Source organism: Seriola lalandi, unplaced genomic scaffold (assembly GCF_002814215.2).
Source record: "Seriola lalandi dorsalis isolate HSWRI2012SDOR001 ecotype SW California unplaced genomic scaffold, Sedor1 jcf7180002054654, whole genome shotgun sequence".
In the NCBI taxonomy this organism is placed as follows: domain Eukaryota; kingdom Metazoa; phylum Chordata; class Actinopteri; order Carangiformes; family Carangidae; genus Seriola; species Seriola lalandi.
Window position 1 is genome coordinate 309060 of NW_019525207.1, and position 69015 is coordinate 378074.

Genomic DNA, 69015 nt, shown 5'->3' on the forward strand with positions numbered 1-69015 from the left:
TATGAAGCCAGCAGGGACTTACACATGCAGGTCTGTGTGGCTTAGAGTCCAGGCATCTGCTGCCAGCTGAGCAAATAACACCACAGGACAGACAGAGGAGGAGATGTGGAGCGAGATAAAGGACATTTATATTCATTGTTTGCATTAGGAGAGATATATAGATGGATGGATGGAAGACCGAGTGGGTGAAATTCTTGCGGGGTAGTGATCATTATATACACAGCCAAAAGTATGTGGACACTTGAACATTACACCCATATATGATTGTTGAACATCTCACTCCAAAGCTACAGGCATTAATCTGCTGCTCAAATGGCCTCCACTCATCTGAGAAGCAGTTTTTACACAAGATTTTGGAATCTGGTTGAACTTCAGCCACAAGAGCATTATTAGAGACATTATTGCAGCATTTATGTTGTGTGATAAGGCCTGGCTCGCAGTCGGCGTTCCAGTTCATCCCAAAGGTGTTGAGTGAGGTTGAGGTCAGGGCTCTGTGCTGGCCAGTGAAGTACTTTCGCAACAAACTTAAAGAAGCATTTCTTCCAGGACTTTGCTTGAGCAGGGGGTCATTGTCAGGTTGAAACAGGGGCCAGTCTTCCCAAAACCTGGACGGAGAAGTTAAATGCACACTATTGTATGTATATCCACATATTTTTGGCCATACAGTGTATGTGTAAATTGATTCAAGTCAGACCCGAGCAGATCTGTTGACATGGCCTCTGCAGCTTAGAGCACCATCTGAGTAACAGGAGATCACAGAGGGAAAAAAATTTGGTTTTACAGTAAATCACACAAGTGATCAATATCAATATTCTAAATGGGATATTACTGCTTTGATTGAGAGGGCCATTATTCAACAAAAAAAAGCTGTTGTTTACAGCCTACGTGTAAATCTTTAAAATCTTGCAGTCTTGCAGATCTTGCCTCGCAATAATATAAAGTAAAATCGATTTCTCGTGAACAGATTAGTGTAATGTTCTTACCTTTCAAGTACTCTTCATCAAAACACCAACCTCAGATGGCCACCCATAAAGTAGCAGACAGTGGATTTCTCAGGCAGCTCCCAGATGTGAGTCTGAACATGAAGCAAGGTAATAAAAAAACAAAACAAATGTGGTCAGTGTACTGTTCTTGAATAAACACCTGTACATTTTAATTTATAACACATATAGCGCTGTGTGGCAGTTGACCACAGCTCAGAAAGTTGCTGTCAAGTTGATACAACACAGAGATGAATTTAGCAATAAGGATAGGCCCTCAACACTCCATTAAAACAGTTATCATGATGATTTATTTAAAAAGCAATAATTCGTGACCCATCATACTAACACAGTGGGTTTATTTTTGTGAGGATGATGAGAGCATCCTATGCACATGCCAGCACAAATATCATAGTAATTTCATGTGTAAATTACACCAATTAACGCTTTCTGTGCGGGGAGAAGACTGTATAAACATTTCAGTCTGAATCCTGCAGAGCTGCCAAGACACAGCAGCTCAGTTTAAATCCGTATTTATTGAAATATCAGAGCTGGATTTGATTCAGACACTATTCTTCATACATTTATATGATGCTGGAGCCAGAAAATTGTTCTGAGCAACATCTGGTTAGACGATAAAAAGATCAGACAAAACTGGCATGTACAGGAGAAGAGCAATACAACTACTTTGGACTCTATTTTGAAGTGATACAAGGCATCATACACACCTTGTTGTCTCCTTAGTGGCAGCATCAGCTAGAGTGTCAATGAGATACGATTGTAACATTTACTGTATTTACAGCTTTTGTTTGAAGACCACAGAATGTGTTTCAAGAACTACAGTAAAAGCTAAATAAAATAGTGAGGTGGTATGGAGATGAATAAAGAGGAAAAGTGATGTGCACCGTTGTGGCCAAAGAAGAAGACCACAGTAGAAGTGACAGAATCAAAGTAGATTTGAGTTCAGCAGAGACGAGTACAGCAGAATAAAGTCTCTGCTTCTAATCTCAATGTGCCAGACATTGAGTCTGTTTACCTGCATAGTGTTTACAAGAAACCTGGAATCCCCCTGCTGCACAACAAAAGGTGGACGTGTGCAAGTGCAAGTGAATTGTGTTTGTTTGTGTGTGCATCTGTGTGTGTGTGTGTGTGTGTGTGTGTGTGTGTGTGTGTGTGTGTGTGTGGGTCCGTGCCCTCGTTCACTCTGAGGAGCAACAGTGCTCCAGCTCAGCAGCCTGCTCTCCAACTTTATCTCTTAATTCATTTAGGTGTGACCGGCCCTGTTTGGAGCCTCGCCTCCTGCTCTCCCCCCAGCTCCCCTCCTTCGCCTGGGCAGCAAGGTCGAGAGAGGGAGAGAGAGAGAGAGAACATGAGCAAGTGAGGGAGCAGCCCTGACCTCCGGCGCTAGATGAGGAAACAATGGCGACGCGCCTCAGGGTGACAGCAGGAGACAGGAACAGGCACAAACACAGGAACCGTCCATTCTGCCACTGAGACAGACCTTTCGGAGGCCTGAGAATCTGGAGGAGGAACTGTCTCTCTCTCCCTTGCTCCAGGGCTCTCTCTCCCTTCTTCGTTATGCCCTAATATGACAAGAAAGTGATGCACTTACTGATTGTATGCTGTTATTACCTAGTGGTCCCACAGGGAGCGGCTCGGAGCGCCACAGAGTCTTAGGGAATGAGGCAGGGATATTTTAGGATACAATGACAGTCTCTTTAAGCTACCTTGAACAAATATTCAGATGCTTCATCCCAAAATAAAACAAACAAAATTTAACCAGACTCTACAGCCAAATAACAATGCCAACCTGCTGTTAGCAGGTATCATCAGCATGCTAACATGAGCTAATTAGTACAGCCGAGGCAGGTATTTGCTCATAACACAAAATAAATACCGATCTTTTGATGTGACGATGGTCTGAGCACAGTGGTTACATTTCATCCTGAAGTGGCCATGACTCAGAGCCACAGTGCTAGAATGGCTATAAGAACCAATATATTGATTGATCAAAATCAAATGATAGTAAGAAAGCAAACTCTCAAAGCTGCAAAATCAATTTCACTGACTGAACTTTCCAAGACTGTGAATGATGTATGACTTGAGGTTGGCTTGTGTGTTTGTGTGTGTGTGTGTGTGTGTGTGTGTGTGTGTGTGTGTGTGTGTGTGTGTGTGTATGTGGGTGGAAATACCAGGCAATACCCTGTGAGTCCACAGCAGAAATAATGAATGACAGGCTGGAGCTGATCTTTATAGCAGTGTGTAGTCTGTGCAGAACAAATGGGCCTTGAGATCTGGATTGAAATACCAAGATTTTATCTGAGTCCTTGAAAATCTGTCAAATCGTGGAGGCCACGTGTCTCAGCGTTGTCTTGACCTTGACAAAGGAAAACTTTGTTTAAGGTGTAGTGATATATTTATGTAGGTGATACATCTGTAAAAGCCCAAGTTATCACCTCAGTATGTAATAATGTGATTTTATTAGATTATCCAGCAGTTGTTGCATGGACAATAATCAGTAGCTACTTTCAAAGGTGTTTTCAATAAGTAGTGAATAGTTGGTAACATTTTTTTTATAATGGAATAAAAGTATTTCATATTCTTGATCCCCTCATGAAAATGTGTCGAATATATCTCCTAACCCACAACATATTCTCCAACCAAGACCACACACTACACACAAGGTTTCTGTGCAGTTGCTGTTGCTTTGTTATCAGAAATGGTGAAAAAATAAATAAAACTGTACTATTGGATTTGAAATGATGGATGACAGTTGAATGTTTGGGTAATTACCTATTCATTTTGACCATCTGAAAACACACTTACTTTAAATGAGCTATAGCCAGTCTTAGCGTAATTCATCTCATGCACATCTTTATGAAGAGATATTAAAGACATACATTAATCTTCGCTGTATAATCTCTTTATTACCTTGATATTCTTCTTCCCCAAGGCCACAGTTATTTAGGGGAAAGGATGTTGAGAAATGAATGAATACTGAGCTCATTTGTCAACAGCATTCCCTCAGTATAATGGAAAAAGGAATTTAAAAAAAAAGTAACTGTGCTGCCGTTAAAAAATTATGAAGTATTAATTTGCACATGAAGCAGCATCTGATTTTTCCATTTGGTCTTTTCAGCAATCAGCTGCACTGTCTCATTAACAGGGGGGTTCTGGAAAAGCCCACTAGCTTTTGATGAATTATTTTCTGGCAGAGATTTCTATTTTTCTCTGAGGCTGTCAGGTGACTAACAGTAAGCAGAGTGTAAAATCATGCCTGCACTGAAACTTGACCTAGCCGCAGTGAACTCAGGGTAAAACAGAAGTCAGCAAAACCAAACGTTGGCTTCACATTTGCTGCAGTGAATTATCTTAAATGGTGGAGGTAACACCAGCATAGTGCAACTTCAAGTGGAGATGAAGCGCCGAACAAGATGAGTGTTGTTTGTTTGATTTTCACCCTGGGTAAGACACGGTTCACAGCACTCAAACCTGAAATTCATATAGTTTTGCTGGAAAGCTGAATAGTATCTGAGCCTCTGTGGCAAGCCCCCCCCCCCGACCTGCCTACTGTTGACTTCACAGCAGTTAGTGAATGTAGCGCTTCATTCATTCAAAAAATATGCAGAGTGTCACGACAAACATGAACAATTCGTGTGCAGGTAAACAAAACCACTAGATTAAATTTCATATTCCCGGACACAAAATGACGTGAGACTGCACTGGACCTTCAGTACTTCTTTGTCTTGACACAACATTTCAGTGTTGGATTGGTTGTAATACAGCTAACGCTATCTCGTATGAGACGCTCCAGGTTGACATCTTGGCAGAACACGCTTTCCACATGAATTGGCATTGCAACACAATCCCCGCACCAGCATCAGCTGCAGGTGAAGAGTACCACTACAGTTGAAGACCAATAAGTTCTGACACAGTTTTTATATTGATGTAATCAGGGTTAAGTTGAGGTATGAAGTTAAAAATGTTTTCTATGAGATTTACACATGAAAACATGAAACCAAGGGGTCAGCTTCTGCTTGGGCCTGGTGCTTAACATGTACTGAATGATATGGTATTGTCTACATTGTTTGCATTCTCACTGTAATTTATTGCCCATTCTACATCTAGAATAACTCACCATCTATTCTCACTATACTTACTGTATACTGCATCTCAATCTGTAGTTCACACAATGGCGCTGCAGATAATGGTGCGATTAAGCTATAAACCTGCCAGCTGTTGATATATACCAAAATACTGACTTCCTGCCTTGCTCATTGTGCTGTATTCAAGGTAAGTGCTTGAAGCCTCAAGGGGCAGCGCTACAATAACTGACCAGATTACATCGCTCAGCACCCGAAGGGCACCTACCACCCCACCTCACACCCTCCTGCTGGCCCCCGCCTCATCTAGTAATGTGGCATTGTTCAGTATTGATGAGATTGACCTTGAGGAAATCCCCCACAGCTCTAAAGTGGAGACTGTCAGTCTAACGAGTGCTGCCAAGGTAAACACATTAAATTAGCCGATCAGTCGCCCCCCGTGCCCATCTGACACCTGTCAAATGAGGAACCAGCCTGTTCTCACCTATCATATTCAGGAATAGAAAAGTGGACTGGGAATGGCACTGGGAACACTGGGGACATAATGTTGGGAGCAGAGTAGTCTTCCTCCCTCCATCCTGTATTAGTCTCCGAGGCCGAGGCTGAGCCGCACTTCTCTTTTCAGCAGGAACCCCCCGCTGGGTGAGGCATCGCTTTCAAAGAATTCAACTGTGCAACATGAAACACAAGGCTTTTTTTTCTATAGGTCGGGTGTGAGAAGCAGTCCTGTATGCTGGCTTCAATGTGTTGTTTTAGGGAGGGAAATTGTATAACAAAAATTCAGTCCAATTGGGGGAAGTACGCTCAGCATGTCAAACTGGTGCAAACTCTGTACATATTAACCCATGAACTTTGCAGGGCTCCCAGTGAGGGTGTTAATTTAGTGTGTTTATACAGGTCCTCTATCATACAGAGCGCTTAATTAAACCTTATAAGGGCAAGTGAAGCATACGTTCAATCTAGTGTCATTTGGGAATACTTAACTACAAATAGAGACCTGCCCTTTGCTGTGTAGACATTTTCCATTTCCTTAAAAGAAATCAAATTTTAAAATGCCCCCTCAGTGCTGACTAAATGCCCAGAGACAAAAATAGAACATATTTTGTTGTGGATTCCCTGGTGAAAGAATGCTGTGCTGTTATTTCAAAAAAAAAAAAAAAGGGAAAAAAATTTGGGTCTGGTTCAAAAGAGGGAATATTTGGGCTCCGTGAATCAAACTAGGAGACATTTCACCCCAGAGCACAATGGATGTTGTGATGCAGATTATCCATTGTCTATTGTCAGATGCCCCCAGCCTCACCCTGTGTTACCCCACAACACATCCCCTGTACTATTACTGGAAAAAACATAGTGAATCTCTAAATCTTTTTGTTTTCAAACACATCCCACTAGCGAGCGCTTTGTGGCCCGTGTTGCCAGGGGCGGTGGGACGCAACACATCGTAAAAACAATTGATGAAATAGAAGACGGCGTGAAGCGTGTCCAAGAACATGGCTTCCACAACTAGTAACTGTCTGTTGTCCTTTTTTCTTTTCCTTAAAAAGAAAGAAATCCTTTATTTCTCACTTTTTATTAGCTCTGCAGATGGTTTGGAAGAGAAGCCCCAAGAATTTCATGTGATCCACTGTCACTAAGAAGCAGCACGGTTTAAGATATCACATGGAGTATGTTTGATCTGTTTGACTGTTCACAACATCCTTAGTCTAGTTTACATTTTAGATTTAAGGTTCATTCAAAGCTTTTGTTTTGTATGTATCTTATTTTAATCAATCCAACTGTCAGGAACATACAGTCCAGTTTGTGCAGATTGAATGGACAATATTTGTGTGGATGTGAATACAACAAACAGAACTGTGCATGTATGAAAAAGTCAGACTTTAATCTGGGTGTATTTTGTGTCAGCAAGAATCAGCTGGATTTCCTGTCTATTGTGTCTTTCAACCAAATGTAACTGTTTTCACCTACACAATAGGATTTCTCATTGCCCACTAATACATATGGTTTCTAATCAGACTTAATGTTTGCCCACATGTTTTAGATTTCCTTGGAGACATAGTGGATCACAGATGAAGAATAAAGGGGATCAGTGAATGCCGGGGGGTGAAAAAAGCAAATAACCTACAAGCAAATAGCTTGCAAGTTCAGCCAAGTTCAGCAGAGCAAGATCTTCTTCATCACAAGAACTTGTCTGGCTTACAAATAAACAACTTACTTTCAGTGACAGCAGCACACATGGATCATGACTGGAGAATATCCGCAACAAGAAGAGGTTGCTGCTCTGCTGAGTTTATATAGTTTAATTATCATTTTCAGTTGGCAAAAAGTCTGATGGATTGTTTAGTTAACTCATCAATTTAACTTATTTAGAAATACTGTTAGCTTATTTGCATATACTCCCCAGCATGCATTGTATTAAGTCTCCGCAGAAATTGTTTTTCTAAAATAATAAAAGTTAGATAATGAAAGCCGTATGTATTGTTCTTATGTGTCTCTGAGGTGTTCTCTCTCTGGTCAAAAGTTAAACAATGCAAACCATGATGAAGATAGCTCTGTACTTCAGTCACTTCCTGCACCCTGCTTGTGTGAGGTAAGTGTGATGTAGTGGTTGTATTGAGGAACAATTACCTTTGACAGAGTGCAAATATTGGCAGCAAAAGCTGTGTTGAGGGATAAAAGATTAAGATTCAGTGCCCATTCATAACTTGAAAATACAAAGAGGATACAATAGACGGATACGAGATGCTTTAACTTTGAGCAAATTAATAAAAGTAAAAGTTCTGAGTTAATAATTTTACTGTTTGTTGCTTGTGTTTTTTACATTGTAAACAACTTTATATATATTTGAGAACATGTCTGATATTGAAATAAAAATAAGTGTTCGGTATGAAATATACATTGACAAACAATACAGAACTGTTGTTCAAAGCTAAGTTCACAGATGTGTTCAAAAGAATTGTATATGCACTGTAACAGTCAAATCCCATTGGTCCATGAGCATGAGTCAACCTGCGGAGCTCTGTCTGTACTTCATTGATGTCTAATTGAAACATACAGTAACAGGATGACTATTCCTTTCCCCTGTCTCATTACTTTGTCTCGTAGGTTCTCTCCATCCTGCCCTCCCATCCACCTGCACATTCTAACGAGGTGATCGCAGCGCTCAAACACCAGACCATGATCATATCGCATGCTTGCCCCATGTGTACACTTTCCTCTTTTTGTTACCCTACAGCCTCGCACACATGGAGGCCCGGGCTGTTTCCTGCCTGCGAATGCAGTTAGGTATGTTTCTAATTATAAAGCAGATGCAGGGTTAAGCACACTCTGTGCAGGCCACCACAGCCACCAGGATTTATGGTACCAAGGCCCCCACCCCTGAAAACCACCAGAGACGCAAAGCTGTTCACTTTCTATGGCTGTAAATCAGAAAAGTATGGCCGGTAGCTGCCACTCTGTTGCAAACCGATAGTGTTGTATCCAACAGGAGGCGAGGAAACATATCTGCTCCTTGCACTCTTGTTAGATACACATGTCACTGTAATGCTTTTGTTCTTGTTGGGCCATTAATATTATCAACTGTGATTAAAGTAAAAAAAACATTGTGTAATTTGTTGAGGAAGTGCAGTTTCCTACAGTAAAATAATTTATTACTTGTTTTGAGCAGTTGCACACGGACCCCATTAGTGTTCAAACATACAGTTTTCCAAACAACACTTACACTTGCACCTATATGACATATTTGTCATTGAAAAAAAAAGTAATTATTATCAAAGGAAAGATTGCTGTTGATGTCATATTCAGCATATCCCTCTGTCTAATTAAGTAACAAGTTTAAAAAATTCTGGAAATACACACTGAAGTCTGCCATGCCAAGAGATGATTAATTTATCTTATTATAAAAACTGGAAGCAGAGGGAAACAGCTGGCCTGGCTCTCTCCAAAGTTCAAAAATACTCCTACTGGTTTCTCTAGTCATTAATATGTAGTATCTTGTCTGCTTAATCCACACACTAACAGAAGAGTAAAAACATGTTGTGTTTTTACAGAGAGTAACATGCTTTAACTATTTTGTGGTGAACAGTAGCTGGAAGCAATGTCTCCCTGCCAAACCACAAATTGTCATTTCTTACATTTTTGTTTGAGTATGGCTTAAATAAACAAGATACAACATATTCATTGGTGAGCTTTAGAGTTGGTGGTAGGTATATTTTTGAGTGTGTGTTGCCCACTGGCTTTAGCTGCATGATTAACATACATGCATCAGAGCGGTATCTCTCCTCTCACAAGGCAAATAAATGTATTTTCTAAAATACCTAAGTGTTCCTCTAATGTTAACTCACTGAAAAATGTAGCTATATACAGTGTACTGTGTTGATATGTGACATGGATGGTGTGCTAAAACCAAGCAGATAAAATAAGACTTTAAGACTGTAATGATATGTTTCCATAGCAATAAGAAGTATTGTTAGGTCATATTAGTTAAGGAGGAAATGAGCCAAATGTTTTGACAATGACTGACCAAAAATGCCAAGGACTGAAGTACAGTTTTGTATTAATGGTCAAACATCTGAAAAATTTCACTGAATGAAACAAAATCACAAAATATCACCACTGTGGCGACCATCCCCAACTAGTCTTAACAAAACAAAAAACAAAAAAAACACTTCTAAAATTTGAACTGAGCCAAAATGAATCAAGCTTTGGATTATTTTAGCCTGAGCCTTTTCATTATTGAAAACAAGAGGAAATCCTTCACAGACAGGAAGGTTTCCCTTTTGTGTAATAAAGATCCAAAATATTGTGCCAAAAACAATCTGGAATGTGGTAAACAATGTGAGGGAACAAGCTACCCACATGGTAGATGTGTGATTACCAGGTTCTGGTATGGCTGGGCAGTTGATCATAGCAGCGTCATGTAAACCCCAGGGAGCAGTGGCCTCAGTTTAGCACTTATAGGGAGTGATCCAAACATGATAGTATCTAGGTTGCACTGTGATAAATGCCTCTTTGGGAATACACAAGCGGTCAGGCATACTTAAGAGTATTACACACCACTATTAAAAAGCTGCGTGCACCTTCCTATATATTGTTAATGACTAATGAGTCAGAGAAGAGCGGCCAAAATGTTCATAAACACAGGAAATTGTGTTGAATATAAAAGCAGAATCATTCCGGCAGCAATGGAGTCGAGGTCAATTCAATATTGTTGATCATAGGAAGCTCGTCTCGGTTATTAACAATGACAAAAACAAACAGAGGTGGGTCTGTAGTTGGACATTTTGGAGCAAGACAGCAACAAGCAGAAGTGGGGCTTTCCTACAGTGGAGCAGGGCTCTCCAGGGCCCTTCAATACATGAAAGAAGGCCTCAGAGCTGCCAGAATCCCTTTCAATACACGGAGGTTTTGCAGAGGAAAAAACTCCAATTCACCACCTTTGTTCCTTTGTTCATGTTCTCAAGTGTTCTTCTGGGAACCCATAGGTGAACTGAGGATGTTCTTTATCTAGGGTGTGACTGCAACCACACAATAACAGTCCCTATCTGGTGGATGTTTCAGGCTGAGTAGATGTATAGATTAACAGAAAACAGTGATATAAACAGCAGGCCATGAGGGGGCAAACAATACAAAATATTACAGTGACATGTAAACCATATAGTTCCTATGCATTGTCAGCTGGTGCAAGAGCCAGACATATTGTTATGTCTGTGGCCTCATATCGAAGAAGCAATGATGAATGTTGTGATATAACTCAAGGTAAAAACAATGATGAGGGTTTACAGCTACAAATGGGGATAGTTGCTGCAGAGTTTGATGAGAGAATATAAGTATTATTATGATAAAAAAAAAATATTCATAGAACAGGAGTTGCTGGCTGTATCACCAGTGCATTTATGAGAAGAGACAACAACCTCCTACTCCATCTGCATTGCCTGGATTACTAGTACAATCTTCAGCTAAACAAAATAGCATGACCATTTGATGCACGTTCGAGGTACATTGCATGGTGTCTAGTGACACCTGCTGGCCTAAATAAGATACTATAGTACAGAGTGTGGTGTTGAGTATGGATCAGTGAATGCAACCATGGACAACGAAGAGTCAGTCTGCAGGTAGGTTTACATAAAAAAATGAAAAATGAAAATAAACAGTTCATTTCAACACAAGCTCAGGCAGAAAGGATCTGAATAAGATTGTATTAGTAACGATAATCATTGGCCTAGACGGCAGGATTTTTACTGGTGTGTTTATTCAACCGTAAATGGTGTAAAACCTTCGCTAATGCAGCTTTAAAATAAAATACGCATCGACTCAAACGGAGCAAACTTAATTTCTTGCAACACTCGTTTAATTATATCAATCAACTAAACATGCACGAGGCCTCATTTCTGTGTTGAGAAGCACGATTGGTGAACGGTGTAAAGATCCAACCAATCAGCATGCCGCTTCTCTGCAGAGAGACCTTTGATTGGTTTGTTGTCATGAGAACCGCGCCCCCTGTACGTGGTGTCCTTCGCCTTGAGACGGTCGTGGCAGCAGCACTTTAACAAGGTAAACGAACGTGTTATCCCCATTTTCTAAATATATAAAGTAAAAACATTTAGTGTGCACGTGTGTCTACACTGGCAGAAAACGATTTGTATAAGTCTACACGGTGTTCACAGAGCTATGTCTTGTTGCTACTTCGCTTGCACAATACCGAAGACGTGCAATGACAGTTTTGTAACTGCCCACCGGCAAGTCAGTTTTAAAAATACGTGTCAAAAACTGCTACTATAATGCCATATAAGTGCTTTGTAACCCTATAGGAAACTGATGTTTAACAAAACCTACACTCACACACCGACCATAGATTTCTAGGAGCTTTACACAATATTCACATGTCATTAAGAATAAGTGTTTTATCTGAAGCAGTTTTCTTTTATTGACAGTCATAGAAACTTTTATCCTCAGAGCCTAATCCTGATGCTTCACTTTCCATCTTTTTGCTGTTGTATGAACACACAAGAATGAATCATAGCCGCTGGCATCAGTTTTCTCATACCACATCATCATAGATGTAATACATTTGATTAGTATATCTCTGTCTCTCTCCTGCTTACTTAAGGTAAGAACACTGTGAGACAACCAGCAAGATGGAAACCAAGGTGACATCAGAGCCGAAATCCAACGGTGAGCCGAAATCCAACGGTGTGCCAAACGGAGGGGCAAGGATTGTTGTGGATGATGATGATGAAGTTCTTAGGTATGGAGGAAAACCCCTGTGGTCAGCAGCCCGTTTTGGCACTGGAAGTCCTCTGCTGATAGATTCACTGTAGAAAGCATTTAAATTGCCTTTCTTTCTCCTTTCTCTTTTCAACCCTCTTCGACCCAGGCCAACCGACCTCTCCGAGATGTTGGCGGAGGGGACCAAGGAGTCCCACGACAGAGCGGAGAACTGCCAGTTTGTTAAAGATTTCCTCAGAGGTCGCATCAAAAGGGAGCTGTTTAAGGTTGGGCTCCAAGTCGTCCTGCGTTGCTGTTGCTCATAATAAGTCCAACCTCTAATGATGTCATCGAAAACAGTCCATTTCCATTAGCAGCATTAATAAGAGGGTTTTTAATATGGTGATCTAGATGTTTATTGTTTGGTTTTTACTTATATTTTGATCTCTTTGAGAACATATTATGAACATATAAACTACATTTATTAATGTGGTGAAACCTAATCAAAACATTTAATAAGAAAATGGAAATGAGCAGATTTTGCAGCATCTTTCACCCAACCATTGTTAATCAATTTTGTCAACCAGAATTAAGCGGTACAGTATAATCATTTTGCCTGGTTCAATTTACGCCGTGTCTTGCTTGTAACGTTCGAAGGAAATTTGCAAATTATCAGTTGCCAAAAAAAAAGTTCACAAGTCACCGGTATGCGATGTGTGTGGATTTCTAAATTTCTCTTACAATTACCTAAATCGTCGGATAGAGATGTTACATTACCCATTGCAGTTACTTTTTTTTCTGTGAGTCTGTCCCACTTTTTCTCTCTCTCTGTTTCCAGAGAGGTACAGCAGCTCTGTACTTCGTCTACTCGGCCATGGAGGAGGAGATAGAGAAGAACAAAGATCATCCTCACATCGCACCAATCTATTTCCCCACAGAGCTTCACAGGCGTGAGGCCCTGGCCAGGGATCTCGAGCATTTCTATGGAGAGGACTGGGAGAGCCAGGTCAGCAGAAAGGACACAGAGGCTGCATGTCAGTCTCATGATATATCATCAATCACCTGGTGCCTCTTGCACCACCACTGAAATTCAGACATGAACTAGTGTGCCTTAAAGTGCTGATGCAGGCAGTGCATTTCACCCAACTTGAATATTCATTTAGTGTTATTGGAGTGAGTTTTCCTTCCTTAGCTGATAGCATGATAAAATGGACTAAAACCAAAGCAATCACGTTGACATCCATGATCAAAGAAGACATAACAGCAAGTTTCATGGCACAACTGCAAAACCTCCTGACCTTTGTTTTATGTCCTCTCTCACAGGTCAGCCTCTCTGCAGGCACCAAGCCCTACGTGGACCGCATCCACGAGGTGGGAGGGAAGGACCCAGTGCTGCTGGTGGCCCACTCCTACACCCGCTACATGGGGGACCTCTCAGGCGGACAGATCCTGAAGAAAGTGGCCCAGAGGGCACTGAAGCTCCCCTCAACGGGCGAGGGTCTCAACTTCTACCAGTTTGAGGGTATCCACAGTCACAAGGGCTTCAAGCAGCTTTACCGAAGCAGAATGAACGAGCTGGAACTGGACGCTGACACCAAGGAGAGGATTGTGGATGAGTCCAACCGGGCCTTTGGCTTTAACATGATGGTGAGGGAGCAGGGAGGTTGGGTTGTGTTGAGTCCAGATAACAGATATTCACAAAAATGATCATGATCAGAGAAACACTGCAGAAAAAAAGCCAACAAAGAGACACATTGTTTTTTTGGGGGAGAAGATAAAAATATGACAAAAACCTACTTTTATTCTGAAAACAGGTATTCACAGAGCTGGAAGAGATTGGGGAGACCATCAAAGAGGAAGTCCAAGATGCAGGTCTTGGACACAGTCATGCAGAGATCATGCAGGGAGGTGATATCAACAAGTGCCCCTACTATGCTGCAAAAATGGGTAAGACATCATTTGAAGGGTTTAGGTCTGAAATAAGCACATTCATTCTCAAAATTAGAGATACAAAAAAGGGAAAGTAAGTCACTTAAAACCAAACCTTAGTTGTCAGAATGTCAGCAGTTGTACAGACTCACCCCTCTGCATTTTATAGATAGTTTAGTGATGGAGCCCAGGTGATAGGCAGCTCAAACTATCTACCTGTAATAGCACATGTGCAGTAGGAAATCTACCATAGGCTGCTGTAGCTACACTGACGAGGTTTAAATCAATGAAATTACTTGTTCATGATGAATCCAGCCTTCCTGCTTTTTGTCTGGTCTCATCCCTTTATTGTTTTCCTTCACTTCCTCCACCTTCAGCTGCCAGTGGAAATCCCACCTATGTGTGCCAGTTAGCCATGATGCTTCTCAGACATCCGCCCTGTCAGGTGGCCCTTGCTGCCTGCGTGGCCGTCCTCGCTGGGTTCACTGCCTGGTACCTTGTGTGAGCTCTGACACACTCGCTCTGCCAAGAATCACATCTGAGAAGGAAACTGTTGCATCCATCCAAACTTTATCCCTTTTATCATGACTTGCACTGTCTGCAAGTAGCACACAATAAACCAGGAATTAAACATTTTTTAAATAATGTTTTGAGCCAAATATTCAACGCAGTTGTTCATTGACATTTTTCGTTGGGTTTTTATTTCTTCTTATTTTCCCTGAATGATAGCACTCGTTTCTGCTGAACCAACTTGTGATGCAACTGTAGTGTGACCATGAAAAGAGACTTTATGATGCATGTGGTTTGTAATGCTGTATTCAGCGGTAAAATGCATACAGAGGTAGTGGCATTTTACCATATAGAAATATTAAATGAATACTCTTTTTCCGTGTGATTATATTTTCAGTTGAATGGATTTAATATGAAAGAGAATTACACATTGTGTTGAATGTGTTGCTGCCTAAAGATGCACTGATGTACAACTTGCACATTTTGTCAGTCAGTGAAAACGGTGACATCAATTACATCTTTTTGAAATACTGGCATTTTATGTCCTTACTAATATTTGAAAACACTCGAGCTCATTGTTTCTGTGCATCCGTGCTTTCAGAAAGCATTAAAAGGTTAAAATGGGCATATTGTAATGACATATTGTAAATCCTGCAACAATCAGGATCATTTTTACACTATAATGTTTTGTCAGCATTACATTTTTGGATGCATGATACTTGCAAAGTGATTTTCTTTACCTCATAATAACAATATAACATTGAGAAAAACTAAATTCCACACAGAAATACTAATACAGAGTGTTAAAAGCTCTAAGACTGTGCAGTATTTATATAAAACTGCTCAGCAAAAAATGTCTGTGCTTCATTACTATAATTCCAAACAGCCGTAATCTGTCATTCGCTGTAGTGCTGCGCAGTAACTCATAGCAGGAACTAAGATAAGCATCACTCAGCACACACATAATGTACACTCAGTTGACATATAGCCTACTCATTTTGGAGGCAGTTGCAATTTGTTGTTCTGTTGAACTGTTTTCAGTGGAGTCCGGTGTTAATAGCCCAAAACTGCTGTTCGCCTTTGACTTTTTTTTGTTTTGATTTTGTTCACTGCTGTTTAAATTCAACTTGAACATTAAATTGCAACAGAGCTTATGATACCAATTTGTCATTTCGACCTCTGCTCAACAAGTAGGTTCAACCAACTGATGTTATGGCGTTAGTGGGAAAGCGACAATGAAGAGAAGCCTCAATCATTTGAAATATGAATGACCCTGGAATTTATAGTAGCTCAACAGCAAATTCAGATGGTGGTGTTGTGCCTCAGCTCAACACCACCAGCAAGTTTTACAGAAAAAACACAGGAACTTGACAGAGGAGATAAAGGATGGAATCAGTTATTTGGTTAGCAGAGGGGGAGCTGGTGTGTCAGAGAGATGTAGTTGCATAAGAAGCAAAGACAGACAGCAAACCAGCAAAGGCACAGACCGGCTGAGACCAACAAGATATGAATTTCATATTAACAGGGTTCATTTTGCTCTGCATCTTTGGTAGGACTGTGTTTTTAATGCTGGATTTTGAAATGGCGGGGAGCAGCCAGAGTTGAGATATGTGTGCTCTTAAAGTTCTCCTTTTGTGGGAACCATTTAGAGATTTAGATTTAGATAGTGATGATATTTTTTGGATGTTATGTCTTGTGTCAGTGTGGTAATTGAGGGTTAAGACTTTTATGTTTTAGGGTGAAGGTCAGTGATATGGTTGCAGTTAGGCACTTATTTGTGGTAGTTAATATTAGGGCTATGTAATGTATAATGTTAATGATGGCTGTGAGTGACATACAGTTGTGTTCAAAATAATAGCAGTCCCACATCACTAGCAAGATAAATCACTGTTTTTGTTAGAAGTTCAACTTCTACACTGCAATTAAGTTTCTAGAAGGTTTAGTAAAGGTATAGAAAACCAACAGACCCAACAGGCATGACGTGCATGCTGCTGATTCTGTGAAACTGAACCATTTACTGAAAGCGGCGTGTTCAAAAAGATAGCAGTGCCGAGTTCAATTAGTGAGGTCATTGATTATGTGAAAAAAATAGGTGTTAAACAGGTGGCCCTGGATCAAGGCAACTGACGCTGCATATACTGGCTGTGCATTTGTCCATGAAAAACTGAGTAAAATGGGTCGAAGACACTGTTCAGAAGAAGAGCGTTCTTTGTTAAGAAATTAATAAAAGAGGGGAAAAACCTATAAAGAAGTGCAGAAAATGATAGGCTGTTCAGCTAAAATGATATCACACGCTTTAAAATAGCAGCCAAAACCAGAAAGGCGAGGAAGAAAAAGAAAAACGACTATGCGAATGGATCGGAGAATAACCAAAATGGCAAAGGCTCAGCCAATGATCAGCTCCAGGAAGATCAAAGAAGATCTAAGATTGCCTGTGAGTACTGTAACAATCAGACGACGTCTATGTGAAGCCAAGCTACCAGCAAGAAGCCCCCGCAAAGTCCTATTGTTAAAAAAATATATACATGTGCTGAAGCGGTTACAATTTGCCAAAGAACACATTGACTGGCCTAAAAAGAAATGGCGTAATATTTTGTGGTCTGATGAGAGTAAGATTGCTCTTTTTGGGTCTAAGGGCCACAGACAGTTTGTCAGACGTCCTGCAAACACTGAATTCAAGCCACAGTACACAGTGAAGACGGTGAAGCATGGTGGTGCAAGCATCATGATATGGGGATGTTTCTCGTACTATGGTGTTGGTCCTATTTATCGCATACCAGGGACCATGGATCAGTTTGAGTACATCAGAATAGTGGAAGAAGTCATGTTGCTGTATGCTGAAGAGAAAATGCCCTTGAAATGGGTGTTTCAACAAGACAATGACCCCAAACACACCAGCAAGCGAGCAAAATCATGGTTCCAGACCAACAGAATTCAAGTAATGGAGTGGCCAGCACAATCCACGGGCCTCAATCCCATAGAAAACTTTTGGGCTGACATAAAAAATGCTGTTCATGAGGCAAAACCAAGAAATGCAGAGGAATTGTGGAACGTAGTACAATTGTCCTGGGCTGCAATACCTGTTGACCGGTGCCAGAAGTTGGTCGACTCCATGTACCACAGATGTGAAGCAGTTATCAGAAACCGTGGTTATGCAGCTAAATATTAGTTTATGATTCTCAGGAAAGTTGAATCTTCAAGCATTTCTTAGTTTGTACAGTACATTTTTGAGTTTGTAAAGAAAGATGTCAACACTGCTATTCTTTTGAACATTATATTTCTTGACTTTCTGTAAAATATTATCAAATTCAATTACTTTTTCCAATTTTCTTGCTTTGAAATAGACTGTGCAGTGTCCCCAATGCATTTGTGTTCATTAAAATACAATTTATTTTAAGAATTTTGAGGTTTACTCACCTTTTTAAACACACTGCAATAGTCTTGAGCAAACCTTGTGTTGATAAAGGAGCTTGTAAAATTGTATTTTATATTTATATGAAATAAAGTTAACAAAAAACTTATTCTGAATATACAGTAAACATATATCCAATCACTACTCAAAACACTCTTGTATAAAGCAGCTTTTAATTCTTGATTTAAATGCTTTTATCTTTGTTTTTTTACTTTTTGTTTTTATTTTCTTTTGTGTGCTCTATTGATCTCATTGTTTTATCACACGTATTTGTAAATCTCCCTGGTGTACTAGCCTTGTTAATTTACACGTTGCCGCTCTTCTCTACATATTTTTTTGCTTTGTTTTGTTTTTATGTTTTTACAGCACATTGTAACTCTATTTTGAAAAGTGCTTTATATACACTGTTGCCCATAAAGTTGGGATAATTTTGTTTTCAGACACAATCCTCTGTTTATTCCTATTTAAATGCATCAGTAATCACGTTTGACCAGGTGCAATGATTACATTATGTGTCCCAATTACCCAGATCAAACTAACTCATGCATAACATTTGTTTGGCGCTAAAAAAAAAAAAAAAAAAGTTTTCTTCCAACTTAATGAGCAACAGTGTGTGTGTGTGTGTGTATGTATGTATGTATATATATATATATATGATACAGGGTTTGAGCTTGTCGGTTTATATGATTTTGCACAACTGAAATGTGGAACTCTGTTAAAGTGTGGGTCCTAATAGTTCAAGGTCCAGCACCCAACTGAGTCTGTGACATCCAGGTTATAGACTAGTCCCCAACCTCTTTGACCCTCCCTGTGCTTGCTTTATTAGCTTATTGTGTGTGTGTGTGTGTGTGTGTGTGTGTGTGTGTTTGCTCTATGTAGCTGTGATGAAATTATAATACTGCTTTATATACATTTTTATTTGTTGTTTCTTCTCATCAGGACTCCAGGCTGAAGAAAAAAATAATTCATCAGGTAAATGACAGAAAAAAAAGAAAATAAAAGTCATGTTTTGCTTCTTATGTGTTGATAACTCTCTCTCTCTCTCTGTCTGTCTGTCTGTGTCTCTGTTCAGAACCTGGTGATATCAGGTTGATCGGAGGAGCTAACCACTGTGCTGGTGGTCTGGAAATGAAACTCCACAATGACTAGAAACCAGTGGATGACCTTTCTTTTGACTGGAACCTGAGAACATCAGCTGCATTGTGTAGACAGTTGGACTGTGGATCTGCTGTTTCTTCAAAAATCAACAGCGGTTTCTCAACAAAACTTGTGTGGAAAATAGACACTTCCAGTGTTTGGTCTGATTCTGCACCGACAGAGTATGTATCAGAGAAACCCCACTACTCTTTTACCAGTGTGGAGATCATCTGCTCAGGTAACACTATCAGTGACATCATATTATGATGATAATCTTTACAGTCTCTCGAAAAATAGAAATGTATTTGAAAGAACTGCTCCATCTTGACCCATGTAAATATTCATTTAGTATTCAGTATATATCATGAGAAACTTGCCTTGTCATGCATTCAAAATTTTACTCAAGTAAAAGTAAGTAAATATCACTAGAAGTGTGCGGATCCACCAAACTACATCCTGACAAGTGTGATGCTGATGGACTGTACTGGGTTGTTTATAGTTGTGAAAGGGGAGTCAGCTGATTATTTATCTGGCCAAAGTGTTTTTTTTTTTTTTTATCTTTAGGTCATTCAAATATTATATAAAAAGTTTACAGGCATCATGTATGATATGCGATAATGAACACAGATTCAACCATGTTTAACCATCTTTCCAATGTTGAACCAGTGTTTTATATCAGATCAAGGGTCATGGTTAAATACCTGGTCAATGCCACTCATACAGTCCATAACTGCAGTTTTACAGACCACACTGCGAAACCACGAACTGATACAAGGGTTCGTACAATTGTACTCTTAACAGAGCTGCACGAGCCTCTGCAATGTTAAAATTCCCAAATGGTGATTCAATATGGCAGAGGTGCAAGTAAAGCAGTGTGATGGTTTTCTTTTTTATGTTATACACATGGTTTATTTATGTTGCTGTTATTTACTTTTTATGAGTATTCAGTCAGAGTTCTGTTTATTATCATTAACACAATTTTAACAGCACTCACTGTCAAACGTTCTGTCTCCCTCTGCAGAGTCTGTCAGGCTGGTGAATGGGACTACTCTGTGCTCAGGCAGAGTGGAGGTCAGAGCCGACCAGTCGTGGTCCACAGTGTGTTAAGGTGATTTTGACTGGCAGGATGCAGAGGTGGTCTGTAGAGAGCTTGGCTGTGGGGCTCCTTTAAAACTCCAGAGGGCGCTATATGAAAACATACAGGCTCTTGAGTGGTCAAAAGAGTTCCGCTGCAGAGAAAATGAGTCAACTCTGCTGGACTGTGACAGCTACGAGTCAGCTAGAAACACCTGTTCACCTGTAGGACTCACCTGCTCAGGTAGAAGGCGATATGCTCTGTTGCAAGTGTCACTTAACCTCTCTTATTTTCCTTAGAAAACAATCTCACCAAAAGGTCCATTAAGCAGCTCCTCTAGAGGTTTGGTTCCCATCCCATGATCTTCATCAGCAGATGGGATTCATCCAGTTGTCATGGAATTGTAGATCTTCACATTTCCATTTAATCTGAGCATTTAAAGGACTTCTTCTCTTGTTGGCTTCAATGGTTATTATTGACTGTAGAAACAGCAGTTGGTTCAACAGTCTCACCACAAGTTCCACTTAGTCGCTATACTGGAGCTTTACCTTGTTGACAGATAAGAGCTGCTATGAATGTCATCAGTTCTGTAGGTATTTGGTCATAGATCAATATATTGGACATATTACAGGATCATTAACGTTATCATAATTAATCCTCAGGGGCGCAAGAATGTTTGTACAAATTGTCATGGTAATTCTTACAGTAGCTGTTGAGACATGTCATTGTGGACCAAAGTGAAGGACCAGTATACCGACATTGCTATCATTACAGCCTTGCCGCTAGAACAGATAAAAATAAACATTTGAACGTCTACAGTTCAAAGACAACTGGGCAAAGTCTCTCTGCTAATGAAGACCATGGGATATAATCACTCCAGAAGAGCCACTAAATGGACCTTTCTCAACTGTTTCCATGGTCAAAAATAAACTTATGTATTTCCTTGTTTCTGTTCAGAGCCTGATAATGTCAGGTTGGTGGGAGGAGGCAGCCGCTGTGCTGGAACACTGGAAATGAAACTCCAGGGTGACTGGAAACCAGTGGATGGTGCTGAGGGTCTCCTGAAGGCACTAGCTTCAGTTTGCAGACAGCTGAAATGTGGCTCTGTGGTTTCATCCAAAATTAAGCGCTCTGCACCAAAATCTGTGTGGGGAGTCATTTCTTCCAGGGTTAAGTCTGGATCTGCACTGAGGGAGTATATGTCAATGAGGCCCTGGTGGTCCCAGACCAACCTGGAGGTCGCCTGCTCAGGTAACATTTTCAGAGACTCATTATACATCGGCAGCCAGAAGTTTACCCAGTTTTACCATGAAAGCAGTCATTATTGCTTCAGACAAGACGAATGACCAGGACACGATTCTCAAGTATTTCAGTGTTATTGTGTCATTTATTGGACATACTTTTTTTTTTTTTTTTTTCCTGACAAGACTTTTGTTATTTCAAAGACATGCTGGGTGATATTACTGCTCACTGTCTGTCACAGGCAGCTTTAGCCACACTAGAAGTGATCCGCTTCATCAACCATCTCTCTTTGTCTTTACAGATCTGCTGTATCAGCCAATGATTTCCATCTCTCCCTCCATCGATTATGTCCACGTCAGCTGCTCCATTAAGCCACAATACCCAGGAGGCTTTTTCCAGCTCATCGTCTTCACTTTCAGCACAACACACACCTACACTGAGAAAGCTGTCAATCACACTGCCCACTTTCTGTTTCCTGCTGGATTCCATGGCCACCAAGTGAACTACAGCTGTGTTTATCACATCTATGTTTTCTCTCACAACTTCTCCTCGCAGAGCTGGCTGCTCTGTCTCAGTATCCCAGGTAACGTGAAGGAAAGTGTAAAGCTGAATCAGACAGGGAAGTGAAGTGTGGTACTAGCTGTGTTTATATTCAAGTTTGGGAAACATGGAGGGTCTGTAAGCTGTTTCCATGTCACATTTTAAACTAAACTAATGTTGGTTGGTTATTTCTAAAAAAAAAAAAAAAAAAAAAAAGATTGGGTAGTTTCTGACACTGAGAGTCTGAACCAAGCAATTAATATGACTATTTCTCATTTTAGCATTTCAACCAAAAAAGGCATTATGGAGAGAATTAGCAAGGTTTAATTTGCTCCCTTAAATCCAATTTTCTGCTGATTTGATTTATTTGAAATAAATAAAACAGCTGCACACTGGTGCAAAGGTACTTCACTTTCAGTTTAAAGCATCTCTCATAATAATCTTATTTCTAATAAAGACTGTTGTGCTTGTGATACTCTATGATTTGATGTGATTGTTGTGAATCTGTTTCAGCCTCTCCAGTAGTTATTTTCACCAGACTTGGCCTGCTGTTGACTTTGGCATTGTTTCTCTCTGCCATTTATTTCCATAGAAAGGTACTGTGCATGTTTATTAAATAGATGGTTGAAGGAAAATACCTCAGCTGTATACACTGTGAGAAATAAAACATGTCTGCTGCCATGTCTCTCCAGGCCACCAGGGGGCAGAAGCCAGGAGGAAGGGGGAAAATTAAGCTTGCCTGTTGTTCCCTGGGTGCTGCCAGGGCTGAAGATGGGCTAAGTGACACGGCAGGTGTCCAGGAAACACATTTCTGAGACTCATCTTGCATCCAAGTGGATCATTTAGCTGTTTTTTCTTTTATCTTTGTCAAAGGAAATAAAGTTACAGAGCTCTTCCTGTTAAAGTGAGTAACACCAGATTATTGAAGAGCAGTGATGGCAATCAACTTAGGGCATTTACTGAAATGCTGAACATGTACTTAGGTGCAATTTTGAGGTGCTTTTATTGTCTTCAAGTATTCCCATTTCATGCATCTTTATACCTCTACTCTGCTGTCCGTCAGAGGGAAATATTGTACTTTTTACTCTAACTAAATGTATTTTGCAGCTATAGTTACTAGTTTGTAGTATCAGATGTCACAAAATCTACTCTTTGATAATTTGATAAAAATGTATAATTGATTTAAAATAAAAACAGGCTGAATATGACATTCTTACTGCACTGACACACAGTTGTGTATAAAGACATTTACTCCATTTTCTCCATCCCAACCAACTACAATAGTAAAAGGCTACTTACTTAAATAATGTAAATAATGCATATATGCATTATATAATACTATCAAAGAAGCCATTTTTCTGCGTTTCTGCATGAGTTCTCAACTTTTGATACATTTAAGTACATTTTGCTGATAATACTGATAAACTTCTGAATACATGACCTTTACTTGTAACAGAGTACTACAGTAAAGTACCTGCGCACTTCTTCCACCACTGTTGAAGAGCAAGTCAGAACATTTCACTGTAATGAATGTTTCTCCTATCTCCAAGATTATATTGCTTCATTATTATTTACTGGTACATATATTGCATTTACTCAGTCAGAGATCTGAAGAGGACAAAATTTAAAACTTGTGCATGTACATAATATGCAGTAGTTGATTTGCTGCAAGGTTCTGACCAATAACCTGACAACAATCATGTTCAGATGCAATGTTAAAGCAATGTATAAGAATATAAATCACATTTTTATCTTCTGTGTGATGGTATTAATGAGTCTCCATTCTAAATGTAATATACTGTATAGCAGTCTGGTCACAGCTGAGTCACAGAAAGTTTCTTTTAAATCATTACTTTACTTCATTTCATACTTTGAAATTGTTTTTTAGTAAAGAAATTTCACTGTACTTTTGCCTATATAACATTATGACAATCTCACTGGTATAAAGCAGACTTTGATTTTATTTCACTTGTTTTCTGCATCACATATTAGGTCATTGGTTACCAGATGACAGAAATCTTAAAATACTATTAACATATTATTACCAACACTGGTTACTTGGCATGTTGTTCTACTTCAAAGTGCAGCTGAAGCCCACAGATACGCATCCTCACTTTTCAATCACAAACTTAATTCACTCAAATATTCATTACCCATCTTCCATGGTGAACAGACTCCACATTATCCCAATGTTGCATTGGGCTTATAAAATTTCCACTGTTATTATGATTCAAATCCATGCGTTTTGAATAATTATCCATCATTTTAAATTTCCAAAGACTCTCTCAAAACCTAGTTTGTCCACCACACGTCCATAATGAGTGGAGAAATACAATGTCTGGGGACTGCTGTATCTCTTTAGTTTCAATATTATCTCTTTTGCGGAGTCCCCTGTGTCGCTGATGGTCATAACATCTGACACAGGGAGGTAGATATCATGGCGCTTGCCCCAGAAGGTCAGGTGGGACACTTTGAGTGTAGTCTGGGATGGGTCCAGGTACATCATACCCACAACCCTCCTGAAAAAGTGGCTGACAGTGTATAGCATGACACCAGCAAACAGTGCTATCCCAGTTGTGTAGCTGGCAAGGAAGAGGGGGACATCTCCCTGGAGGTAGAGGACGTACACTGGGGGCAAGATGACCACGGTGATGGCAGTTTGGAGCAGTTTGAGCCTGGACACGGCTCTGAGGAGCTTAATGTACGGCAGGGTGTAAATCATAGTGTACTTCTGTGTGGACAAGTCTGAGTACCTGACCAGAGCTGTGATTTTTGGTATAAAGGGTCCATGGAAGCGCTGCTGGACGGGTGTGTGACCTGGTGAAGGAGGCTGCACACCATTATGTATCCGACCTGTTAGTAGACATGATCTTCTGGTACAGGAGAGTAAATGGGAGGTTAAACTGCGCTGCAGCACTGACCTGATCTGTAGACAGATAACATCGAAAAGATTAATTTGACACTGACCTCAACTTACATGCAGGAGGTGGACAAAGTAACAACACTTACTGTAATAGGGCTGCAACTAATGATTACTAAAGCTAACTGAATTATTATCAATAATGTCACAGTTTCCCAGAGCCCATAGTGACATCTTCAAATTGCTTGTTTTGTCCAACCAACATTGCAAAATCCATTTAGTGTCACTGAAGACTATGACAAACATTTAAACATTTACATTTATGAAATTATGATCCAGTGATTTTTTTTTTTTTAGCATTTATGTCAAAAAAATAACTAAAACAATCCATTATTAAATTCCTGCTGGTTAATTTTCCGTTTATAAATTGATTTATTAAAGAAGCAATCCTTTTACGTCTCACAATATAAAGTAATGCAACATAAACCACTACAACTCCTATTAACACATTTGAAAGAGAATTGCAGGGCTATTGAACTAGATTGCATTACATTGTATAGATGTTTTGTTATTTTTGACCATCCTGGATATAATAAGCAAAATCAGCTGAGGTAGGCAGCACTAACAATAAACAAGTAACAACTGTTAAGTATAAATTAACCAGACTGAGCTGCCATTCAGTCTAGGCAGAGCAGGAGCTAACAATTAGCTTATGTGGCTAATAATTCAACTTTTCACAACTTGCATAACAATAAACACAGTGTAAGAGGTTGAGAAAGAAGGAAGCTCACCATGACCGGCGACAGACTACACAGAAGAAGGAAGAAGAAACATGGAAGCGAATCCTTTTTTATTTAAGAGACAGACCAAAGACAACACTTTAAGTCAACTGTTAGCTAACATGAAGTACACGTTGACCCGGAAGTGCTCTTCAGTGTTAACTGTTATTTTATGTTTTTTTTTTCTCGTGTGCCCCCTTGCGGGATAATTGTAACTTTAGATCTATGCATTAGATATATCTAGCTGAGACATCTACTGAATTTAATCCCTTAAAAAAATTAAACAGTATTTAAGTTTTGCTAGTTTCAGAAACGACACGAGAGAGCTGTCATTTCCGCCCAGAGTGCGCCCTGAACGTACCTGTCTTGAGTTGAGTGTCAGACTAGCTGAAGCTCCTCTCCTCGGCCCAAGATAAGTGTTTGATTGCTCCTTTTCAACAGCCAATGTTGTCTCTTTGGTAAGTAGAGCATGACCTTTTCTCAGACAGGGCATTTGAAGACAGTAAACTTATCCGGACGGCTAGCTAACGCTAACGTCAGCTAACGATAAACAGACAGGCTCCCGGGAGCGGCGGTGGATTTGCTTCCAGCTGCCACTTTCTGTGTTTGGACACAGTCCATTCAGAAAGACAGCAGAGGACAACGATGCTGCAGCTGGGAGACGAAGTCACCCTGTACTCGGTTGTCTTCGTGGTGGTCCTTCTGGGCACCCGGAGCCCGGTGTGGACAACCGTCCTCACCGCCTCCCTCTACCTCTTTCTGGCCATGTTCCGGTTCCCCCAAGTTCCTGTCAGCCGAGCCCAGAAGGTGCTGCACCCAGCCAAGGGCGCGGCTGGCTCCAGCAAGGTGTCGGTGGTCGCTCATCGGGGCGGTGGGCACGACGCACCGGAGAACACAATAGCAGCTATCAGGGAGGTGAGAGGAGGGAATGGCGAGATCTGGGGGCTTTCTCCTTCCTTGTTAGTAGTGGTTACAAGGTACACACCACAACTGGAGACTGGAATATGTTATATCTTAAGCCGAGACAAACTGAAAAAACGTGGCCATATTTATCTCTTTGTAAACTGGCCGGGATGTATGTAGAGATGTATACTAAAAAAGAAGGGCAGAAAATATCAGGGACCAGGTTTGTCTCTGCCATCAGGACATCATGTCCCTTTTAACCAAAAGCAATTAACATTCAGCACTATCTCTGCACTAGTGCTGCACACATACCCACACTGTCATTCAGTGAACTGTAGTATTCACAGGAGGGCAGTGGTGTATAGTTTAGCAAAAATCATCACATAGCCTCTACGGCCTGACTGATACTGGATTTTTATTTTTTAGCTCAGTATCAGTATTGATATTTGAGAGTTAACAAAACTCCTCTATTTCATGTTACACACTTCTCTATATCTGCAGTAAGATTATATTGGTCAGTGTTAGCCCAGGCAATTTATTGGGGAAGCTTTAATAGACTCTTACTTAAACCCTATTTCCCTTTTAATGTGATTTCGCCATTCTCTCTTTGTTTTCATCTTAAAGGAGTTTTATAAACCAGTTTTCACCTTGCAATTTAAACAACAATGTTGAAAATCAGTATGTTTACAAGAAAAGGTGATCATTTTTGCAGTATGACATCAGAACTATAGGGTTTGGGCTGATCTTCAATTTTTTTTTTTCAGGTGAAGATCAGAAACAAACCCTCCTGAAATATGAAGCTTTCAACTCTCTTGTTCTGCACTAGGCCAGTAAAAATGGGGCAACTGGTGTGGAGTTGGACCTGGAGTTCTCAGCAGACGGCGTCCCATTACTGATGCACGATGAGACTGTGGACCGGACCACCAACGGGTCAGGACCAATCAGCCAGATGAGATTTTCTGACTTGGGTAAACTGGACGCAGCTGCTAAACATCGACTCAGGTAAGAAACAATATATCTAGGGATCCACATACAATCATGGAGACAAATGTACAGTCTAGCTCCTCCTTAAGACAGAGTGACCCAACTATGTATAAAGTAAAATGTCTGTTTGGAGGAACGGCTGAGTCATAGACATAGATGGGTCTATCACATAAAGACGCTGTATGTAGTCTGTATCGGTCCTTGGTTATAAAGCTGGTGGTGGTGAAGAGAGAAATGCAAGTTGACTGGAAATTTGGGGGAAAAAAGATAAGAAGAAGAAGAGATAGTCGGAAAGCAGTTTAAGGTCTCTAGCATACCAAATTTGTCAAAACTTTGGAGGGGTGGCAGCAGGTTGGACAAGTTGTGTGTGTCCTTTGGGAAGGAGAGTGATTTAAAGTTTTGAATATTTTTTTCTACATTATATTTTAGTGCCCTGTGGCAGATTTTTGGTTGAAGCTTGCTGATGTAGGCTGCCTTTATCAGCAAGTCAGAACACTATTTCGTCAAAGCTAGACTGGTTTTCTCTTTCAAATGTACTTTCTGCAGTAGAACTCCCTGGTACAGAATGTTTTGTTCAGCTACAGCAATTTAAGGACACTGAAATGATCATTTTAACAGGTGGAGATGTTTGATTGTGATAATAGATACTGGTAGGCTCCAAGATATCTGTAACAAAACATTAAAAGGATAAGTAAACACACTGCGATAATTAACCCAGGAGTGGCACTAAAACCTTGAACTGAAATTTAACAGTGAATGTGCTTCTAATACAGAGGCATGCTGTTGGCAATACAGACGAGACAAGTGACCCAGGGGGTTTCTAAAAACAGCTCTCTTCAGAACAAACACAAGAAAAAAAGAAAAATGCAAAACAGTTCCTCAAAATAAAGATAACAAGTTACGATGCAGCTGGAATAAACACAGATGCAAACACCATCTAGGAAAGGAAGATCAAAAAGTCCAACAATATCATTTTCTCAATTACAAGATACTACAAAACATTTTTCTAAAAATGAGTGCATTAGACAAATTACTGGAGGTAGAATCTGTTTGAGATATGAAACCCATCCTATTAAGATAGCAAAATTTCCATGACAATGTGATAAGTAATTATATAAATAACACAGGATAAGTGCAGCATTCACAAACAATTGTCATGAGAGGAGAAATGTTTGTAATTTGTCTCTGAAGTGAGAGTGTCTCCTCTCTTGGAGATTTTGTTACAACAATAAACCAAGGTTCCTCAAGTCAAATGCCGTGTGCCGATGCATTACATAATATTATGATGATGAGAATATGAGGATGATATTAAGAAAACTAGGATAAGTGCTCCTCTCTTACATAATACTGTAAAGTTTAATAGAGCATAAGAGAAACAAAAAATGTTTAAATGGCACAGGAGCCTAAAGTCTGCAGAAATGTTTTACAGGTCTTATTTGTATTATAATCACACAGTGGCCCCGGTAGTTGTTATAATGACAAGCCTCCAATCCTGTTGAAATGTAGTCAGGCAGATCCCAAGAACCTTTATACACAGAGACTCATGAACATTATCACATGTATTTCATTATTTCATCACAGAAGAGATGGACGCAGATGTCCCAGCTGAACTGTAAATTTGTTTGACAGGCATTTTTGATTTGCACGCGAGACCTTCAGACGTAGCACTGTAACGTTTTTGTCCTTCGTCGTCAGGGAGAAATTTGCTGGAGAGAAGATCCCAACCTTGGAGGAGGCAGTGGAAGAATGCATCAAACTGCAACTCACCATCTACTTTGATGTCAAAGGTCATCCAGATGAGGTGCAGCCCACAAAACCAACAAGCAAAATGAGACTCGATTATGTGCAATCTGTCTTATACTTTGTTGATCTAATTGATCTGTAGACAGTCAACATTGCACAACAAAGGCAGCACGATGATGTGATTATAATGGTCCAAAGATGGTATTTACTGTGTCCTTGTACAAACTGACCATAACATATCTGCAGTGGTTTGATAGTGTTATTTAAATGTTGTAGTGCTGAAACAACTGGTCAGTTAATTGATTAATCAAGTACTTCAAAATCACTTTACTCATTACTCAGGGTCGCAAGTTTTATCTCCCTGTGTTATCCTTGTGAAAATCAAAACATAGTTCATTACACTACTGCTTTACTGAAAAAAGTAATGAAAGGACAGATAACACCCAGCACTGGTATTAATGCTGGCAGCTGATCAGGCCAGTTAATAAACTGGTAGATTACTTAATTGTCAACCAGTCATTTGTTGCGTGCCTCATCATTACCAGTGGCTCACAATTACTTTGGCAAACACAGAGATGTACCATAAGGCGCCGCAAACACATGTTCCAATTTGTACCGTACTTGGGAACAAACCAAACTTCCAAAATACACACACGCGATTTGATCTGGTCACGTATTGAGGACTTTGCTACAGGCAAGTGGTGTTGCTTTTTTGGTTGCATGGTAACATTGCATCATCACGAGATATTTCTTGTGGATTTGTGTCTCAGTTACTTAAAAAAAAAAGAGAAAATGTGACTTTATTGTGTGTGCCAGTTCACACAAGATAGACACTCAGTGGAGCGTTCACACCATTTCATTCTGCACATTAAAAAGCTGAGTTAAAGCTTGCATCAGTGTCCTTTTAACCTCTTGATGAGTAAGGAATGCAGAGCTGCGATGGTGGTTGTTGTTTCAGGCAATGACATTCTTGAGTTCAGGGCCCACCACAGTGTGTCTGCACATACACAGCTGCTAGTCACCACCAAGTGGTTACACACACTGTAAACAGTTGACTGACCTACAATAACCATGTGTTTCTCCTCCCCTATCAGTCAGCCGCAGCTCTTAAAGAACTGTATAAGAAACATCCAGTCCTCTACAACAGCAGCATCGTCTGCTCCTTTGAGCCTAAAGTCATCTACAGGGTAAGTGGATGCATGTAGGGGATATTAGATGAAAGAATTTGACTGACAGTATATTTGATTGAGAAAGTTGAGAAAAACCATAAAGTTGTCCAAAGGGGAAGATTACAACCATTTAAATGAAGAGTTGCCAGCGACTGTGTACTGAGGATCCCGTTAATGAGGCTGTGTGAACATTTTGATACTTTGGTCTAGACAGCTTGTTCACACTATAGCCATTTTTTTTGGTTACTCCTTCCATTTAGCCTACAATATTGTAGCAGGGCTCAGTTAATTTCACTATAAGCTTAAATATCATGTTCTCTAAGGCCCTGTTCAGACCTGGCATTAACATCTGTCTCGGGTGATCTGATCACAAGTGGTCAGCTCTAAGTACAAGTATGAACGTACCCAAGATGCAATGAGGACGCATTTGAGATCCGATCACTCAGACCACATTCGGAGGTGGTCTGGGCCACATGTGGCCACAGTCTTTTAGCAGTGTGAACGCAAATGCATCCTGGCCACTGAAGGACCGCCTACTCTACTGACGTCCTCTACTGTCTAATTAGTCGAGTCGCAGTTTCATAATGAACTGAAAATATATTTTACTATTTCAAATAGATAGTACCTTATTTCATGGTAGAGCTGCTTGCAGCGCATTAACTCGCTCAACGCCTCCTTGACGCTACACACACACACACACACACACACACACACACACACACACACACACACACACACACACACACACATTGACAATGGACCTAGTCTGGTTTAAAACAACAACGCATACATGTTTATTTTCAGATGGAGCGGGACAGTGAGATCCCTAGCCCTTTCTCATTGTTAACATACTTGTTATGATTAAATAAACTAAAATATTTACCTACATACCTCCCCATGTATTGTTAGCTACTGTGTTTAACAGGCATAAACCAAACTTTGTTTCTGTTCCCTGGCCCAGATGAGACAGAGTGACCCAGAGGTGGTCACAGCATTGACCCACAGGCCGTGGAGCCTGAGTCGATTCGGAGATGGTGCCCCGCGTTTCTCATCACTATGGAAGCACCATTGGATGACACTAATGGACATCACGCTGGACTTGGCGCAACATCATGTGCTGTGGAAGCTCTGTGGCATCTCAGCCTTCTTGATACAAAAGAACTTTGTCTCACCGTGAGTTTCTGCAGCTGTGAACATACAGTCATATACTCTCATCCAAACTGGAATCTTAATTCAAGATACATGGGATAGAGATATTAAAATTACTTAATTAGACTCACAAGGCTATAATTGTTGGGAAGATGTTTTATTACATTATGGGTTTTAATGCTATTTTCAATATTACAGGACAAGCTAAAATGTTAATATTAATATAGCTCATTGAACTCAGTCATCTGAGGTTGATCATTTGAGCTTGATTACTTGACTTATTGTTAGAAGAAAGATTAACAAACTGTGTAACAGTGATGTATAGTCGATTTAAAATCAAATCATATTTAAAATCAAATAACGTTGTTCACAGCAGAGAATAACTGTGTGTTCCTTTGTGCTGTGTGCCGTCTACAGGGACTATGTGCAGTACTGGGCCCAGAGAGGGGTGGAGGTGGTTGCCTGGACAGTCAACACAAAAGTGGAGAAAGAGTATTACCAGGAGATGCTACAAGTCAACTACATCACAGACAGCCTGGTGGAAGACTGTGAACCTCATTACTGACACTCACATGAACCCAGCAGAATATGCTCAAACACATACTAGGAACATTTCACTACTCATCACCCATATGTGGCATAAGGTAAGAGAACATACAGTATGCCACACTTTTGTTTCCATGCATATTTCCGATCAAACTGCCAGACTGGGCACCATACTTACTAACAAGAAGCTATGTAACAGGTTTATTCTGATTGATTCATTTTAATATTATGATGAATTCTCTCAGACTTGTTGAGACAACTGCATTTATAGACATTTTAATATAAACATTTTACATTTTGGTAATGCGTGTCTATAATAGACCTTAATCAAATGTACTGTATTCACCAACTCAGGACTACAATGATTTTTTTTTGTCTTGGTAATTAAGTCTGTTTTACTGTCTCTGTACATACATGAACACCATGTCATGCGCTGCCTGTGCTTTTTACTCAGTAAAGGTCATTAGTCTGAAGTAAACTACCTAGAGATGATTTACAGTAGGGTCAAAAAGCCTGAGACCACTTTGGGAGTGTATGAAAAATTAATATAAGTTTATAATTAATACATTTGAGAAATGCACCTATGGAGCTAAGATGTAGAATAGAATAAGAATGGTATACAAATATTAGGTTTTTCAGTTTGTGTCATTCTTCTGGGTGGCACCAATTTACTGTTGTAGAGTTCTCTCTGAAAAAGCAGCTACTTATTTTCACATTTTTGATAGCTGCACAGTCCAGTGTGTGGCGGGTTCAGAGTGCATACACACACAATACAATATCATAACTACACAGTTTAGTATTTACATTATTTCTAAATTTAAAGTAATTTGGTTTGAGAAAAGTCATTTGCTCTTTGGTAGGTGACTCCACTGTGTCTGTAGAGCAGATACCAGTAAGTCCAGTACTCTAATAACAAATAATCATTCTGCAACTATTCTCAAATTCTCCTGTTGAGCCACAAGATAATGAATTAGAATTACTCTTGAGTACAATTTATTAACATTGCACTATATGTGGGAACACACTAGGACAGTGCAGAACAGCTCCACGATGAAATAGGTTGGAATAAGGGATTAAGGAGTGAATGTACAGAGATTATATGAAGCTTTAAAGAGGAAGAAATGTGCAATGAGACGCTGACTGCTGGGAGTGGATGTAATAGACTGACTAATGATATATTACGCAGCAGCACCTCACATACAGTGCAGTGGTGTAGTACACAACACATGTAAATAGACAGAAAATAGACCTTTCTCATGGCAGATATGTTTCATAGCAGAAAAAGCACAGGTGTAATTAAAAAAGCTAATGACGGCTTTGTTGCATTTAGGTATACCAGTAAGCTGTGTCAGTGAGACAGCATCTGCAACATCAGGGACCATCAGCTATAATTAATGTTATTAATTACACCTGTGTTCAACAAGCTAAATTCCTTATTAGGAAGGTTTTCAGACTTGATGGTGCTCTGAAATAAGTCAATTAGAAGGTTAAACTACTTATATATGCTCTTTGACCCAAATATCAACCTCAGCTGCTTTTGATTTGTGCTGAAATTAATCTAAGCGGACATGACAATTTTAAAATCATTAAAAATGAGTCTTGTAATTTTCAAGGATAATGAAAAGTGAAAGATTTATTTCGCTTTTGAAAATTAAAAGAAATAAATTATGAAGATTTGATTTCGTATGATTGAAATTTGTGATGAATGATTGAATTTAATAAAATGCTGGATGTCTCATTTTAAAGTGAAATCGGTATTCGTTATTGGATGTTTTCTTGCATCAAATGGGTTCCTAAAGTTCAGCTCATAGCAAGGCACTACGCAAAACAGAGAAGAGAAGACAGCAGATCAACACTAAAACTAATGGTGTTAGGAGTACATTAACATACCATCTCAGCAAGTCCAGAAAAATACTTTTGAAACCTACAATTCCTGTAGAGGACCAGGGATATCACAGGAAAAGTGATAAGGCATTGCTTTAATTTCATATTTTAAAAGGCATTAAAAATATGAATTGTAAAAATAATTATTAAATTATTATTATTATTATTATATATTTGAAAAGGCATTTTTAAATTGAAATAAATAACTGTATTCCCTTTTCAATGATTTATTCATGAACTATTAATCTATCAATAAATGCTTCAGATTTAAAAATGGATTTACAAAAACCCCACTGGTTAGCTCTCAAACCAATCAGAGAGCTTGTTGCATTCCATGGCCAATTAGCCTGGTTTTACCAGCACTGAGTGTCACACACAGGCTAAAAGAAGCTAAATGACTAAGCTAATTGATTAGCTAATAGGAAAAGGAAACCCAGCTGGAAAAAGAAAATGGAAATTGAAGAGGAAATCCAGGAATGTATTCCATTTTTAAAATGCCTTTTCAAAAAGTTTTTCAACTTCTATTATTCATTAATGAATTAATAAATATTTGTAAATCATTTATTCAATGAATGTTTTATGCAGTTTTTGTAAATACATTTTTTAAACAAAGTATTTTGAAGGGACAAGCTGTTAGCTGATGGGAAAATAAACTATAAACTACCTTGTTTCATACTGAACTTCTGTCCACACTGGTCTAAACAGATCTCTGTCTCTAAGAAGTTCAATAGTGGGCAATTTAAAATCTTCAGCACAAACCAGCTATTAGACCATAGTTAAGCCTCTCTGCTGTTAGAACCAAGCCTGTGTAGTGTGGACTGTTGATGATTAGCTTCTTGGCCTGGAGACTCAGGTGACTGACCCAGATAGTACAGATGAAAGGGGGGTGTAGTGTTGGATATCACCCTGGATAAGCCAGTCTGAGCCACTTCTTGTCCTGGCTGATCTTCAATTGCTAAAGGCAGACTGTCAGCTCACACAGGTGAATTTGATCTGAATGTCCCAGGTTACCTGTGGTAACACTGTCATATATCAAAGATCTTACAGGGATGCTACAAAAGGTACCCAGCAAAATAACAAGTCCTCATATAGTATGAAGTGGATGATTTCCAATTAGAGATGAAGATGAAAAAAAAAAAAACGATTAAGTTGGCATCAATCATGCTGTTAGTCCAAAGAAATACGATTTATTGTCAGACTTTAGTAGTTATTACTAAATAATAAGTAGGGTATAATAAAGTCTGCAGAAAAAAAACAATTTTATTTTTATTTTCTTCATTACTGATAACTCGGTGATCTATCTGCGCATTTGATTTTATAGGTGAAAGGTGATCGCTCCAGCTCCTCCTCCAAAACCCGGTCTGAGGGGCGTTCTGTTACGTCACTGAGGGGGGTTGCCCAGCTGTAGTGCGACCAGAACCAAACAGAAACAACGAGAGCGGAAATGAAGAGACTAACTTCAAAGTAAAAGCCGTACACGCTGAGGAAACACTAAGTTACAGCAATACGGTGCAACTGTGTAACCATAAATTACAAATGGAGTGGTTAATGGTCAAATGATGACTTCACCACGTAGACAGGTAAATTACAGGCAGTTTCATAGTCACATACCTTATAGAGGTCACTTGATCAGCACCACACAAAACATGCCTTCTTACCTGCTTCTGTTGATACCCATATAAATAGTTTAGGGGTTTCTCTCAGGCTTTGACATATTTGTGCCTGAGATTTCTGTTGCATTGCCAGTAGACTGGAATCGAATTTCATTTTGTGTACTAGATGTAAAAATATGCATTAAAAAAAAAACTTTACATTAAATTATCAACTATGATACGCAAAACGTCCACTGCAGACACAGCTGACACATAAAACAATGCTAGATATTCACACTGAATAGTAACAACAATAACATATAGCACCATACACACTCCTACTCCTTATAAGCTTTAAAGAAAATACCAACTTTCTCAATTCGTGTACACTGTAGCCTATTTGTATTCACAAGATGTCAAACAGCAGATTAATGAATTGTATTGTCTTCAATGATGTTTTGGTTTCATCAGAAACCATATGATGTAATACCACAATATATACAAACTAAGAATTAGAAATCTTATAAATACTGGGTTTACTAAATGAACCATTCATGTTTTAAGTGGTACATAGTGTCTTTTGTACATGAGATGTTAGATTACAAATGCTACGAGGGCATCGGATAGGGCAAGTTTTTATTTTGAAAATCTGGACCGGACGTCCTATTCTTCATTCTTGGTGGCTTGACGCTGGCCAAGCATGGTATCGTTACATACTGATGAAAATATCAATGTGTGCAGTGTCCTTGTATCGTGTCAGAGAGCCGAGGTGTAGCAAACAGTCCCGGACCATCAGCGTAGCGTAGCGGGCAGAGTGTCCGGCCTAGAGTGTCACTGTCCTCGGACGTCAGGAACCAGAGTGCCCTCCCTCCCCACGGTGAATGACTGATCCCCGGCATGTGAAGCCGCTTTCTCCTTGGATGACCTACACGCCACCTCTCTCAGGAGCAGCGGACGTCGCGTCGTTACAGCTGAACACCTGCTGGTCAGCAGGAGCGGCGGGGTGCGTAATAATATACAGCGGGCAACAAGTCAAAGCGAGTCTCCTGCAGGCTTCAGGCCGACCCTGGAGCACCTGACCTGGCGAACAAAATAAGACACGTTGCGAAAATTTTTTCCTATCGTGGCTGCGTCAGGAGGAGCGGACAGAGGACTGGAAGTTGCAGAGTTGATAGTCAATGTGTGCACCTGATTATTAGCAAGACAGGCCGGTTTTTAAACACTGACACTACAGGATTTCCTGGGGTTACTGGCGTTCACATGATGTACACAATCACCAGAGGTCCCAGCAAACTTGTTACACAACGGAGGACAGGTGAGTGACTGTTACCCAAAGCATGATGCAATGTAGCATCAGACTGCTTTTGGGTCATGAATGTGGAAGTTTCGGGTCATTGCATCAGTTGAAGTGGCTCTCTGTGTGTGTGTGTGCAGAGATTAGAGGTAAACTGCGCAGAACATGAAAACTACTTACCTCTGAATTTTGTCTCTCAGGTCCCACACAACAGATCGAGAGCAAATTCAGCGACTTGAAGCTCAAGCCGACGTCTTGGCTCGCATCAAAGTAAGTAGCTGCACTCAGTCATGTGTTGATGGGTTATTTATTTATTTATTTATTTATTGCTGTTTGAGCAGCGTGGGCCCAAAATACTCTGCACGTGCGCCGTGAGTGCGATCATGTAACACCTCGTTGTGACTTAGGTAACGACGCTGCGTCCATTATCGGACACAACTTTTCCTCTAGCGTCTCGCGGTTCCTCAGCCCGGTTGACGGTACCGTGCTGCACCGCATTAGCTTGCACGGTGTATCCATGCCCCTTCTACCCGTGACCGGGTGTTAACGGGGCTGCGAAGCCGGTGTGGGACCGCACCTGTCTGGCTCTGGCTATCAGAGCAGCAGGAATATTATGCTTCATTCAGGTGCTGCTCGGAAATACAAACCTCACCTATGATGCATTCGGTCGCCAGTTTACATCCAGCTAAATCCTATTCAATGTAATTCACCCCCCACTAACTTAGATGGGGTGGACAAAATATTATAAACGCCTCAGCATAAGCCGCTCGACCACTAGCGGCATACTATAGGCCACTTCTCGGTGTCGGTGTCACTCTCTGAGCGTAATACAATATAATTTAACAGCAACACAAACTACAATGTCCAGAATGACCTTAAAGTTGAATCAGTACCTTTCCAAGTGATTCAGCAGGAACAATTGAGTGCACATCTGCTGCAACTTCAGTTTAATTTGACAGCAGAAAAAATATAATGAACTTTTTTACAACTTAAACAGTAAAGATTTCAATGTCAGTGCATTGGGACTTCGTTTGATACTTAATATGTGCATCAGAATTTAAAATGTTATACAGGATGAAATTCACTATAAACCGACCACATCAACAGTAAGACTCAATTGACCAGAATGCATTGCAACAACAAGATGTGTTGAATTTGTGTTTTATGTTGCTTTTTCTGTGTGGTCTTGACATCGCAGTATATTACATTGCCATTTTCCAGGAAGTTGTTGAAAGGCATTCTGGGATCAAGAATGTACCATTCAGTTACATAAGCACAAATGAAATAAAGCAAAAACCCTGCAATATCTTAATGTATACAAACCAGTTCCTAAACTGCATTTGCTGATGAAGACCTTGAGTTGTGGTTTAAAGCTTATCCTGAGGCTATAAGCATCAATACAGTTACAATAATCCAACATAAAGTAAATTTACATGCCTGTCAGCCGACAATGAATTTGTCTGAAGTTAAAGATGCAAACCTGAATCATTTCTACCTTCATTTTGAGAACTTACTTTTGTGTTATGTTGTGATGCAGGCTGCCGCAATCCCCAGCTGACATTCTGTGACTAACCCAGTCTTGTTTCTTCAGCTCGCCACCCCCAAAGATTGTGTTCAACCGCCTCAACGGGAAGCGCTACCACAACGCAGCCACTCAGAAAACCGACAGCCCAGCAGAGGGATTCACTCCTGCACATGAGGAGAACGTCAGATTTGTGTATGAAGGTGAGCGTCACAGGATCAATAGGTGAGAGGATGATATAGGTCAAATCATCCACGGCTAAATCTTGAAGACATGAGAGACTGCAGATCATTCTCTCAAGGTTACAAGGTCGGAGGTTGTGAAGATCAAAACTGGGACACTGTGGTTGGAAGATGATCTCCTGCTTTCTCTGTCTTTGCCCTTCTCCTTTACATCACATTTCTTCCAGGCTGAGCAGCTGCACTGTAGCTGGGGATGTAAAGACTAATTAAATTCATAGTTTTATTTGATTGGTTGCTGTGATTTCACAAATTGAAACCATTTTAAAAATGAAAAAACAATGTGCATTTAAAACAGAGCTGAAACAATTCATTGATATATGGATAAGTGCTTACTTATTGGGCATCTTTTACTATCTTCTTACATTTTATAGACAAAAAAGTTGAGAAAATATTTGAGAGAAGAATTGATAATGAAAATAACTGTTTGTCATAGCCCTATTTAAAATTTCCAGCAGCAGTATTTCAGCTTATCAGCAATTGATAACATCAGATGTTTCTTACTGATTCATTGCTCACTAATCAGAAGTCTGTGAAGTGTTACAGTAACTCGGAGACCACAGTGCACATTATCATTCAGTGTAAACATGTTTTATGTTCAAAGCTGCACCCACATATTAGCTCAGGGTTAATATGTGGCTGTTACAAACCAGGCTGAACGAACAAACACAATAATGAGCAAACAACAGCTGCACAAATGAGGATTAAGGTGGCACTACTGCAAGAATTCAACAAACCATTCACAGAGAGACTGGAGTGCTGCTTACAGTCAGTAAAACCTAATAATTAAAAACTGTGACTGTGCACTATTCACCCGGGTCTTGATGTTTACCCAGCATGCCTTAGTGCTGGCGAGTACTTCATGCCCTGGTGGAAATGAATGACTTGTGGAGCTGAATCGGCACGAACCAGCTAGCTGTGTTACTGTTGGACCGTTGCCAGTAAGGACTGCTCTGTGGTGTTCCTTTGTGACCGTAAAGTTCAGCCGGTGGAGAGCGTGTCACTTTTCCTCACCGCTCACACCTAAAGAAAAACCTCTGTCACAGCCTGTCGAGTCGTTTTCAGACAGAAAGCCTGATGGATCTGATCCCACCCCCCCCGCCCCACATATCACCTCCAGACATATTTAGATAGCATTTTACCCTCCCTCTTGCACACATAAAACTGGTTTTTCAGTATTTGTTCTTCTTCTTGTTAAATTTGACATCATTATATTAGTTATACAAGATGTACTAACTGTAAGTAAACTGAAGGTTGAAGGTTTGTGAGCTGAAACCTTGAGGTTTATCTCGGGTGCTGGAAAACCTTCACCCACAGCTGATAAACATACACCACGGAGCAGTCCAGGCCTCTCACAAGGGTGCTGCAGGGCATTCGTGCTTGCAAAGCAACTTAGTATTTATATTATCCATAAAGTGGTCTTTGCAGATGCTGCTATGAAGCAGTGGAGTAAATATAAAATGTGAGGATGTCATTCACAAGTTATTTACTTTATACACAAAAAAGGCAAATTCCTGTTGACTTTTAATGCATTGAAGATAATTCAATATATATACTGTGTGTTGTTGCTCGTGTGCAGCGTGGCAGGAGGTGGAGCAGAAGCTGGGGGATGGGGACGGCGGGGAGTCAGCCGGCAGCCAGGGGCCCGTTCAGTACACTGAGAAGACCCCCAGTGCTGCGATGAAGAGTAAGTACCTGCAACTCCTCACTACACTTTAACACAGGGGTGATTTTGATTATCAACCTAATTCCCATTCACTTACCTGCTAAAATACTTCAAAGAATATGACAACAAAGTAAAACCGCCTTCATTAAATCATGAATCATAAATCACTACTCGCAGTTTACAGCACCTGAACAGATAACCCTCTTCTTGCTCCATAACCTCATGAGCCTTGAACTAGTAATCTTCCTGGTTATTACACACCACAGGAAAGCTGAATGGCTGCTCTCATCTCTCCGCAGGAATCACACGCCGAGTGGTTTCTTGAGCTTTTATCTGTAACCAGGGGGCAACTGTTGTAATAGTTTTCTTTAATTTTTAACTCTTCATTGGTCTGTGACAACCCGGCTGGTTCCAGATAAACCAGCCCTGACTGCTGATTGTAGCGCGTTTCACCTTGGTTCACGCACCTGTCTGCTCCCGTGTCTCTCTTCTGTGGCCATTTCACAGCTGCTCTCTTCTATATCTTATTTTATTTTATTGGAGGATATGGGGCTTCAGGATCTTATGAACATTAGTTAAAATCTGAGTTACGAAATCCCTATAATCTAGTGTATTTCAGATCAAGTGAGCCTTAATTTTCAACAAAGCCTTGGATTGTGTTTTTTTTTTTTTTTTTTTTTTTTTTAATCTCCAGAAATAGCTGTGTCAGTTGGTCCACCCCGTTGGCTCGGACTGAAATATCTCAGCAACTATTGGATGGATTGCCATAAACCTTTGTGCATATATTCATGGTCCCAAGAGGACAAATCCTAATGACACTTTTGATTGCCTGACTTTTCCTCTAGTGCCACCGTGAGGCTAAAAGTTGTGGGTTTGAGTGAAATGTCTCAAAAACTACTGGATGGATCGTCATGAAATGTGGTTCAGACATTCATGTCCCCCTCAGGATTATAGGCAACAACTTGGGTGATTCCTCGACTTCTCTAGCGCCATCAAAGTGAAATTTGATTTTGTCCAATTCTTAGGTTTATGACTAAACACCTGATGACATGAGGTTTGTTTAGTGTTACATGTTAGCATGCTAACATACTTATCTGAAATGGTGAACTTGGTAAACATTGTACACACTAAACATCAACATGTTAGCTTGCTGACATAAGCATTTAGCTCATAATTTCTTGCAAATCTTTCAAAAAGGAAAAACTGAAATGCCCCATTAACATAAGGTTAGAAGTTTGTCCATCTCCACACAGGCTCTCTGGAGCTCAGTCAGAGTGACCATCACGTTCCTGGTCACCTCTCTGATCACGACAGCTTCAATGCAGCTGTGTCACAGCAAAGGGTCTGAATACTTACGTCAATGTCATATTTCAGTTTCCCCTTCTGAAATCTGAAATTCTATTTTTACTTTGTAATTATGGAGCAATGAGTGTAGACTGATAAGATTTTTTTTTTTTATTTCAAGGCAAGGCTGCAACATAACATGAAAAAAGTGAAGGGGTCTAAATACTTTGTGAATGCACTGTGTGTGTTACATGTTACTGTGTGAACTGAAGCAGCTTTTGGACATTTAGGCTGCCTGGATATCCCTAATCTTTGGTTTCCCTCTAGACGGATTTTTTACTTTGTAGCACAGATTTTAAAATTCTAACATTTACATCGAGATAAAACGTTTAATCTGCATTTTCAGGCCTCCACACCGGCAACAGCCAGAGCCGGAGGCATATTGTTTTCGGGTTTAATGTCCGTATGTCTCTGTGTCCGTCCATCCCATTCTTGTGGATGCGATATCTCAGTAATGCCTTGAGGGATTTCTTCAAATTTGGCACACATGTCCACTTAGACTCAAGGACTAAATGATTAGATTTTAGTGGTCAAAGGTCAAAGTTCAAGGTGATAGTGATGTCATGTTCTTGTGAATGCAATATATCAGGAACGCCCAGCGAGATTTCATTACTTCTGGCACATCGTGACCTCACAAAATACATTTTTGGCCATAATACACTAATTATGAGAAGAAAATTAAGTGATTACATTTTATATCCAAATGGTCAAAGGTCAACTTCAATGTGACATCATAATGTTCTGCAAAAACAACTTGGCTGGTCAGCAGAAGCATACCACCCTGAGGCAGTAATTCTAGTTTTAAACAAGATAAGATGCGATGCCAAAAAAAGGCCGTAATAAAAGTTACTTCACCTAAATCAGTGAGTGTAGGAATGCACTTCTACAGTTGACATTTCGTCAGCCCTTCAGGTTTTTGGTTTTTACATCTGCACAGATCATCGCCCCTTGTGTGAATCTGATTTGGTAACAAAATTAATAATTGATGAACAAAATGAATCAATCATAGACCATGGATTATTCTTTAATTCTTTGTCCCCTGTGTTGTTTTTCTTTCTGTGCAGACTTTGTGCCCATAGACCTGGAGGAGTGGTGGGCTCAGCGCTTCCTCGCCAACATTGCCAACCTGTCATGACTGGTTGAAGCTTTGAGCCGGGACAGGAAGCAATGCGTTGATGCTCCATCGGTGAAGGCATCACGGGAGTGGAGAGAAGCAGAGTCCGTCTCCAGGATCTGCGGTGCGAAAGGGTCGTGCGTAATTTGGAATCTGATCTGACACCCTGCGCTTCACGCTGCTGTAGAGAAAACTGGGTGCACAACACTGACCTGACTGTGAACACAGCGCTGACTTGATGTTGTGCTGCTGCAAAGGACCCGTCTCTCTCTACTTGAATGACGTATCGAATAGAAGTTGTGAGATTTTTCTTGTTGAAGAACCCGCCTCCTTTCTCACGTGTGCTCAGCTGTATGTAAGTCTTGGCTGATCTTTGGATATAAATCTACTGAAGAGCAAAAAAAGTAAAATGTTTTTCAAAAATGTCCCGTGTACAATCATTTCTTTGGAATGAATTAATTTCATCCTGGTTTGCACTTATTCCTAACCTGGTATTAACAGAGGTAAGATACCACATGGTAAGAATTCATCTCTGTACCATTACAGGAGATGAAGATAAAATCTATTTTGTGGCTACTCTGTTATGATTTCTGAATGAAAGAAACAACTTGTCATCATGGGGCACAACAATATTAACCTTTTTTTATTTTCACAGTGGGAGTTCAACATTTAAAACTTAATACCTAAATTAAAAACAGGTCCTGAAGAAACTTTAGAAAGAAGAAAATGTTTCATAGTTTAAAGTGGTAAAAGCTGAAGCCGACTCTCCAGGAACAAGCACACAATCTTCTTTATCTTCTCTTGATAATTTAATTTTCTCACAGCCTCTTCCTTCCCTGAAGTTTTCAGACAAATGTTCTGAACACTGAAGTAAATCCTTCAACTTCTTGCAATCGTTAAGTTTTAAAGCATAGCTGTAACAGCTTTTCTCCTGTATGCTCCTCTTTCACCCGCTGCCTTTGCCCCCCTGCCTGTCCTCTTGCCACGCCTGCGGCTGGGTGCGGGGTGGCCCGGCTTGGCTGTGGTGAAAGTGATGCACTGAGAGTCCAGGTAGTCCACCAGCTTGGCGGCACCTAGGCGGATCCCGGCTGCCTTGAGTCGCTCTTGGAGCTGGGAGAGGACCAGAGGCTGGTACTGCAGGATCTGATTGTACAGCCCGGAGTCCGACAGGATGAAGGAGCGCACCGCCTGGAGCCGATCCTGAAGGCGATTTGCAGCCTGGGAGGCAGAGATGCCGCCGTCACTGTCTGAATCGCCATCGGAAGAGAGGCACAGCTCTGGGTTGGACCTGATGAGAGAGAAGGAAGTGGTTAGATACCAAAACTAAGTGACAATAGATTGTCTTATGACCCTAATTAAAAATGAGTCAAATGAATATTGTATTCCCTTTATTAAATGTGCCCTAAAAAATTGGGTTGACTATAAACAGTTGCGTGCTAAGAAGATTTAAAATACAAAATAATAGACATCTTTATGTAACAATCATCTTAAACTGAAAATTAATCCAAAAATACTCAGTTTAAGAAACTGTTGCCAGCAAATGTGAGGCATCTTTTCTTGACAGGTGACAAATTATGTTTTGATTATCAAATTATCTGTTGCCGTTTTAAAGCGACTCAAACGTCATATTTTGAACCATATTTAGTTATGTATCACAGTGGTAAACCCTGTGCAATTGAGTGACAGGATTTCTAGTGATAATGTCTCATGGTGTCATTGTGAGTCTCAAGCATGAAAAGTTGTCTTTTCATGCTTGTTGTCTAGTGAACAGAATATTTATTGAGCTGTCTGAAAATATGTGCAGCAACTCAAGCGTGGATTACATCACATCAGAGACGACTCATGGTACCTTTCAGATTCTTCACTGGCGGCAGTTGAAGAGGTGTTGGAGCCCTGTGAGGCAGACAGCAGCTCTCCGTCCTCCTCCTCTCCCTTGTGTTTCAGAGGGGAGATGGCAGCCGGTGCTCTGGGCTCTTTAAACTTCACAGTCTGGGCACAGGAGACTGGTCTGCTGCCAGCCGCTGCTGAACTGGTGGTAGGGGGCTTCGTCTGAGCAGTGCGCCCTGCAGAGGGTGCCTCTTCCTCAGATTCTGAGCTGCTGACCAGTTGGTGGGTGAACTGGTGGATCTCCTTCAGTTTGAGGATCATCTGGCGCTTGGGTAAAGGCCGAACACCAAACCTGCACAGAGGAGAAAGTAAGTCACATTTGAGACAGACAGGCGAACGAACAGATGGACTGGAGGAAAAGAACCTGACATAGAGAGGAGAACCAGACAAGCTTAGTTGACAGTGACACCAGGGGAGGAAATCAGAGAGGTTCCTCAGTTAATAGCTTTGATTAGAAAAAAGAAAAGTGTCTCTTCTTTAACCTCTTTAAAATGAGGGTGGAGATGAGAGTGAACTGACTGACCTGCTGAGTTTGTTCTTGAGCTCCGGTGTGTCCATGTCTGAGTAGTGGGGCATGGGAGTGATCGGCACCGGGGTGCAGCGTTTTTTATTGTGGGAAGATGCTGAAGAGACAGAACAGAGAAAACTTTTAGGTCAGACTACAGCCTTTGATTTCTTGACCAAAATTTAATCTATGGAATATAACTCCCCACAGGGTTAGAGTTAAACCCTGTTAGTTAAATCACAAATAAGCTGTAATTGTTGTGCAGACTGTTTGAGGTTGCTGCACTTCCTGCATTTGTTTTTATTTATATTGCTTTGGAATTTATTTTTTGTTTTCCTCTGTCCAGATGCAGTCATGCTTTGTTTTCAAGGCAGATGACCAATTTGTTTTGACAAGTGTAGCCTTGCACTAAGTTATCCACATCCCACTGCAGAGGTACATTGTGTGTTGCATTATGGCATCTGTGTACCTCTTAGCTTCACAGACACAGTCTTGTGAATACAGGAACTATATGGAAGTATACTATACTAGAAGTATGACGATGACTTCTGTAAACCTTTGAGATTTGGGAGCAACTTTCTGCAAACATCTACATATGAACAGAGGAAATGTGACTCTATTAAAACAGCAATATTAATACTGGAGGATATGCAGATCATAGTCATTCTTTTGTGAAGACAGCACATGTCTGCATGCTTTGGACTAAAATAAAAAAAATCACTTTTGGGTAAGTATGTCAATTTATAAAACCTCAGATTCTGTTATTTCATACCTGGAGTTTTGAGCTGAGCTGAAGGGTTCACCCTCTGAGAGAGAGGAAGAGCCTCCTCCTCTTCCTCCTCCCAGCTGTCCCACATTTTAGAGTCCAGGAGGTCGTTGTTGGGGCCTGGTGCTGGCAGGGTGAAGGAAGGCCTTGTATGAGCCTGTGCGCTGGTGGATGGTTGGGCTTTGGTCGGAGAAGAGTTCATCGCACTGCCACGACTGTTCGATGTCTGGAGACAGTGACTAGACGGTGGAGGTTGACGGTCAGCAGAGAATGATGACCTGGACGTTTCACTACGTTCTTGGCTGCGCTCGTGCTGGTTGGATCCTCCGCTCTCCTCCAGCCTCAGACTGAAGCAGCCTGGGTTGGCCTCGATGCAGGCGTCCCACGAGTCGCTAAAAGCTATGGGAGGCTCGTCCATGAAGCTCTGCTGGAAACTGGACTCTGCCTCTACACTTGCTTCTTTTGCTTCTTCCTGCTCTCCTTCATCACGTGTGTCTTCGTTTTCACACTCTGTCTCTCTTTCTCCTTCCTCATTTCTTACTCCCCTCCTCTTGAGCTCCGCCCCTGTGTTCTTACGACTGCTGCATTCATCAGAACGTCGACTTTCACTCGACGACTTGCTGTGTCTCCGTGAACTTTGAGGACCTCTGTGAGACGAAGATGAAGATGGATCTGAAGGGCCGGACGAAGGGGAGAGATGAAAGCTCACTAACTCTGTCATCTCTGGGTTTTCCGATGGAGCCTTGTCCCTTCCTTGACTGGTCAATCTCTGCTCGTCATGGTTGTGGGGAAGTGGGGAAGCAGCAAGATAGGCAAGGGGCTGGTGGAGCTCTGTATGCAGGGGAGTGCTGCTGTAGGGCTGCGGCTGGACGTGGAGGGGTGTATCCTGCTTTAAGGAAGCTTGGAGGGGGTGATGGTGAGTTGAGCTTGAGGGGTGTGAAAGCTTAGGTTGGTGTGGGGGAACTGCAAACCCTTCTCTGTTCTTACTCGCATCATAAGTTCTGGTTCTTTCAGGGGAAAAATTGAGATCCAAACTGGAGCTACAGGGAACTTCTTCGTCCAGTTTCAACCTGGGAACACTGCCCTCTGTTGGACTAACGTGGGCAGAGACTCTGGTTGCACTGCTCGAGGTCTGAAGTCTGTTGTAAAACGGTAAAGCGGGAGAAGAGGATGAGATAGTATCCTCTTTAGGGAACAGCTGCGTCCTGCAGATGCTGCTTTTGGTCTGGGTGGAGCTGGTCCTGGTGCATCTTACAGGCTGCACTGGTGTGGATGGGATCAGCCAGGAAACTTCTAGAGAACAGTCTACCGGACTAAAGTCTACACTACTGGACACTTTATTTTCCATGGTGGATTCAGTAGGTTTTGGGATTGACTGAGGTTTGATGTGGGTGTAGCGCTGCAAGTTCTGGACGGCACAAGGAGAATGTGGTGAAGGACTGCGGGAACTAAGAACAGCAACATCTACCTCCATCTCCTCGCTTGAGTCGGACAAAACGATGAGCTCGGGTTCCTTCTTTTTCAGGGGTGAATCGGGAGAAACAGGAACACAAATACTATGAGGACCTTGGCTTTCTTGCTTCAAAGACAGACACTCTTTAGCCATGTCCAGTTTAACAGCATCTGTTCCCCTGTCTCCACCCCCACCGCAGTCACCCACTTGACCGGGGGACAGACCTGCAATAGGCAGATTGGATGTACTGGGTGGGGGGCTGGGGGAAAGGTCGTCGACTACGCTTGGTGAGGACAGAAGCAAAGTTTTGCTGGGCAGTTCGCATGAAGGTTTATGAGGGGACTGGTGTTCCTGGGATTGAGAGGTGTGTGGCTTTGGTGGACCAGAAGTTGAGCGTGAGGAGGAGGGATCTTCTTCCTCGTAGACTCCCCAAGAGTCTGAAAAGAGGCGGCTGTAGCTGCGATCCAGGCTGGGTTCTGGCTCCGGTTGAGAGTTCAGCTTCAGGTTTTTCTCACTGAAGCCTGTTTTAGGTTCTGTTAGTTTTGTGAACACTTCTACATCATCTACCTTTTCCTCCTCCTCTTCCTCCTCCACACTGTCTTTCTCCTCCTCCCTGTTTCTCTGTGTGGCGGCAAACTCGTAGATCTCCTCCAGCTCTTCCTCATTCACTTGTTCCTCACAACTCTCTGTCTCGCCAGATGTAACATCACTGATCTGAGGATCTTCTTCCAACCCTCTTTCTTCATCCTTTCCCCCATCAGTATCCGTCCCCTCGTCTTCCTCATCCTCTTCATTCCACATGGAGCGGAGGAGCTCCATGAAGGCCTGGTCTGTTTGGTTGTTGACATTCTCATCCTGGGTCATGCAGTCTGCCTCCTCTAGCTGGAGCTCACAAAGCTCCTGCAGCTCCTGCAAGTCAAACCTTGAAACGCAAAAAGAGAAGAGAGGAGTCGTAAAAAATGAAATAAGGAATTTGTTGTATTTTCTTGTCATTTTGATCTGTAAAAAGTGTCACGTAAAAAGTCTTGAGTCAAATAAAAAGTAGGGCTTCTTTCCTTGTGATTATGGACATAAACGAAAAAAGCAGCAATGTTTTTTTTTTGCTTTTTTTAACATTAGCAGCCCATATGTTGTTAAACATACAATTGAATACACAATAACAAAAGCAGGGAAAAGTAAGGAGGATCACCAAGACACTGCACATTGATCAAAGTGCATGGTTTGATTTAAATGGCTCTTTATAAAGATATGTATAAATATGTAGGCTTTGAGCTCTTTACTAACCTGGATGCTAGCTCCAGTACATGAGGCCGCAGTGAGGCTGGGATGGAGCAATGGGCCGTGTAGAGGTACTGCAGCAGAGTGAACACTGCCTGTCCCGGGACGTCACTCATCAGCACCCTCTGGGCTGCAGAAATGCCTTCCTCCTGCACCCCAAAACCACTTTCATGTACCTGTGAGAGGAGCGGAGGATGGGAGGCAGAGACAATGATGAGATCAAAAGCAAAGAGAGTAAAAATACTAACTGAATTTCAGGGAAAGAAATTCTCAATGTAGCATTTTGTTTTCCTGAATTTTCAGATTCACAGTCACAATTTGTCTTCAGTGTACCTCATAAGTAAGTAAAAAAAAAAACACATTACACACTCCATTCAATACAATGTCGTATATAACTGTATTAGACGACCTCAGGCCCACACATCACTGCTCATGTTGTTTCAGCTAAACATGTATGAAATATATAGATTTCAGATTTTAGTCTTTCTGTCCCTTTAATAAGTCCTCTTCTCAATTATACTACATTTGTTATTTAAAAGCAAACTATGAAAACTGAACAACAGTAGATTTCTACATAATTATATATCCCTTGTCTCACAGCAGCAGGGCTGTGCTCAGGTTTGCGCCACACACTGCGATAATGTTTACCATTTCTGCCAGCAGAGGGCAGCGAGCGTACACCATGAAGGAATGGGCAAAGTAAACCTCTCCACTGTCCACCTGGAGCTGCAAGTCACTGAGCTGAGGGTTGTTCACCATGCTGCTCAGGTCTGAGGCCAGTCTGGATAGTGCTACCTGCAGAGGAAAACAACAGCAGGAAACACTGGGGTGAGTTCGCTGCAGAATAAAATGATGTCAGCAAACAGCAGGCGCATCAGACAAGAAACACTTCAATGTTTTTAAAAGTTAGACAATGTTTTTAATTAAAATAAAATGCTGACCTTCTACATATATGGAAAACTTTTAAATGATACTATAAGTGAGTAAATCTGAACTGAACTCTAAAAGAAAAGATGAGGATCACTTATGTTCTTACCGATCGGTGGCTGCCTCGCTCTTCATCTGCTCTTGGCTGATCAGCTCTCCCCTTCTTTTGGCTGTGGGTGTCCCCTGAGAGTGTGTGTGCTCTTTCTGGTAGGAAGCCGCTCACACACAGGTCAGCCTGCTCCTCTACCTCCTCCAGGACGAAGCCACTGAGGTGAAGGTTTGTGGACAGACCGGCACTGCTCGGCTTGTCTGTGGGAACAGAGACACCCAGGACCAGAACTTATGACCAGGTAAGTTTTTAAACAATGTAAGTTGGCAAGTTGCCTCCACAGGCTACAATACTGTATAAGTATGTGTGAATTAAAAAAATTTAATTTATGAAATGTATCTTTTTAAAGGAGGAAGTGTGTAATCAATATCTTCAGTTTTTACCCATTTCCCTAAAAAAACCACCAATCTTTTCTAACAAGCTGATTAATTAAAACAGAATATTTTATTTCTTGACATGAACATTAAACATTAAAACTCACTGTAATATCTCTTATATCTAGTTGGATGATTTTAAGTCAGAATAAGCACTCATACATTCACTATTTAGAGGAGGTAAAATATGAACAATAATGAATACTACATGTACAGTAGATACAAAATAAATAGCAAATTTTTAAGAAACAGATTTTTCAGTGGAATCGAACGTGCACAAGATTATTTGAAACCGACTGACTATACTAAGTGGAGGCTACAAGAGAAGTGCTTCATGCATACTTACAGGTTTACAGCTACAACAAAAAGACACATATTTTATTGTAGAGACAACCAGAACTTACAATGACAGGTTAAACCGGTAAATAATTGTTTCCTCCACCAATCAAGTATTTAGGAAATTGATTCACCGTTATGATTCATTTGTTCAGATTTGTTTCCAATTTGTCACTGAAAGATTTCTTCTATTTTAAAATCATAAAACATGAGAAAAATTAAACGCTTTTTTTAATTGGCACTATACTGTAAATTTGGATATAGGCACTTCCTAAAAGGTAAACAGATATTTAAGTAAACAGTTTGTGTAATGTGTGTGTCTGTCTTACTTTTGTCGGGGCCTGAGGTAGTGTATCCGCACTGTGTGAGGGTCATGCCGTCTTCAGCCAGCTCCATCAGGTCCCGCAGGGCCTGGCTACCCACTGGGGTCTGCCCTGTCCCCGGGGTGGAGGGAGCAGGGGAGGAGGCTGCGGTCTGAGAGGAAGATGGCAGGATGGAGGTCCTGGTCCCTGTGACAGGAGTTCCTTCACTCACAGGTTGGAGAGAAGACTCGGGCTTGTTGCCGGCGTTGGAGGATGCTGTATTAGTCTAAACATGCAGACGATCAGTTTCGATTTAACTCAGCTGTCAACGTGTGCTTTGTACGCTACGCTTGCTTTAATGTCATGGCTTTTTAATACATATTAATAACATCAACCACGAATTCAGACCAGGAAAATAACAGCTGGCTCCACTGTCAGCTGTTACAGATAACTAACAAAACACAGCATCTCCCTTTCAGTTTCAGACACTTTCAATGTTAACCTGACTAATATTATTTCTAGGACAGGACAGAACTCCCAGTGTTCAGTCCTGACATTGAGTCTGATTTCCATAAACTATTCAGTTCAAACATGACAGACATAAAACAACACCGTATGTAGTCATGTCTGTGGTCGCTCTCACCGTTGCCGATTCCCAAGGCGTGATGAACTCTCTGAGCTCTGGAGTGTAGAAATCAGACAGACAGGTGGAGCCGCCGTTCAGCAGTGTGCTTTTCTGCCAGAGGGGGGCAGCACCGCTCCGGCCACACAGACTGCTGGGGCAGCGGGTCGGGGTGGGGGGAGAGGGAGCCCGGCTGCGTAGGAGGAGAGCAGAAACACGTTCCTGCAGCCTCATCAGGGCCTCCTGAGCATCCTGAATGAGGAGGAGGGGAGGAGGACAAGGGACGGCACCCTTTTTCTTCTTTCCACGCCCTTTACCTGCACCAAAAGGAGGAGGAGACAGTGTTCAGGTGCTGCCTGCATCTGAAAGCCTTTTTAACTGCTATATGAAGGCAACTGGATTCGTTTGAGGTTCTTGAAGACGTTTCGTGAAACTTAAAATGTTTTCACATATGTGAAACATTGTGACTGAGAATCTTCACAGACATCTGCAAGCCCATAAATCTGCACATAATTTGAGTATTTAAAGTATAATCTTTACATCATCTATAAAACTGGGTACTAGAACTGAAAATTCCACCAGTTTATTCTGAAACCAATTGTTGCCCACCGTGTCTGCTATGCATTTATATGTTAAATGTCCAATAGACATTAATAGGGAGACCTAGTTAAGGCTGTGCCAAAGGTAACACACATGCAGACACACAATACAATACAGACTGTATTCTAAAATATAGTCTCAACATACTTGTTATTAGCACAATAAATAAAAGATAGACACACACACACACAGCCTCCATCCATACACACTTATCCTTTGAGAGTCGCTGGAGCCGATCCCAGCTGAGACTGGGCGAGAGCCGGGGTTGCCAGTCAATCACAGGGCCAAACAACCAGTCACACTCACATTCACACACCTACAGACAATTTAGAGTCGGTAGTAAACCTGACGTGCATGTCTTTGGACTGTGGGAGGAAAGCAGAGCACCCAGCGGAAACCCACACGGGTACAGGGAGAAAATGCAAACTCAGAACCTTCTTACTGTGAGGTGACTGTGCTGCAAACCACTACATTACCGCACCACCCCCAGATAAGAGCCTCAATGGACAAAATTTTAAAACTCCCATGTGTTTAAATCCAGTCAGTTTAGCCATAGTTCTAGTTTAGCAGCATCGGTTTACTTGATTGACCAAGTTCCTGCATTTTGATTTATTCTATCTTGACATAACCACGAAGAAATGACCACTCAAGAGGATAAAGCAAAGTCAAAGGCAACAACTTTTTAAAATTATTCCTGCAGATGGTATTACTACTAGACACACAAAGGTATCAGGGCTGAGTTGGATTAAATGTTGATGATAAGCCTGAACTGTTTTTAAAAAATTAAACTGAACACAAAAAGTACTTTCATGAATACAAACCGTAAGCTGCAACTAACTGAACTGAGAATCTGGTTGATTCAAAGTGTTTTATGAAAACAGTAATATACTGTGCTACACTGTGAGTTATAAGTCTCACCCTAATATTTTATAGATTTATTATAAAACCCTTTTTTGAGTTGACAGATGATGTATTGATGCTACTCTACCTGCATCTGGTCTCCACTTCAGCATTGCGGTCATGGAGGTGTGAGAGGCAGCAGCCTCGGTTTGTTCCAGCAGGGAGGAGGACATAGCCAGAGCCACCATGGTGTCTTCATCCAGGGGCTCAGTCTTCTTCCTGGGCTTCTTCCTCGCTGGGAGACCCGGCTTGGAGGGGCCTTTCCTTTTGGTGCCTCCAGGTTGTGCACTGAATGAGGGAAAAAAAAATACACAAAGGCCAGAATGAGGTTTGACTTAGCTTTGTAAGTACTCATACACTGAAGTTAGGTAACAGGCAAGCTACTCCTATTATAGAAAAAGACTGGCAAGTGCTGAAATAAGATGGTTAAGTTTAACATTCTCTCTCTGTTAATCAGTCTGACTGCAATGATGCCACATTCAGACCAAAGCTATCAAAGAAACCTGGTTGAGCTCCAACACAGACAAACACATCACACAAACTGTGCACTCATCACCATCAACAGCCAAATTCTGAACATCTCAAAAATGCTTGTGGAGAAGATGCATCAACAATTGTGACTGACAGTAAGCTCAGAGGTGTATTATGGTGCTGTCTTGTGCTGGACTGAAGTACTGAGGCTGACTTACAGTGTGTTAGCAGTGGGGACATTCTGGGTCTCCTCAGCCTGTCTCTGCAGAGCCTGCAGCAACACAGCCGGAGAGATGCCCATGTCTGAGGAGCAGCGCTTGAGGTGGGCAGAGCGACTCTTCTGGGATTTGAACTTCTTGCCACAGATGGGACAGTCAGAGACACCAGGGGGGGGAGGAGGAGGAGGAGGAGGAGGAGGAGGAGGAGGAGGTGCTGGGCCGCTCTCTTCACTCTCATCTAAACACCTACAAAGAGGGATCAGACATTCTCACTCTCAGTGTGTCCATCAGTCTATGGCTCGTCAACCGTTTGAACGAGAAAACTTCTCCTGCGAATCTCTTTGGGTGCGAGCATCTGTCAAGCACCAACAATATAAATGACCAGACCTGTTGAGATGCTGTGCTCGCCCCTCAGGGGTCATGTGTGACAGGTCTCTGTGGCAGATCTGACACAAGAAGAGGCCTTCGTCCTCTAGGTCCACCGTCTCTGCCTCCACTGCCTCCCTGTCCAGCTCCTGCTGCAGCCGCAGGGCCAGCGCCTCATCACTGTCCAGGTTTTGAACAGAGCTGCAGGGTTCTGGTGGATCTGCTCACAGAGAGGAGGTTGGACCAGATACAAAAAAAAAAAAAAACATACAAATACAAAAGACAGTTAAGTTGTGGGCAAGGGAACTAAAACAATGAGCTGAAAGACACTTAGATGCTCCACAGAACTGAAGAGTTGGGTAATATTTCTTTGTGGGTTCATCATGACGAGCGACCCTGCTCACAGTACACGTCGTCTGTTGTTATTATTAATATAAAAATATTGTCTTAACTCTAAAAGTTGCATTGCAGTTGATTAATACAAGTTTCTGAAATTATTTCACAAATCTATCTTAACAGATGTGGCTATTTGCTTGGCCATCATTTCTTCTCATAAGCTCCCTCTAAAAGCACCAAAATACCATCACATTAGCAATATAACGATAATCACCAAGCGTTACTGTATACTGTGGATAACACACATGTCCACAGTTCCCTCAAATATGAAACACCATTACCATAATTACAACATACATATATTGACATTACAAATGACAAGTACTGGTTTTCTTCATGTCCTGCATGTTACATTAAGGTGAATTTAAACCTAAGAACAACCCCAAGGAAAGAGTGTAGAGAGGAAAACAACTGGTGTTATCTCAATCACACGCAATGTTTAAACTGTTTAAAAGAGCAGGGGAAGAAACCAGATATTTATCCCTGCTGCTTACTGTGTCAAAGGAGGCAGTGTATTGGGTTTAAATTTTTGCAAATAGCATCATGTCATCTCACCTTGTCTTTGTGGCTGTGAAAGAGGTCCACAGTCGTTCTCATGCGTGGTTGGCTGACTGTTGTTCCTGTGCACCATCCTCTGAGGACTGGTTCTCTTGAACTGTTGCATCCTGTTGAGGACTTTGTCTTTTGCTGTCACACCTCTCTCAGCTCTGGGTCCCGCTGCTGCTGCAAGCACAGCCGATGTCCCAGCATCACCTGCATTACCTGCATTGCGTCCAGTCCCTCCACTGACCGCATGTTGGCCTGCTCCAGTGCAGACAGACTGGGTCCAAGCGACCTTAGACCCAGAGTCGCCATTCTTTTTGTTATTTCTCCTTCTCTTGTCGCCTTCACTTGCCTGACTGGAGGGCTGATGCTCCGCTTTCCGAGGCGGCCTGGGCTCAACTGGTTTCTTGCGGACTCGTTTCAGCAACTTTGAGCAGAGATCTACAAAATCCTGGTCCGAGTCATCCATGATGGTGTACTTTTCCTCACATTAAAAGGCCATGTCAGCATGTCCCCGGCTGTGTGCAGCCTGCACAGACAGATCATTTAGGTTGGACCGACTGGTGTCTAAACTTGGGTTCAGGGTCCAACAGAGGAACAGTATCATTAGCTCAATCTTTACATGATAGCATAATTTAAGACGCAGTTTTCTTCTTTTACTTTATAACAGCAACGCTAGTATTCAATAAATACACACTCGCACATAGACAAAATCATGTTGTATTTGAGGCAATATTTTAGGAAATAATGTTTGAAGGCGTTTGTTTATAGTGAAAATATCAGTTAGCAAGCTAGCTGCTCACGCTAACACCTTATTCTCACCCAGGTTTTAATGAGTTAGCTCTTCAGCTGTAGCTTTCCTCCTCATGGCCGTTCATTCACGGATCTGTCGCAGTGGAGAGTCTCGTGTATTTTTATATTAAATGTTAGGTAGTAATTATTTGACGAATAACATAGACAGGAGCCCAGTGGGGTTTGTTTTCATTTCAAAACGACTCACACACAACCGCTTCATTTCGAACTTCCGGTCATGTGACGGTAAGAGCACCGATGACTGGTTGTCATCCAGGTCATGTGACTGCAATTGCAGAGTTAATGTTTATTGTAAATACTAAATGTAGATAATTGTAATAATTAGAAACAGGTCAATTTATAATTTACATGTTTGTCACTGATTTATCCCAAATGTGCCTTTTTCCTCCTTTTTTCAACAAGCTTCTTCTGCTAAAATACTACATTATAATCCCTTAAGGATCTGAGAGGTTGTCAGTATTACAGTAGGTCCACTGAGAAAAGACACGCTGATGTTTCTCTGAGTAATAAAGCCTTGTCTTCACATCTGTTGACACCATCATGGAACATGTACAAACAGAGTAAGTAGATCTGATCACATATTTATGAAACTGTTCATTCAATTTTGAACTGAAATATAAAAATACAAATATTCTATTCCTTTGGGAATGTTAGTCAAATTTCTCTCCTTAATTCCTTCCCCCCTTTGTTCCATTTCATCTCCATTTATATATTTATATATATTAGATTTTGCTTAATCTCCCGTGTTGGAGATTTAAACCTTTCACACAGATAAACTTAACTTTTCAAATATTGCATCTTGCAGAAAAACATACCACTAAGTATTTTTTTTTTTAAAACAATGTATAGTATGTCAGATGTAATCTATAACTCTAACTAGTTATTCCTTCCCTGGGCATCTTATTGCTCACACTCAACATATTTTACTCTCAAGGGGGTGTCATTCTTGGAGGTTTGATAAACACAAGCCTGATATTCTGTATGTTGAAAATATTTGTTGTGTTGCAGGTGCTTAACTAATGTGATTGACAAAGTCTGCGACTAAACTTCTGAGTGGGGTTTTCTAAAGTTAGATGTTCTCTTTACTTGAGACTCGAGCAGAGCTGACTAATGCTTTACACATTGTAAGTGGGTGAACTCTCAAATAAAGGTGAAGAAACAAGTAAGACGTTTACTGTTCACCACATCCCTGCAACTAAGAGATGCAAAACATACTGAGGTGACCTTTTCCTAGTTTCTGAACTGTGAGCTCTATCTGAGAAGTGCTGCATCACTACATGTCAACTATCACAACTGTGACAACACTTGCAAACTCACAATCTGTAGAACTTCAGGTGGAGAACAGATGTACAGTGACCTCAAAAGAAAAGGGTTCATTAATTGTGCAGACACAGGTCTTCAACCTGACTCGCATGGTTGAGAAACACTTTTCTGACCTCCATCACTATTGTTTCTCCAGACTTGCTGGTGAGCGGACGACAAAACACTGCTGAGTTGAAACAAATGAACACAAACCAACAGGAGGAGTGATGCCTCATTATTTAGTCAACAGAGTACTGGAGTTCTTCTGTTGCACACAGTTTATTTAACAATATGGTATATAAGTAAGAAATGAGTCTTTTACCAGTTTATACAGTGATTTCATTCTCTCTTCCTTATATTTATAGTATTTTGCTTAATAACTTGATTTACAATAGGAGAAAAAGTAAATCCCCCCAATTCAAGTTTTTGTGAGAGAGGAACAAGGGTTGATATAACATTTATTTTTCCTCAGGGTGAATCTCAAATGTGCCCTTCATCTCTAGATAACACACAACTTAGTGTAAAATTCAGAGGATGGGGCGTCATCCAAGATGTGGCCTACAAACAACCGGTGATCATTCCACCTCAGCTTAGGGGGCTGGTCTCTTTCTCACACTCTCTTTACACTTTACAACATTTGTATGACAAAAAAGTATGACAAATTGTTTTAATGTCAAAGCAACAATTTTCTACACCTGCAAGACAGATTTTTCCAAATTCCAGGCCACTGAGATGTAGGCTGCAGTCCTTGTTGTCTGTGTTGGTGAAACCAGTCGGAGCTGTGTTTCTCTTAGTGACTGTGAGGGTTTGTGTCAGTGTCTTCATGTGTGCCTGCATACATGCCCGTGTATACACAACCTGGCGCAGTCCATTTCCTATTTTAATACAACTGAGTGCTCTTCATACACACAAAGAGGAAGGGAGCAGTCTCTGTCCCTGAACGCATCATCTTGGAGTAATGGTACAACACTAGAGTACAATTGCCAGGAATGACAGTTTGAGAAGAGAACAAAAACCTGGCCCAATTCCCAGACAAATTATTTTACATTTTCAACACAAAAATGCTTTACGTTTTTTTTTCCAAAGGTACAAAATAAAAAGATATGAATAATATAATGCAATTGTACATTTTCTTAAAAAAAAAAAAAAAAAAAAAAAAAAAAAAAAAGAAAAAAAAAGAAAAATGAGAAAGGCATGAAAACATACCAAAAACAAACCAAAAATAAATTGAGTATTGAACACATTTGGTCTCAACCAAAAAATATATTCTTTGTGATTTAAATTTCATTTAAGAAGCAACTTGCAAATCCCTCAACATCCTAAGGAAGAAATACCCTTCCATCTGGGTTTAGGAAACAATTTCATTCCCTAGAAGTGTTGACTTTTTTTTTTGTTTTGTTTTTTTCCTCGACCAAATTTCCTTTTTTCTTTTTACAACAACTGAAGTTTTTTACATGTCAGTACAAAAAACTGTTCTCAATCTTAGAAAGAACAAACAAAGCCCTCTAACGCCATACAGAGTCCGAGGGGGAAACTGGGAGGAAGGAGTGGGAAGGTGGGTCCCTGGGAGCGAGATTGTGTTTTTTTTTAGTTTTTAGTTTTTTTAGTTCCCAGCAGAAATGCTACAATCCCTCTACAAACTTCTCCAGAGTGTCCCCTGTAGCATCTCCCACCATCCCCAAGTCACTGTTCAGCCCCCCTCTGTTGGGTGTGTTAAGCTGCGGTAGCATGGCACTCTGTTCTGGTGTCCCCAAGTGTCCCTGCTCCATGGACTGCAGCGGGCCCCCGAGTCCCGGGTGGGGGGAACCCGAGTGTGGTGGAGGCGGGTGCTGCGGCGAGGGCTGGGGCTGGTTCTGGACCTGCGGTGAGGGACTGGAATGTGGCGGCTGCGGCTGCTGTTGTGAAGGCGGACAGGGGGACTGGACGGGCGCGGGTGAACGGACCTGGTTGCTGAGGGCGTTGGCAAGTGCGGGCTGGCCGGGGAGGTGGGCTCCACCCTGGGGTTGGCCAGCCAGCAAATGAGTCTGGGGGCTCATTGGGCTGGGCTGGGCAGGGGAGCCTATCTGTTGCTTGAGGACCTGCTGCTGCTGGGGAAGTTGCTGCTGCTGCTGCTGTTGCTGCTGGAGCATTCGCTGATGCAGCAAGTTCTGGGTGGAGTCCATCCCCATGCCGGGCTGGGCCATCTGAGCCATGGGCGGGAGCTGGCCCATGGGTCCCCCAGCTGCTCCTGCGCCTGCCTGCATGGCAATCTGCTGCTGCTGTTGCTGCATACGGAGCTGGGAGTATGTAGCTGCCGTACCCTGCGTCTGTGCAGGGAACTGGCCGGGGTGGCCCTGAGGCATCACTCCCTGCTGTTGCTGCTGTTGCTGCTGCTGCTGCTGCTGTGCTGTTGCTGCTGCTGTTGTCTTAAGAGCTGCCGACGGTAGAGCTCCTGGATCTGGGGGTTGGTGTTGTGTGGTGCATTCAGCAGCTGCCCTTGAGCCCCTAATGCTGCCATGCCCTGCGCAGGAGGCTGCTGGGGCTGCTGCGGGGGCATCCCCGGCCTCTGCACCGCCCCTCCTGGCATGGCCATGGTCTGCATTGTTGGCATGCCGGGCTGTTGTTGCTGACCTGTTTGTTGCTGCTGCTGTTGCTGCGGCTGGTTGGCATGGTACTTGGCTGTTCGCTGTTTGATGAAAGCAGCCATTAGCTGAGGGTTTGATTTGAGGATGTTGAGGACTTGCTGCTGCTGCTGGGGTGAGCTGGGAGACTTGAGGGTGCGCAGAAGGTCCTGCAGGGCGTTGGGGGCTATAGCGCCAGGTCTCTGGGGTGTTTGTGGCCGGGCACCGGGTTGCTGTGGTATCAGCATCCTCTGGCCCTGAGGTTGCTGCCCTGGAGGCATCATGGCTCGCTGCATGGTCATGGCCTGTTGTGGGGTCTGGCCTGGGACAAGGCCTGGTTGTTGAGTCTGAGCTGCCTGCATAGGCCCTGCAGCTCCAGGCCACTGTCCTGGAGCCATGCCAGGTTGCATGACCTGTGGTCCCCGGGGTCCTGGCACCATTTGCATGGGTGGCTGCATTGGTCCGGTCATGCGCTGCTGTGGTTGCTGGGGGTTCATTGGCAAGCCGTTCATGTTGACCCGGTAGTTCTGCTGGTTCTGCTGGGCCTGTGCCATCATCTCGATGTGCCGTGCCATCTTGACTGCAGCAAGGGGAGGCTGCTGCTGTAGCTGCTGAGGTGGCTGGGGTGGCTGGGGGAGAGGGGACTGCTGCTGGTGTAGAGGGGAGGCCTGGGGCCCAGGCTTGCCCTGGGACACCGGTGCTTGAGGCTGCCCATTGCGAGGTGTGTTGGGGAAAGAAGGGGACATGACGCCTGCCGAGTTGGGGGTCTGTGGCTGGTTGGAAAGTGGCTGCTGCGGTGTCTGGGGAGTGTTGGGCTGGGTATGCGAAGTGGGAGTACTGGGTGCAGCTGAGGCCGGTGGGGACGGCAGCGGCATGGTTCTGCCTTGCATGGTGGCCATTCTTCTCCTCATCAGCTGGGCCTGCTGGAGCCTGTGCTGCAGCTGCTGCTGGCGAAGCTTGTGCTTGATGTTCAGGCAGAACGGGACAGGACACTTGTTCTCCTGACAGTGCTTTGCGTGGTAACAGCATAAAGCAATAAGCTGCTTGCACACAGGGCAGCCACCGTTGGTTTTGCGCTTGCAGCCCTTGGTGTGCTGAACAACGCGCTTCATCTTCTGGCAGGACGGCAGAGAGCAGTTGGCATTGCGACACTGACAAGCATGGACCAGGGACTGGATGCAGCGTTGGATACTCAGGCGTCGGCTCTCCTGTGGGCTCTTGGAGGCCTCTCCGCTCTGGCTGTTGCTGTCGTCGTCCAGGCCGAGGCCCCACTTCACCATCGGATGCTCGTGGCCCTTTGTGTTATAACAATTGATGCAAAGATCAAAGTCCTGAGGAAAGGGAGAGAGAGGGGGCGCAGTCATTAACAAGAGTCTCAAAAAGTCTGATAAAAATAATTATCTTAAGTTTCACAAATAATCTGTTTTATCTAGTTCATCCATTTCATTCCACATTCATCTTTATGTTTGTAAAAACTGACAGACGTCCAATTACAAGTGTCTTTCACGGTGTGAGTCTTACTGTTTCAGACACGCGAAAATCCCAGTGTAAAAACGCAGCACAATGCAGTAATTGCAGCGACTCACCTCACACACAGTGCAGTGCCAGCGTGTCTCCACATGATGCTTGCACTCGTTACAAGTGTAGACAAAGCGGTCCTGTCCCTGGTTGTGCAACTCAACCAGCATGCACATGGTGCTCCACTTGCACCTTCTCAGGGAGCTGAACTCCCAGTGCTTGTCCCTGGCCAGAGTCAGGAAGGCATCGCGGCCGTCCATCAGGTCACAGGAGAGCAAGGGGTCGGGGTCAGCAATGGGCGGCAGGGTGTTCACCATGGGACCAGAATGGAGGTGGATCACAAAGAACACCTTCAGCAGACAGAGAATGGAATCAAATGGTGAGGAAACAAACATTTTTTAATAATCAAACAATTTCTCACCATCTAATACAAAAATACCCCAAATAAACAGCTTTTAATATTGCAAGTTAACAATATAAAAACAAAACAAGTCTGACCTCTTTGTGCTTCTCCATGGTGGCGTATAGTTTCTGGGACAAGTCATTAGCTACATTCGGCATCCCAGGCTTCTTCTTATTGGCTCGGCTCACGCTGCTCTTGTTTTTATTCGTCTTCTTGTTGTTTTTCTTCTTTGCATTTTTGCTGTCGCCTGGCGTACCCTGTAACGACAGATAATAAAGAGAATCGCATATTAAATGATTACATTTTCTCACCATTTGATTATTGACTTTTGTCATCTTAAAAAGATGGCCTTGTGTTTCCCCAGGTTACTGTGTTGCTCATTGCCACCTTAACCCAACTTCTCATTAGAGATCATTAAAATGAATCAAACTTGATTCAAAAGGTGTTGAAAACAATATTCCAATAATCAATCTATAGAAACTTTTAAGGGCAAAATGGCTGTCAAAGATGATAATACATGACTAAACAGTGAAGTTGTGAATTCATATCTACCCTAATACAACATCATTAAACCATGATACAAAGTTCTAACCTCAGGAGTTTCAGAGGCAGCTGTGTTCTCCTCTTTCTTCCTCTCCTCCTCCTCCTGCTCCAGCTCCTTGATGCTCTCCTCCAGCACATTGGGCCAGAAGTCACCTTCAAAGTAAGGCAGCTCATTGGCGCTGGTCAGTCGGTCCTCAGTGGCCTGTTTGAAGATGTCCTGAGAGGAGAAGAAAACACATTAAATGTTGAAAACTTTAAAAATGTATTTTGCTTGTTTTCAGTGATCAAACATGTAACTTTTACATGTTTTGTGTGGTACAAGTACAAAGTAGATCAGAACCGAAACAAGACTCCCTCAACAAACTAATCAAAGATTTGAATGCAGAGGCAAATTTGCTCTTTGCTCTAAATTTACAGACTGCATATTCAGAGGTAAGCCTTTTTTGGCCTTTTTGAAAGAAATGTTCTCCATCTTACCTTGTAGTCATGCAGGATCCTCTCTGCAAACGCCTTGTCCAGCATCTTTCTATACCATTCCTGCAGCCTCTTCGGCTTGGGGATCTTCTGATCAGGAGGATGGCAATGGAAGATGTAGTCGTCTCCTTCACTGGGAGGGCATGCCCAGATGTGGCCCTGGGCGTACCTGACGAGGCGCGCACACACACCAAACATCAGACCAGAGAGACAGTGTAAAGGTTAGAATATCTGTTGGCCTATAACTGGATCCCCAAGACTCTTGTCCATGTTGTAAGCTTTCAAGAGGTGAAGCAGAAAGAAGAGAAGGGCAAGGCTTACCCGAGTTTCTTGACATATTCTAGATAGCCGATGAGGATCTCGTGGTATACTGCTGTTCGTAGAATCCGAGGTCTGAAGAAGTGAATACTGTCAAGGTATGATATGTAGACCCGTCTGCAGAGGTGGAGAGAGGATACATGGTAAATTTCACAGGTGAGATAAAATGTCATTTCTCTTTTACCACATACTACGTGGAATAATTAGGAGTACAGACCTAGTGTTGGGGAATGGGCACTCGGAGCCATACTCCTGCACATGCATGCCAAAGAAGCAAACGTCCACACCGTCAATCTCCTCAAAGGCGAAAAGTGCTTTGGTTCTGTAGGGAAAGGCCTCAGGCATTTCACCCGTGTCCACAAACCTGTTGCAATAAAAAAAGTATTAAAATGTGTGAAGATGTCCTGATCTACACAAGAAGCTAAAATATTTTGTGATATTTGGCCTTTGGTTAATGCAAACTAAAACATGCAAACAAGACATCTGGAGGCAGTATGAAGTTCAGAAGGGCTGCTCTGAAAACTACACAAATGTGTGGACTGTGCAAAGCTGCAGATCTTTTTATGATACTTTATTTAGGCAGTGGGTAAAGGTATGTTACCACAAAACATCTCAAAACAAAATTCTAAGACAAAGTATTTCATAGGCACATATTATAGTACATAAAAAATTATAATAACAGTTTAAAAAGCCCCCCCCATTTAATTGTGAATTTAAAGGCTTCCAGGAAACAAGAGTCACAAGCTGTCTGAGATGTTTCTTTGTGTGTCGCTGGTTTTAGAGACCCTCAGGAACATAATGGGACAATTCAAGCCAAGTGGCCTTGAGTCAATAAAAAGCAAACAGCCTTAAATCAGTCCACCTGAGGATAACAGATTCTTGGATGAGGGCCACCTCCCTGCGAGGATGGGACGAGCATTGCAGACTTTGATCTTGTGTAAGGAAACGGTAAACAACGCTCTGAGGTACTCAGGGAGGGTGTACACTCCATCTTGTCAAACATGCAGGTTCCACAAACACTCAGTGGTATAAAAGCTTTATGGAGGGCATTGAGCTTTGTATGGCGGGGACAATAAAAATAAGCTCAGGACAAATACGAGTTGTACTAGTGCATCTACAAATCAAAGTCTAGGTTTTTGGTTGTCTACAACATTATGGCCTCACTAATCTTCTTTTTTAGTTGACAAATAATAAATAATAATCAAGTAATATAAACTATAAAGTAATAGCAATGTTTAACAAAACAAAGCATACATTAATTTTAAGGTGGAGACTGTATTGGTCCTGAATGGAGAACTCTAGATCAAAATCTCATTTTAAACATCGTCACCCTGACCTCCCGTCTTCCTGCGGTCAGTGATGCTCTCACCTGGCTTTCATGCCTGGTTTAACATCCACCGTTTTGTCGGAGCTCGCCACCACTCGCACAAACACCTCCCCGGCCTCTGGGTGGTTCTGTCTCTTCAAGTATTTATTCACACGGTCCTCTATGTACATTCCCAATCGTGTCGACTGCAGCCCTACAGTGAGCAAACACAGGAGAAATTTTTCATAACTGTCGGCTCTGTTGACTTTCCAGGATGAAAGAAAAGAAATGGTTATAACACATCTAACACAACCTGCAGTAGCCGTCAAGTTAAGCAAGAGGAAAGCAAAGAGAACTGACGAATGTGACACTAGTGATTGTTTTATGTGAGACAACGAGAGCTCACATCTGTCAGCACCATGTGCCATAAAGGTCAGATATGTTCTCCAGGGCCATAAACACCTGAGAAGACCAGTGAAACCACAAGGCCAAAAACAAAAACAACAACAAAGCCGTTACTGCAGGGAACCACTGACACAAATTACAGTGAAAGCTGGATCAAGAAGATTTAAGTATACAAATATTACACTTGCAGCAGCAATTAGTCAATTAATTGATTAGTCGACTGAGCAAAAAATAATCTGCAAATATTTGGATCCTTTTAGTCATTTTTAAGCAACAAGAGGAGCACTAACTTTTTGCAGAGAACTTGTTTTCTTTCCGTGTTTTTGCACTCTTCTTCAAACAGTTGTCACAAATGAATCTGGAACGAGAAAGAGAGGGAGAAGTCAAACTTATGTTACAGTTAGTACGTAAAATATGCAAAAAAAAAAAAAAAAGTCAAGTTTGACATCTCACCCAGACGGCCAAATGACTTCGTAGTGTAAGACGCATATCTGGTGCATTTTTCGTCCACAATCTTTACATTCAACAAACCTGAAGAAAAAGAAAACAAATATATGAGACGTGACACATTTCCAGACAGAAAGTAGGCCGAATGTTCAAAATGCTAAATCTAGCAGTATTAAACAAAGGGCAACCGCACCATCCAGTGCACTGCTCTGACATGGGTGACTGAGAATTTTCATGCACATGAAGCACTAATGTAAAAACATAGTTCCAGCTCTCAAAACGCTACAAGTGATGTGTCCGATGGCCTTCATTTGTATGAATGTTGATATCTCAACTGCTCAAACAGCAAGCAACACAAACATCTCCATTCAGGTTAATGTTCCTCCAGTCGTTACGCACTTGCAAGCCAGCCAATGCAAGTGCGCCTTTGTTGGAGGTTTAGTAAGTATTCTGCATCTTCTTTAGCAATAAATCACAACGGCAATGAGAAAGGCAATCACTGCATGTCAAAGTACTCAGGGCCTGTGCTCTCTGATGGAAAATCTCTCGTTGGACGCACAGAGTTTTGAGTTCCACTCAGTAGGTGGCGTTGCTGAGTTGCCCTGGGGCTCAACTGGAACCGAAGTGATTGATCAGAGAGCTCCAGAGAAAATATGCAGACTGTGCACCAAAGGCACAAAAACAAAGCCAGATGTGGATGGCAGAAAATAACTTTTAAAGATGTGATCCGGAACACAAAAGTAGGAAACACAAGTAAAATGATTATTCAACACAAATGAAACCAACTTCTAGAAAGGAAGAACAGAAAGAATGTGCTCTCTGTCAGTGTTGTCCTCTCATTAAAAGGGTGTGGGATTTGTGTCTACTTACGGTTCAGGGTCGAGGACATCATTCTTCTTCCGTTCAAACTGGTCTTTTGAGATCATCCTGAAGAGTTAGGGGAGAGACGGGAGGAAAAGAAAGGGGACAGTCAGTAGGAAATACCACACACATACACACACACTAACAGTTTTTCAGTTCTCAGCTCTGTGTGTTTCTCATTGCTGGCTGAGTCATGGTAACAATTTAAACACAATACTACAAAAAATGGCCTTGAAAGTCAACGTGCGGGCATGTGGACTGTTACTCAGTGCGGTTTCATAAATACTAAGCATCTAAAAACCGCTAATGCACTGTTCATGGAATATGTGCATTGATGGAAGTCAATATGAAGTCACATTTTAGATTAACACCATGCAAGCAACATGCAACAATGACATGTTTCTAACAGCTGGAGACATTCTCGATATCTTATTAGAAACTGAAGGACAAGCACTTTGTTCGATGCTGGGAGCGTAACAGTAATGTTTCTTGGCTCAGGTTGTAAAATACAATGAGACATGAAGAACTAGAATTACTGCCTCACGGTTATATGCCTCCACCAACCAGTCAAGTTGCAATTTACATCCACGTCTGTCCAGACTCATAAGAAGGGAAGACTGAGGGAATTTAATAAAACGCAATAAAATGTATTTGTTCGCATTTAGCGTATGAATTTTTGTGTTATGGCAAAAGCGTGTTGTGTGAGGTCACAGTGACCTTGACCTTTGACCACCAAAATCTAAATCAGTTCATCCATGAGTCCAAGTGAATGTTTGTGCCCAATTTGAGGAAATTCCCTCAATGCGTTACTGTGTTCACAGAAATGGGATGGATGAACCTGAAAGGTAATGCCTCCGGCCACAGCTGTTGTTAAACATAGTCGCCTTCCTGAATCTGACCTGGTACTCTAATGAGTGAGGGACATTTCCCTTTGCTGTTAAAAAAAATAATTTGAAAAGTTCCACAAATAATAAAAACAGCAGAGGTCTCCTCACGCAATGTGTGTTGTTTTTTTTTGTTTTTTGTAGTGGATATATCAATAGCCAGTTTACTTACGTTTGTGGCTGTGCAGGATCATCTCCTAACGTCACACTCTCCCCCTGGATCTCATTGAAGCACTTCTCACAGAAATGGTACCTGAAACAAAACACATTCAACACTATAAACACAGCAGAACATTTAAATGCGCTTGTCCACTGAATTTCAATGTTTAGTATTCAGCTATTTGTTCATGTGTGTCCAAAACAACTATGCACAAAATAACACTTGTCTCTTATGTTTTATAATAGAGAGCGCAGAATCTCTGAGCTCCCATTGAGAGTGTAAATGGACTGCGCTGCAGGAGCCTCATGCTGTCTGTCAAGCTGTGCTGTTTCACTAGTGCTGCTGTGCTACTCTGCTCTCAAAGTGTCCAGTCAAAGTGTGAAAAAAGGGCTGCAAATACACAGTTTATACAGCAGGGGGTGCAAGGGAACATGGTGTAAATCGTTATCGGCTGGCTTTCAACTGAGAGGAAAAAGGCAAAGATGGGCACTGCTGTATGTGGCCTTCACCAAAGCGTTATATTTTCATCTGTCACACAAGAGAGGGCGGCCGTCCTGAATTCACTCAGTCCCTTCATAGATGCGGAGAGAAAAAATAATAAACACTCTGCTTTGCTCAGTGTCTGACGCTCTTTTGGGTCTTCAGAGTGTTTCCCTTTATGGAATGGGATGCAATGCTAGAACCTAGCAGTTAATAAATGTTGTTGTGAGCAAAACCCATTTAGTCGTCTTATGCCGTGCCAGGACCAAGAGGCAGAGCCATTAAATCTGTAGCTGTGACAGTACTGCCTGGACCACAGTGGTCCCTCTAGAGCTACAGAGGGACAGATCCCAGGCTGCAGGGGGAGGGTAATACACTTCAAATGAATGCATTTATTGCCCATCAAAACCCTTAATAAGCAACTGTGCATGTGTGACGTCTGAGATGCTTCAGTGAGATCTTAATTCCTGCAAGTGCAACATTATAAAAACACACACACACACACACACACACACAGGTACCTGTTCTGGTAACTGTAGTAAGTGCCTCCAGTAGGTATGGTGCAGAGCTGCTTGCCATAACAACAGAGGGTTTGAGGAGAAAACTCGTACTGTCGACACAAGCGAGAGGACAAAGGTGGTGAAAACTCAAACTTTTTCAACAAATCCTTCAAGATTAGGGAAATCAATAGGCCTGATGGGTGTATACCAAAATATTCACAAGCACATGGGGGAAAGTAAAACCTATGCTGGTACTAAGTAACACTGCTGTTGAGCGTTTTATCAAACTGAATATAAGAGTGAAAACGGAAGTTAAAATGGAATTTTTTGTAACTTGGCAGCCAACAGCTATTTATGACTGACAGAATCAATGCTTTTTCAGTCTTTCCTAAACCATTTACTGTCTCTTTAACTTCCCTGTAGTCTGCTCCCTCCATCTCACCTTCCTCCCGCAGCAATAGCCCAGGCCCTGCATGACAGGGTCGATCTCTGACTCAAACACTTCAGCCAGCTTGGAGCAGTACTTGTACACACGGGACGTCTTGCGGTTGTAGAGCCAGGCGTTGTTGAACATCAGCCAGACATCGTCGACATATTGCCAGGGCTCTTGGTATTGCCCCGTGTCGAGCTTACGCTTTATTGTGGACAGATCTATCGGGTTCTTAACAATGTCAAAGTAGTCCTAGAGAGAGCAGGATGAATAAAGGGATCTTTGTGTTACTGACTAAAGAGCTAAAGTAGTGCAGCAGAATTAAATGCATCCATCAAACTGAAAGCATTAAGTGACAAATGCATATGTGCCACCTACCGGGATACCGAGAAGCATGGGGTCTACTGGCTGTCTGAAGGGCAGCGACTCGGGGTCCTGCCTGTAGAGAGACTCCAAGGTCGGCATCAGAGCCTGGCGCAACTCCTCTGGCTTAAAGACTGAAAAAAGAAGCAATGATAAGACAAGGAATGTGTTACACTGGTGCTGACCAATAAATTGTATTTTCACCGTCAAAATGCAAAAGGGAATGAGCATCCTTC

At 41.8% G+C, this 69015-nt stretch overlaps 7 protein-coding genes across 11 annotated transcripts in view; 4 read left to right on the forward strand and 3 right to left on the reverse strand.

Moving 5' to 3' along the window:
- Window positions 1-11570: 11570 nt before the first annotated feature.
- Window positions 11571-15255, forward strand: hmox2a (heme oxygenase 2a). The gene is made up of 7 exons (XM_023420564.2): window positions 11571-11632; window positions 12189-12326; window positions 12456-12573; window positions 13125-13292; window positions 13610-13933; window positions 14101-14233; window positions 14593-15255. Exons 2-7 carry the CDS (start codon window positions 12217-12219, stop codon window positions 14718-14720), a joined length of 981 nt encoding a protein of 326 aa, XP_023276332.1. The 5' UTR covers window positions 11571-11632; window positions 12189-12216; the 3' UTR covers window positions 14721-15255.
- A 3817-nt stretch (window positions 15256-19072) lies between these two features.
- On the forward strand, window positions 19073-24068 carry LOC111665540 (uncharacterized). Its single transcript, XM_087177784.1, has 7 exons — window positions 19073-19109; window positions 19210-19512; window positions 20296-20592; window positions 21307-21600; window positions 21893-22174; window positions 22645-22727; window positions 22824-24068. The coding sequence occupies exons 4-7, from the start codon at window positions 21363-21365 to the stop codon at window positions 22944-22946; spliced, it is 726 nt and encodes a 241-aa protein (XP_087033910.1). The 5' UTR covers window positions 19073-19109; window positions 19210-19512; window positions 20296-20592; window positions 21307-21362; the 3' UTR covers window positions 22947-24068.
- A 6-nt stretch (window positions 24069-24074) lies between these two features.
- Window positions 24075-26263, reverse strand: tmem186 (transmembrane protein 186). 2 transcript variants are annotated; one of them, XM_023420583.2, is made up of 2 exons: window positions 26132-26263; window positions 24075-25057 (listed from the first exon to the last, which is right to left on the reverse strand). In XM_023420583.2, the coding sequence occupies exons 1-2, from the start codon at window positions 26261-26263 to the stop codon at window positions 24392-24394; spliced, it is 798 nt and encodes a 265-aa protein (XP_023276351.1). In that variant the 3' UTR covers window positions 24075-24391. The 2 variants fall into 2 exon arrangements, with proteins under 2 accessions (XP_023276351.1, XP_087033909.1); XM_087177783.1 differs by lacking the exon at window positions 26132-26263 and adding an exon at window positions 25783-26006.
- A 152-nt stretch (window positions 26264-26415) lies between these two features.
- On the forward strand, window positions 26416-36291 carry gde1 (glycerophosphodiester phosphodiesterase 1). Of its 2 annotated transcripts, XR_002761505.2 has the most exons (7): window positions 26416-26685; window positions 27500-27675; window positions 29353-29458; window positions 30495-30587; window positions 31531-31742; window positions 32136-32362; window positions 35470-36291. XR_002761505.2 is itself a non-coding variant. In XM_023420581.2 (6 exons), the coding sequence occupies exons 1-6, from the start codon at window positions 26416-26418 to the stop codon at window positions 32281-32283; spliced, it is 1005 nt and encodes a 334-aa protein (XP_023276349.1). In that variant the 3' UTR covers window positions 32284-34015. The 2 variants fall into 2 exon arrangements, 1 of the variants encoding a protein (XP_023276349.1); XM_023420581.2 differs by lacking the exon at window positions 35470-36291 and having other exon boundaries at window positions 32136-34015.
- A 195-nt stretch (window positions 36292-36486) lies between these two features.
- mcrip2 (MAPK regulated corepressor interacting protein 2) lies at window positions 36487-43344 on the forward strand. The gene is made up of 5 exons (XM_023420585.2): window positions 36487-37055; window positions 37235-37304; window positions 38626-38759; window positions 40375-40482; window positions 42870-43344. The coding sequence occupies exons 1-5, from the start codon at window positions 37001-37003 to the stop codon at window positions 42938-42940; spliced, it is 438 nt and encodes a 145-aa protein (XP_023276353.1). The 5' UTR covers window positions 36487-37000; the 3' UTR covers window positions 42941-43344.
- Window positions 43345-43527: 183 nt separating this feature from the next.
- Window positions 43528-56000, reverse strand: slx4 (SLX4 structure-specific endonuclease subunit homolog (S. cerevisiae)). Of its 3 annotated transcripts, none has more exons than XM_087177782.1 (14): window positions 55795-56000; window positions 54985-55501; window positions 54055-54253; window positions 53668-53913; window positions 53067-53266; window positions 51500-51795; window positions 50884-51142; window positions 49845-50044; window positions 49457-49603; window positions 48815-48984; window positions 46084-48452; window positions 45330-45429; window positions 44769-45098; window positions 43528-44207 (listed from the first exon to the last, which is right to left on the reverse strand). In XM_087177782.1, exons 2-14 carry the CDS (start codon window positions 55439-55441, stop codon window positions 43823-43825), a joined length of 5358 nt encoding a protein of 1785 aa, XP_087033908.1. In that variant the 5' UTR covers window positions 55442-55501; window positions 55795-56000; the 3' UTR covers window positions 43528-43822. The 3 variants fall into 3 exon arrangements, with proteins under 3 accessions (XP_087033908.1, XP_023276323.1, XP_087033907.1); XM_023420555.2 differs by having other exon boundaries at window positions 54985-55544; XM_087177781.1 differs by having other exon boundaries at window positions 54985-56000.
- A 1312-nt stretch (window positions 56001-57312) lies between these two features.
- Window positions 57313-69015, reverse strand: part of crebbpa (CREB binding lysine acetyltransferase a) — a 46001-nt gene continuing 34298 nt past the window's right edge. Inside the window, 16 exon segments of the mRNA XM_087177795.1 lie at window positions 57313-59471; window positions 59474-61018; window positions 61274-61555; window positions 61704-61865; window positions 62201-62368; window positions 62629-62794; window positions 62947-63060; window positions 63161-63307; window positions 64313-64463; window positions 64945-65012; window positions 65108-65185; window positions 65972-66028; window positions 67019-67095; window positions 68004-68096; window positions 68429-68668; window positions 68795-68913. Of these exon segments, the coding sequence (XP_087033921.1) occupies window positions 58710-59471; window positions 59474-61018; window positions 61274-61555; window positions 61704-61865; window positions 62201-62368; window positions 62629-62794; window positions 62947-63060; window positions 63161-63307; window positions 64313-64463; window positions 64945-65012; window positions 65108-65185; window positions 65972-66028; window positions 67019-67095; window positions 68004-68096; window positions 68429-68668; window positions 68795-68913 (4229 nt within the window). The 3' untranslated portion in view covers window positions 57313-58709.

Bases quoted from the DNA above. Each gene is read 5' to 3' on its own strand.
- gde1 (XM_023420581.2), top strand. From the start codon at position 26,416: ATGCTGCAGCTGGGAGACGAAGTCACCCTGTACTCGGTTGTCTTCGTG. The intron at 26,686-27,499 runs GTGAGAGGAGGG...GTTCTGCACTAG, and splicing joins CAATAGCAGCTATCAGGGAG to GCCAGTAAAAATGGGGCAAC. The intron at 31,743-32,135 runs GTGAGTTTCTGC...TGCCGTCTACAG, and splicing joins CAAAAGAACTTTGTCTCACC to GGACTATGTGCAGTACTGGG.
- mcrip2 (XM_023420585.2), top strand. From the start codon at position 37,001: ATGATGTACACAATCACCAGAGGTCCCAGCAAACTTGTTACACAACGG. The intron at 37,056-37,234 runs GTGAGTGACTGT...TTTGTCTCTCAG, and splicing joins TGTTACACAACGGAGGACAG to GTCCCACACAACAGATCGAG. The intron at 38,760-40,374 runs GTGAGCGTCACA...GCTCGTGTGCAG, and splicing joins CGTCAGATTTGTGTATGAAG to CGTGGCAGGAGGTGGAGCAG.
- tmem186 (XM_023420583.2), bottom strand. From the start codon at position 26,263: ATGCCCTGTCTGAGAAAAGGTCATGCTCTACTTACCAAAGAGACAACA. The intron at 25,058-26,131 runs GTACGTTCAGGG...ATCTGTCTACAG, and splicing joins TGACACTCAACTCAAGACAG to ATCAGGTCAGTGCTGCAGCG.
- LOC111665540 (XM_087177784.1), top strand. From the start codon at position 21,363: ATGAAACTCCAGGGTGACTGGAAACCAGTGGATGGTGCTGAGGGTCTC. The intron at 22,175-22,644 runs GTAACGTGAAGG...AATCTGTTTCAG, and splicing joins GCTCTGTCTCAGTATCCCAG to CCTCTCCAGTAGTTATTTTC. The intron at 22,728-22,823 runs GTACTGTGCATG...ATGTCTCTCCAG, and splicing joins CCATTTATTTCCATAGAAAG to GCCACCAGGGGGCAGAAGCC.
- slx4 (XM_087177782.1), bottom strand. From the start codon at position 55,441: ATGGATGACTCGGACCAGGATTTTGTAGATCTCTGCTCAAAGTTGCTG. The intron at 53,914-54,054 runs GTCTGGTCATTT...CCCTCTTTGTAG, and splicing joins CGAGCACAGCATCTCAACAG to GTGTTTAGATGAGAGTGAAG. The intron at 49,604-49,844 runs GTAAGAACATAA...TTTCCTCTGCAG, and splicing joins AGCGAGGCAGCCACCGATCG to GTAGCACTATCCAGACTGGC.
- hmox2a (XM_023420564.2), top strand. From the start codon at position 12,217: ATGGAAACCAAGGTGACATCAGAGCCGAAATCCAACGGTGAGCCGAAA. The intron at 13,934-14,100 runs GTGAGGGAGCAG...TTCTGAAAACAG, and splicing joins CCTTTGGCTTTAACATGATG to GTATTCACAGAGCTGGAAGA. The intron at 14,234-14,592 runs GTAAGACATCAT...CTCCACCTTCAG, and splicing joins CTACTATGCTGCAAAAATGG to CTGCCAGTGGAAATCCCACC.